Source organism: Coregonus clupeaformis, chromosome 33 (genome assembly GCF_020615455.1).
Source record: "Coregonus clupeaformis isolate EN_2021a chromosome 33, ASM2061545v1, whole genome shotgun sequence".
In the NCBI taxonomy this organism is placed as follows: domain Eukaryota; kingdom Metazoa; phylum Chordata; class Actinopteri; order Salmoniformes; family Salmonidae; genus Coregonus; species Coregonus clupeaformis.
Genome location: NC_059224.1, coordinates 1,384,442 through 1,438,125, shown reverse-complemented (window position 1 = coordinate 1,438,125; position 53,684 = coordinate 1,384,442). Strand labels below are relative to the sequence as shown.

The following is a 53,684-nucleotide window of genomic DNA, read 5'->3' as shown; positions in this document are numbered from 1 at the left end:
CCACCCCCGTACATACACCTAATAAAACCGTATTTAATATCCCCACCCCTGTACATACACCTAATAAAACAGTATTTAATATCCCCACCCCCGTACATACACCTAATAAAACAGTATTTAATATCCCCACCCCCCGTACATACACCTAATAAAACAGTATTTAATATCCCCACCCCGTACATACACCTAATAAAACAGTATTTAATATCCCCACCCCCGTACATACACCTAATAAAACAGTATTTAATATCCCCACCCCCCGTACATACACCTAATAAAACAGTATTTAATATCCCCACCCCCCGTACATACACCTAATAAAGCAGTATTTAATATCCCCACCCCCGTACATACACCTAATAAAACCGTATTTAATATCCCCACCCCCGTACATACACCTAATAAAACAGTATTTAATATCCCCACCCCCCGTACATACACCTAATAAAACAGTATTTAATATCCCCACCCCCGTACATACACCTAATAAAACAGTATTTAATATCCCCACCCCCGTACATACACCTAATAAAACAGTATTTATTATCCCCACCCCCGTACATACACCTAATAAAACAGTATTTAATATCCCCACCCCCGTACATACACCTAATAAAACAGTATTTAATATCCCCACCCCCGTACATACACCTAATAAAACAGTATTTAATATCTCCACCCCCGTACATACACCTAATAAAACAGTATTTAATATTCCCACCCCCGTACATACACCTAATAAAACAGTATTTAATATCCCCACCCCCGTACATACACCTAATAAAACAGTATTTATTATCCCCACCCCCGTACATACACCTAATAAAACAGTATTTAATATCCCCACCCCCGTACATACACCTAATAAAACAGTATTTAATATCCCCACCCCCGTACATACACCTAATAAAACAGTATTTAATATCCCCACCCCCGTACATACACCTAATAAAACAGTATTTAATATCCCCACCCCCGTACATACACCTAATAAAACAGTATTTAATATCCCCACCCCCCGTACATACACCTAATAAAACAGTATTTAATATCCCCACCCCCGTACATACACCTAATAAAACAGTATTTAATATCCCCACCCCCGTACATACACCTAATAATACAGTATTTAATATCCCCACCCCCGTACATACACCTAATAAAACAGTATTTAATATCCCCACCCCCCGTACATACACCTATTAAAAACCTTCTGCCAAACACAGAAATCAGTAGTCTAATAGAACAGAAATCGTTAGCTTAACGTAATTGTTTTTGTAGTCAACGAGTCATGTATGACCACTGCAAACCGCTGACGCACGCACAGACGCAAGCACTCACCACACACACACACACACACACACACACACACACACACACACACACACACACACACACACACACACACACACACACCATATGATTAGCATTGCCTACCGTTTTGAAATTGTGGACATCCCAATAGAGGAAAGGGAGTGGACCGTCAGTATAAATAAACACTACTGCTGTCTAATCTAGTTAAACTAATGTGGTCCCTAAGGAAAGCCACAGGGCGCTTAACAATGTGTTTGTGTGTTTGTGTCTTCTGAATGATTGAGTTATGAGAGAGAGAGAGAGAGAGAGAGAGAGAGAGAGAGAGAGAGAGAGAGAGAGAGAGAGAGAGAGAGAGAGAGAGAGAGAGAGAGAGAGAGAGAGAGAGAGAGAGAGAGAGAGAGAGAGCGAGAGAGAGAGAGAGAGAGAGAGAGAGCGAGAGAGAGAGAGAGAGAGAGAGAGAGAGAGAGAGAGACAGAGAGAGAGAGAGAGAGAGAGAGAGCGAGAGAGAGAGAGAGAGAGAGAGAGAGAGAGAGAGAGAGAGAGAGAGAGAGAGAGAGACAGAGAGAGAGCAGAGAGAGAGAGAGAGAGAGAGAGAGAGAGAGAGAGAGAGAGAGAGAGAGAGAGAGAGAGAGAGAGAGAGAGAGAGAGAGAGAGAGAGAGGGGGGAGAGAGAGAAAGAGAGAGAGAGAGCAAGGGAGAGAGAGACAGAGACAGAGATACAGAGAGAGAGAGAGAGAGAAAGAGAGAGAGAGAGACAGATAGAGAGAGAGAGCGAGAGAGAGCGAGAGAGAGAGATGAGAGAGAGAGAGAGAGAGAGAGAGAGAGAGAGAGAGAGAGAGAGAGAGAGAGAGAGAGAGAGAGAGAGACAGAGAGAGCGAGACACAGAGAGAGACAGACAGAGAGAGACAGAGAGAGAATTGAATAAGGAAATAGCAGACACTTCAAACTGGAATACCTTTGATGACACAACTGAAGACCAAGTTCAAGGTATTTAAGAACACATATAATAATTAATATTGTAGCTATATGAATTTGTGTTTTAGAGTTGTTTGTGAAATTATATTTTTACTTGCCAAAGTAATTTTTGATATAATTTTTTGATATTATTGATATTATTATATATTTGAAAGCATTATACACTGATTGTACAAAACATTATGTACACCTGCTCTTTCCATGACATGGACTGACCAGGTGAATCCAGGTGAAAGATAAGATCCCTTATTGATGTCACTTGTTAAATCCACTTCAGTCAGTGTAGATGAACGGGAGGAGACGGGTTAAAGAAGGATTTTTAAGCCTTGAGACAATTGAGACATGGATTGTGTATGTGTGCCATTCAGAGGGTGAACGGGCAAGATAAAATATTTAAGTGCCTTTGAACGGGGTATGGTAGTAGGTGCCAGGCGCACCGGTTTGAGTGTGTCAAGAACTGTAACACAAGAACGCTGAACAGTTTCCCGTGTGTATCAAGAATGGTCCACCACCGAAAGGACATCCAGCCAACTTGACACAACTGTTGGAAGCACTGGAGTCAACATGGGCCCAGCATCCCCTGTGGAACCCTTTCGGCACCTTGTAGAGTCCACGCCCCCGACGAATTGAAGCTGTTCTGAGGGCAAAAGGGGGTGAGGGGGTGCAACTCAATATTAGGAAGATGTTCCTAATGTTTTGTACATTCAGTGTACATCTACACACGTTCACCCGGATCAGGCGCTACCTGACTCAGGAGGGTTTATTTGAAACACTTTAGGTGTTAACATTGTACTGTAGTAATGATGCATTTTAAAAGAACCATCGAATGCGGGAAACCGATCTGCGTCTCAAATAGCACCCTATTCCCTATTTATAGTGCACTACTTTTGACCAGGCCCCATGCTGGCAGTAGTAGTGCACTAGGGAATAGGGTGCCACCTCAGACGCAGAGGACATCTCAGATCCTCTACAGCTTTCTTTGAGACGTATAGAGCATTGCTGTACGCAGTACGCAGCAGGTGACCTAGCAACTGTTTGGATCCAGCATGTTAGTGTTAGGTGTTGTGTCCACAAACCGACAGGACCGTGAAGTTAATATTCACTTTATGTATCCAAGAAGGTTAATAGATAAACACTAGCCTTTTTTTATTTTTTATTTTTTTACACTCTTTTGTATGGACTCATGTTTCCCCTTTTCACAAATCAACTTTCTCTCCTCTGGGGTAGAAAGTTAGATTAATTGATTTGATTGATTTATTAATTGATTGATTGATTGCTTGATCGATTAATTGCTATTTTAATTTTCAGCCCGGGGCATGACCCGAGAGAAACTGATGTGGATCGGACCGTTTAAAAACAATGGGTTCCAGCTGCAGTGGTCAGAAACATCAGAAAGATGAAACTCATCCCTCAGGGAAATGCTCTCAATCCACCAACTCCTCCAACCACACAGTAAGTAGCTATATCCACCAACTCCTCCAACCACACAGTAAGTAGCTATATCCACCCAACTCCTCCAACCACACAGTAACTATCTATATACATCCAACTCCTCCAACCACACAGTAAGTATCGATATACACCCAACTCAAAGCTATTCAGAAAGTATTCAGACCCCTTGACTTTTTGCACATTTTGTTACGTTACAGACCTATTCTAAAATACAACACCCCATAATGACAAAGCAAAAAGAGGTTTTTAGAAATGTTTGCAAATTTATTACAAATAAAAAAAGTGTAATATCACATTTACATACGTATTCGGACCCTTTACTCAGTACTTTGTTGAAGCACCTTTGGCAGCGATTACAGCCTCGAGTCTTCTTGGGTTTGACGTTACAAGCTTGGCACACCTGTATTTGGGGAGTTTCTCCCGTTCTTCTCTGCAGATCCTCTCAAATTTTGTCAGGTTGGATGGGGAGCGTCGCTGCACAGCTATTTTCAGGTCTCTCCAGAGATGTTCGATCAGGTTTAAGTCCGGGCTCTGGCTGGGCCACTCAAGGACATTCAGAGACTTGTCCCGAAGCCACTCCTGCGTTGTCTTGGCTGTGTGCTTAGGGTCATTGTCCTGTTGGAAGGTGCATCTTCGCCCCAGTCTGAGGTCCTGAGCGCTCTGGAGCAGGTTTTCATCAAGGATCTCTCTGTACTTTGCTCCATTCATCTTTCCCTCGATCCTGACTAGTCTCCCAGTCCCTGCCGCTGAAAAACATCCCCACAGCATGATGCTGCCACCACCATGCTTCACTGTAGGGATGGTGCCAGGTTTCCTCCAGACGCGACACTTGGCATTCAGGCCAAAGAGTTCAATCTTGGTTTCATCAGACCAGAGAATCTTGTTTCTCATGGTCTGGGAGTCCTTTAGGTGCCTTCTGGCAAACTCCAAGCGGACTGTCATGTGCCTTTTACTGAGGAGTGGCTTCCATCCGGCCACTCTACCATAAAGGCCTGATTGGTGGAGTGCTGCAGAGTTGGTTGTCCTTCTGGAAGGTTCTCCCATCTCCACAGAGGAACTCTGGAGCTCTGTCAGAGTGACCATCGGGTTCTTGGTCACCTCCCTGACCAAGGCCCTTCTCCCCCGACCATATTTTTACATTGTTTATAAGTATATGCTGGAGGCACAGGAAAGCAGAGCGGCCATTGCAATCTGGGACGTCGCTCTCCGGGTGTCATGACATCTGTCACTTATGCTGAAAGCTTGTGATATGAATAAATTTATGATCAAGGTTCAGTATGAGCGGACTCCTTTGTTTATCAGCAATAATTGCCAGCATTTACTCGATACGACAGTACCCTTTCCCAGATTTGTGCCTTGACACAATCCTGTCTCGGAGCTCTACGGACAATTCCTTTGACCTCATGGCTTGGTTTTTGCTCTGACATGCACTGTCAACTGTGGGACCTTATATAGACAGGTATGTGCCTTTCCAAACCATGTCCAATCAATTGAATTTACCACAGGTGGACTCCAATCAAGTTGTAGAAACATCTCAAGGATGATCAATGGAAACAGGATGCACCTGTGCTCAATTTTGAGTCTCATGGCAAACGGTCTGAATACTTATGTAAATAAGGTCTTTCTGTTTTTAATTTTTAATACATTTGCTAAAATTTCTAAAAACCTGTTTTTGCTTTGTCATTATGGGTTATTGTCTGTAGATTGATGAGGAAATAAATAAATGTAATACATTTTAAAATAAGGCTGTAACGTAACAAAATGTGGAAAAAGGGAAGGGGTCTGAATACTTTCTGAATACACTGTACACCCAACTCCTCCAACCACACAGTAAGAATGAAATATGACAATAGAGTAACGAAAGTGGACAATTATTTTCACCCTTTCTCAAAACAGGACGTTTAAACAGGACACTTTTCCAAATATTTTCCCCATTCATGTATGACAACCAAGATGTGAATGTAATCAGGGATAAATATGGTTACTGATTTTTCTAGATTTATTTGGTGTCTTATGAATAATGATTATGTGGCATGTTATCATTCTCACAAATATGTTTTCTCCACTCAGGCACACAATAGAGAACAGGCTTCCGGTAATGGTAAGTTACAATTTCTCAACCTGTTTCAGAACATCATTTGTCAACCTATTTCAAAACATCATTTGTCAACCTGTTTCAGAACATCATTTGTCAACCTGTTTCAGAACATCATTTGTCAACCTATTTCAGAACACCATTTGTCAATCATTTGTCAACCTATTTCAGAACATCATTTGTCAACCTATTTCAGAACACCATTTGTCAATCATTTGTCAACCTATTTCAGAACATCATTTGTCAACCTATTTCAGAACATCATTTTGGAAACCCTTTTACAATGACCACTTTTGTCAGAGACTACACTGAGTTGTATTGATATGAAATCCTTATTTCTTGATATGAAGCAAACTTTACCCTTACATATATTCCTGTCCCTTCCAGACGAAGACCTTGTCATGGCTCTGCACGACTTTAAACCAACCACTGACAATGACCTGCCGTTCAGAAAGGGAGAGAAACTTCAGATCCTCCAGGAGTGAGTACAATACAGCCTAATTCCTTATTAGGGCTCCCGAGTGGCGCAGCGATCTACGATACTGTATCTCAGCGCTTGAGGCGTCACTACAGCCACCCTGGTTTGATTCCGGTGTAGGCCGTCATTGTAAATAAGAATTTGTTCTAAACTGACTTGCCTAGTTAAATAAAAAAATATAAATATTAGGGAGATGTCATGCTAATGTATAGTTCTCAGACAACGGTCCTGATAACATATGCTCAATCTGATAATAAGGATAGTACCTTTGGAGGCACCGTACCTAGCTTCTGTTTGATGTGTAACAACATACACAAACATACTCTGTCGTTGTTCTTTTTATTTTTTTTATTTTTTTATTCCCCTTAATTACTTTTCAACCCCACCACCCCTTTCCCTACTTGGGGTAAACTAGTGAACAACATTGCCCAGGCCTCTACTTCCAGCCTATACTTACTATATACATTTTATGGACACAGTCCATTTTACAATAATTATATTTTGTTTTTGTTTTTTTCCTCCTGAACTTCTTCTACCCTCCACCTCTCCGATCATTTTCATGATGTCCGTCCGGTTTTGCTTCCGTATGCCATATCTTTCCCAACGGTGCTCTTTCTCGTTGTTCTTTGAAGGAATGGGGACTGGTGGCTTGCTAGGTCACTGGTGACGGGAGAGGAGGGGTACATTCCATGTACATACGTGGCCAGAGCGGACACACTAGAAGTAGAAAAGTAAGTTAATCTTCTCACACGTCAGCCATTTTATTTTTTTGATAACTTAACATTTCGATGCATGGGTTATGATACGGTTACAGTACGTACTTCACCTTGAAAGGAAATGAAAACCACTTTCCTTTCCTGTATCAGTATGCTAAGTACGTAACACATTATATGACAACTCTTCCCTGATCATGTATTGTAGATGGTTTTTCAAGGACCTGAGTCGTAGAGAGACTGAGCGTCTGCTCCTGGCTCCGGGGAATAAAGTGGGATCGTTTCTAGTCCGAGAGAGTGAGACCAGCAAAGGTCTGAATCATTACATCCTCTCTGCCTTTTAAAGTACAAAGATCACCATTTCCATAACAACACAACATTTTCTTATTCAAAATAGCTCCATCAAATATTTCCCTGTTGGGATCTTTTAACACTGAAAGACTTGGAATGGTCAAATCATCCATCTTGTACGTGCAACCATACAACTGACATTAACAGGACCGACGTACAAACTAACTGATATCACAAGGACTGAAAGCCCTCAGAAAGCTGTGAGCTAAAACCACACTAATACCGTACGTATCGTTGTCATGTCGCCCCCAAAGGTGCATTCTCCCTGTCCATCAGAGACGCAGGGGCGGAGCAAGGGGACGTGGTGAAACACTACAAGATCCGCAGCCTGGACAACGGAGGGTTCTACATCTCCCCTTCCACCTCCTTCTCCTCCCTGCAGGAGCTGATCAAGCATTACACCCGTGAGTTAAAATGGCCGTCAGGTTGTGCTTTATTGTCTTTGTTAGAGTTAAAATGGCCGTCAGGTTGTGCTTTATTGTCTTTGTTAGAGTTAAAATGGCCGTCAGGTTGTGCTTTATTGTCTTTATTAGAGTTAAAATGGATCTTATTAACCAGCTGGCAGGAAGTCAACTCTTCATATAGTGGAGTAGAGTTATCTTGATTAAAAGCTAAGGAGGACCTCTGCCTCACGTTGTGCTTCATTTCCTGTCGAGGTGAGCAGTGCTCTTTCCTCTGCTGCGGTGGCCCAATAACCAAACAAGCAGGCCAGCTCAGAAACACCTGTAAAGCTCTCCACCCCAGAAACAGCCCAATAACCAAACAAGCAGGCCAGCTCTCCACCCCAGAAACAGCCCAATAACCAAACAAGCAGGCCTGTAAGGCAGAAAGGTTCTCTCTCATTAAATCACATCCAATTATTTTATTTGTCACCTGCGGCGAGAAAAAAACAACAACGGTTGTAGACTTTAAAATGAAATGCTTACTTACGCGCCCTTTCCAACGACGCAGAAAATAAAAATGTGTAACATAAGAGGAATAAAATACACAAGAATGGAGCTATATACAGGAAGTACCAGATATATACAGGAAGTACCAGATCACTGTGGAGCTATATACAGGAAGTACCAGATATATACAGGAAGTACCAGATCACTGTGGAACTATGTACAGGAAGTACCAGATATATACAGGAAGTACCAGATATATACAGGAAGTACCAGATCACTGTGGAGCTATATACAGGAAGTACCAGATATATACAGGAAGTACCAGATCACTGTGGAGCTATATACAGGAAGTACCAGATCAATGTGGAGCTATATACAGGAAGTACCAGATCAATGTGGAGCTATATGCAGGAAGTACCAGATCAATGTGGAGCTATATACAGGAAGTACCAGATATATACAGGAAGTACCAGTACCAGATCAATGTGGAGCTATATACAGGGAGTACCAGTACCAGATCAATGTGGAGCTATATACAGGGAGTACCAGTACCAGATCAAGGTGGAGCTATATACAGGAAGTACCAGTAACAGATCAATGTGGAGCTATATACAGGAAGTACCGGTACCAGATCAATGTGGAGCTATATACAGGAAGTACCAGTACCAGATCAATGTGCAGAGGTACGAGGTATTTGAGGTAGATATGTACATGAAGGCAGGGTAAAGTGACTAGGCATCAGGATAGATAATAATAAGGTATTTGAGGTAGATATGTACATGAAGGCAGGGTAAAGTGACTAGGCATCAGGATAGATAATAATAAGGTATTTGAGGTAGATATGTACATGAAGGCAGGGTAAAGTGACTAGGCATCAGGATAGATAATAATAATGTATTTGAGGTAGATATGTACATGAAGGCAGGGTAATGTGACTAGGCATCAGGATAGATAATAATAAGGTATTTGAGGTAGATATGTACATGAAGGCAGGGTAAAGTGACTAGGCATCAGGATAGATAATAATAAGGTATTTGAGGTAAATATGTACATGAAGGCAGGGTAAAGTGACTAGGCATCAGGATAGATAATAATAAGGTATTTGAGGTAGATATGTACATGAAGGCAGGGTAAAGTGACTAGGCATCAGGATAGATAATAATAAGGGTAAAATAAAGAACAGAGTAGCAGCAGCAAATGATGAGTGTAAAAGTGTGTGAGTGTGTGTGTGAGTGTAATGTGTATGTATGTGTGTTTGTGTTGCGTCGGTCTGTGTGTGTGCAGTGCCTTCAGAAAGTATTCACACCCCTTGACTTTTCCACATTTTGTTCTGTTACAGCCTGAATTTAAAACGGATTAAATTGAGATGTCGTGTCACTGGCCTAAACACAATACCCCATAATGGCAAAGTGGAATTATGTATTTAGAATTTTTTACAACTTAATTAAAAATGAAAAGCTGAAATGTCTTGAGTCAATAAGTATTCAAACCCTTTGTTAGAGCAAGCCTAAATAAGTTCAGGAGTAAAAATTTGCTGAACAAGTCCCATAATAAGTTTAATGGACTCACTCTCTGTGTAATAATAGTGTTTAACATGATTTCTGAATGACTACCTCATCTCTGTACCCCACACATACAATTATCTGAAAGGTTCCTTAGTCGAGCAGTGATTTTCAAACACAGATTCATCCACAAAGACCAGGAAGGTTTTCCAATGCCTTGCAAAGAAGGACACCTATTGGTAGATGGGTAAAAAAAAAAAGCAGACATTGAATATCCCTTTGAGCATGGTGAAGTTATTAATTACACTTTGGATGGTGTATCAATACACCCAGTCACTACAAAGATACAGGCGTCCTTCCTAACTCAGTTGCCGGAGAGGAAGGAACCTACTCAGGGATTTCACCATGAGGGCAATAGTGACTTTAAAACAGTTGCAGAGTTTAATGGCTGTGATAGGAGAAAACCTGAGGATGGATCAATAACATTGTAGTTACTCCACAATACTAACCTAAATGACAGAGTGAAAAGAAGGAAGCCTGTACAGAATATAGTGCAACAAATATTCCAAAACATGCATCCTGTTTGCAATAAGGCACTAAAGTAATACTGCAAAAAATGTGGCAAAATAACTATTTGTCTTTTTGTCCTGAATACAAAGTGTTATGTTTGGGGCAAATCCAATACAACACATCACTGAGTACCACTATTCTGATAGGAGACTCTAGAATGATCCATCAAATTCTGGAGGACATTTTTCTCTTAATCTCAGTCTCAGCAGGATGCCAGCCCGTCTACCACCAGCCCGTCTACCGCCAGCCCGTCTACCGCCAGCCCGTCTACCGTCAGCCCGTCCACCGTCAGCCCGCTACCGTCAGCCCGTCCACCGTCAGCCCGTCTACCGCCAGCCCGTCTACCGTCAGCCCGTCTACCGTCAGCCCGTCTACCGTCAGCCCGTCTACCGTCAGCCCGTCTACCGTCAGCCCGTCTACCGCCAGCCCGTCCACCGTCAGCCCGCTACCGTCAGCCCGTCTACCACCAGCCCGTCCACCGTCAGCCCGTCTACCGTCAGCCCGTCTACCGTCAGCCCGTCTACCACCTGCAGCATGTTGGTAGCTGATGAAACAAGGGAATAGGGTCCGGTTTGAAGAAGGGAACACTCCGGAACAGCTGAGTCGGAGTTGAAGTCGAAAAAAGTCACTAAATAGCAAAGTCGGGTTGGAACTCGTAAGATGTCGGCCTTCTCCATCGGCGCCATCTTTTTTTTATTTTTTATGTCACACATAATGTTTCTCTCATTATGGGGCTCTATCCAATCAGATCCGTTTTAGCCGACATCCGCATAGCGGTTGTTATGACGTGTCGGAGGTGGAACTGCTTTAGAACCGTTAAATCCACAAGTAGCTCCTGGCATTACATCTAAACCAGAGTTACCATTAGATAGTATTTTATGAATCCCCCAGAGGGGAAATTTGATTGCACCAGCCAATTCATACATTGCCAATAAATACACCATAAAAACGCAACAAGGATACACAAACATCATCAATGAATATAAAAAAAAAGTGTTGGTGTTAAAAAAAAGCCTCATAGCATGTGATAAAAAGGATCTGCGGAAACGTCCTGTTTTGGACCTTGCACGCAGCCTTGTTTCCAAGTTCCAACACTAGATGTAATCTACACCTCCATTATGATGATAGAAATCCTCTTTATTTTGTTGCATGATTTTTTAAAATGTGTGCGTAATTATTTCTACAATTTCTCGTACTGAACTTCTAACATGAGTGGGGCGGGTGTGGCTTCAAGACAATGGTCTCAAGAGCAGCTGTTCACTGATTTGACTGCTCCAACACAGTTTCACCTCCGACATCAAAAACATCCGCTATGTGGGTGCCTGCTATCACCATTTAACACTTGATCTGATTGAATCCATGTCGTGTAAAGGGAAGACTTTAAAAACATGGCAGAGTTTTTTGTGTGTTATTTCTGTGTATGCAAATCTTCAGGCCTCTGGAAACGTTACTCAGCTAGCGAGCATGGTTCACCAAATCACCTTTGTTATAGGTCTTCAGATGCCTTCTGGCTGGGTGCTCTACCGCAATCAATAACAATAACGTGCAATACATAGGGAACAGCTTGTAATTCTCTCTGGGGTCTGTTGCCGTGTCACAGGGACGGCTGACGGGATGTAATTCTCTCTGGGGTCTGTTGCTGTGTCACAGGGACGGCTGACGGGATGTAATTCTCTCTGGGGTCTGTTGCCGTGTCACAGGGACGGCTGACAGGATGTAATTCTCTCTGGGGTCTGTTGCCGTGTCACAGGGACGGCTGACAGGATGTAATTCTCTCTGGGGTCTGTTGCCGTGTCACAGGTACGGGTGATGGGTTGTGTCAGCGTCTGAATGCCCCCTGCAAATCGAAGGCCCCCATGCAGCCGTGGGCCCAGGACGAGTGGGAGATCCCCAGAGACACGCTGAAAATGGTCAGGAAGCTGGGAGCAGGACAGTTTGGAGAAGTCTGGATGGGTACGAGAGATGCTGAGGCAACGTTTGTGTTTGTTTGTGTTTAGCTTTGCATTAACGTTCTTCCCACTTTTCTCCAAACGGTCATCAGTCCGTTACATAAGTCTGTCATCAGTCCGTTACATAAGTCTGTCATCAGTCCGTTACATAAGTCTGTCATCAGTCCGTTACATAAGTCTGTCATCAGTCCGTTACATAAGTCTGTCATCAGTCCGTTACATAAGTATGTCATCAGTCCGTTACATAAGTCTGTCATCAGTCCGTTACATAAGTCTGTCATCAGTCCGTTACATAAGTCTGTCATCAGTCCGTTACATAAGTCTGTCATCAGTCCGTTACATAAGTCTGTCATCAGTCCGTTCACATAAGTCTTATGACTCGGGGGTTCTTCCCGTATTTCGTCCCTATGGCCAGGTTACTATAAGGGCTCCCATATTTCGTCCCAATGGCCAGGTTAATATAAGGGCTCCCATATTTCGTCCCTATGGCCAGGTTAATATAAGGGCTCCCATATTTCGTCCCAATGGCCAGGTTACTACAAGGGCAGTCAGAAGGTGGCGGTGAAGACCCTGAAGGAAGGGACCATGGCGCCCGAGGCCTTCCTCCAGGAGGCTAACCTGATGAAGCAGCTGCAACACGACAGACTGGTACGCCTCCACGCCGTCGTCACCATGGAACCCATCTACATCGTCACAGAGTTCATGATCAATGGTGAGAGAGAGAGAGAGAGAGAGAGAGAGAGAGAGAGAGAGAGAGAGAGAGAGAGAGAGAGAGAGAGAGAGAGCGAGAGAGAGAGCGAGAGAGAGAGAGAGAGAGAGAGAGCGAGAGACAGAGAGAGAGAGAGAGAGAGAGAGAGAGAGAGAGAGAGAGAGAGAGATAGTCTGTGTGTTTTGACCATGGAATTACAAATAGAGACATTAGAGTGGACGTTGGTATCCTAGCAACATGACTAAAACAATAGGTTGTTATCGATACACTGCAGAACGTTCGATTTTGCCTGCTGGGGAGCAAGGAGAACCCCGTGCTCCTATAGAGCCATTGACAACTGTGTGCCGTTTTCAAGGGATTATCAAATAAATGTTACAACTATTTGGTTTTAATAAAGATCAGAACTACTAAAACAACAGTCAGAACTACACACTTACGATTATTTCATGCTAAACAATTGCGCACATTTAGCTCTATCGTTACAGTTATAATAACCTATCCATTTGGTATGTAGCTAGCTAGCTAAGCAAACAACTTGTGTCATTTGGCTTGCTTCATCTGAGATTATGCTTTTTTGGAAAGAATTGACACTAGCCTATTTTTACTGACAACTGTCATCACTACTATAGATGGCAAGCAAATCAAACAATATTTGGATATAGGCATCTAGTTTATCCCATTGAACGTTAGCTTATTAAATACTATTAATGGCGTGATCTGTCATTAGCTAGCTAGCTAGCCAATTTGACGTGGTCCATCAATCAATGTAGCCTCTCATGTCTGATCAGCAGCAATCACGATTAAAACGCTCTAAAAAACAATGTTGGAAAAGGGATAACGTTAGCTAACCTAGGTAGCTATGTTGGTTGGAGAAAAAAAAAAGTACATTACTTACCACCAAATGTTTAGCCAACTGTACAACATTTCTAGCTACCAGTAGATTGCAAAGTAAACATTATCAGCTAACTTAGCCAACATGCTACTTGACAGGCAGAGCCCACAAAGGCCTAAACCACTCATAAGGTCATACTTGTCAGGTACTTTAACTTTATATCACTTAAATGCCCAATTAAATGGCGGCCAATATTAACGAGATATTAGCCGCCAAGAAATCTGATCAACTGATCACGAAAAGCATGCAACTCTGACGATAGAGATAAATGTGTGCAATAGTTTCGCAAGGTCTGACTATGCTCTTCGAGAGGTGACGATATTACAACCAAATAATGGTAACATTTATTGTGTGGTCCTCTGTAGCTCAATCGGTAGAGCACGGCGCTTGTAACGCCCAGGGTAGTGGGTTCGATCCCCGGGACCACCCATACGTAAAAATGTATGCACGCACGTGACTGTAAGTCGCTTTGGATAAAAGCGTCTGCTAAATGGCATATTATTATTATTTGCAATCCCTTGAAAACGGCACGCAGTTGTCAATGATTTTAGTGGAGGTGGACGTCTCCTTGCCCCCCCCAGAAGGCAAATGGAACGCAGCTTATTGTGACGTTTTTATTGATAACGACCTATTGCAATTTATTCCTGACCAAGATGGCTACCATTATCGGCCACTCTAGTAAATTATAAGATCTCAACGGGAAGCACACCGCTGTATGCTTTAGGCGTTGCAGGAAATGTTATTAAGAAAATGGGTTACACTTTCTTTTATGGTCTTTCCATTGGTACTTAGCTGGTATTAACCTGGTATTTTTTTGTAGAAATGTACAGTATGCGGTAACAATGGGTTAGGGTTTCTGCATTCGGATAACCTAGATATTTATGTTACTGTGAAGTAAAGTGCTACAGTTCTAATGGCTTTTTGGTGCTTCATGTTTTCTCATCTATAGGAAGCCTGTTGGATTTCCTAAAAACAGACGAGGGCAAGAAGTTGAAGCTCCCCAAGCTGATAGACATGTCAGCCCAGGTGGGACCTCACACAAGTCATTCTTCTAAATTGACTTCATTGTAGGAGTCAAATGTAAAAAAAATTAAATAAATAAAAAAAGGCCCAGAAGAAATTGAAAACGTGATCTGGTAGATTGTGTATTCAGTGTTCTTCTCTAAGATGTATCATATGCCAACTGCTATACGCCTATATTCGATCTCCTAAAACCATGTCTTGATTTAAAATGCTGAAAGATGGCCAGCTCTTTGCCAAACAGTTGGCTTTTGGCAATTTGAAGAGCTTCAAATCCCTGAGCCGAAACGCTAGACATGTAAACGCTTGTTTCCCTCTCTCTCTGAATACCGTATGCACTACTTATCGTGTGTCCCAAATGGCACCCTATTTCTATATAGTGCACTACTTTTGACCATAGGCCCTATGGGCAGTGCACTAGGTAGGGAATAAAGTGCAATTTGGGAGGCAGCTACTGAGTTGTTCACCAGTTGAGGAAACAAAACTAAACATTTCAAAGAACTCAACTATTTATAGTCCATCGCACCACAGGTTTTAAAAGCAGGCTTCTTCTTCTTTTTTTTTTTTGTTGCTGCACAAGCATGTGGAAAGTGTCAGATCTAGCTCGCTAGTGTGTAAAATGAGGTGGTTCCTGCGGCGGGCTAAGAAGAGATGGTTGTGTACTGCTGGGTCTTCCAGCCCCACCCTGCTGCCTCCATCATTAACATCCGGACAGGAAGTCAAGTGATTTTTTTTCTTCTTCCAGCCACCGTGGCATGCGCCCCCCTGAGACCACACGTGTCACTTCCTTTGAGAGGACATATCCTGTCTAAACCCACTTTACTGTGTCAAGGGGTTGCGTTCCTAATGGCATCCTTTTTTTACTATGTAGTGCGCTACTTTTGACCCTGGGCCCTGGTCAAAAGTAGTGCACTATATAAGGGATAGGGTGCCATTTTGGGACACACATGACTGTGCCAGTATCACCCTGTACCCCGAGGTCTTACCAGAATGGAGTGAAGGGGCGTTGTGGGGAGATACACTCTTAAGACTGCATAGGAACAAAATAAGTAACAGTGTTGAAATGGTCTGACATCCGGTGATGCATGTGTCAAGCCTACACGAGGCTCTGTGTTTTTAGCAATCATTTGGGTCAATCAGAATGATTCTATTTGATCTAACTTAGAACTCAGCAAGCTTTTTGTAAAAATGACTGTCTAGAAATGTCTAACTGATCTCTCTCTCTCTCTCTCTCTCTCTCTCTCCTATCTCTCTCTCTCTCTTCTCTCTCTCTCTCTCTCTCTCTCTCTCTCTCTCTCTCTCTCTCTCTCTCTCTCTCTCTCTCTCTCTCTCTCTCTCTCCTCTCTCTCCTCTCTCTCCTCTCTCTCTCCCTCTCTCTCTCTCTCTTTCTCTCTCATATACTAGATAGCTGAAGGTATGGCCTACATTGAGAAGAAGAACTATATCCACAGAGACCTGCGAGCTGCCAACATTCTGGTCAATGAGACTCTCCACTGCAAGATAGCAGACTTTGGCCTGGCCAGAATCATAGAAACCGAGTACACAGCACAGGAAGGTACGACTATTAGGCAGCGTTTATACAGGCAGCCCAATTCTGATCTTTTGACCAATTACTGGCAAAAGATCAGAAATGGTCTGCCTGTGAAAAACAAAACTTTAGGCCATATTCCCTCTACGAGATATGAAGGAGAGGTGCCGGATGGCGGAAGAGAATTCTGCTTTTCAATTCACATCCTTGTCTTACCTTTCGTTGCAACGCGACGCTCTTCGTCCGCAGCTCAAATTAACCGTAAATATCACAGTAGCCACTAGCCAGAAAGAACCACAAACTATTAGACAATGACAGAAACGTTTCTTCTGAAACATATTACAATAGTGAATAATGCAACCAAACCATATTACACCGTTGAATAATACAGCAATTTTAGCTTCAAGACAAAAGCACAGAGTTGCTAACGGCATGTCTTCCTCAAGTAGCACTAGCCTTGAATGATTAACCCTCTCATGCGAACATAACAGTACAGTACGCCTACCTTAAACATTACAACAAACCAGGCTTCATTTTTATCAATCATTACATGTAGGAAAAGCAAAATTGCGACTGAAAAAGTGGGTGTAAGTGAATTCACCACAATGGGCTGTTTTATATGGGAGCTCATACCAACCAGCAAAAAAAAAAAAAAAAAAAAAAAAAAGATTTGCCAACATGCACAATTAGTCTGTGCTTCAGTCTGATCAACTGAAGTCTACTGTTAACAACCACAGCTGCCGGTGATCCCATCTGATCCCACCTGATCCCATCTTGATCCCATCTTGATCCCATCTGTAAACTCAGCGTCATGTTTTTTATGGCCTAAAATAGGCCCATTTATTTGTGTTCTGAGAAAATGTGAATGTGATCAAATGTGGTTTTATACTCACACTTCAGGTGGTTAGACTACCTGGGCCTTTTTAATCCAAACTGATTGACTGGAATTAATCAATCAACACAATAGTGATGACATACTGCCTGAGTATCTTTAAATTACAGACCCTGCAACCCTGCATACAGCTAGCTCAGCCCTGTTAGTTTTGGTCCAATAGCAGTTGTTATTTATTTGTCAGTGTAAAGGGTTTTAATGTTTTCATCCTCCCTAGGGCCAGGAGTTTTTCCAGGAGTTAAAAAACAACAACATACGACCTGATTAGAAAAATTATCTGGTCCCATCATAGCCCATATAAAACCGTTTTTTTTTACAGCTGATTTTTTACTGTCATACCAACAAGCTCTCACAGTCATCATTCTAGAATTAGAGGTACATCCACCTTCTCTAAACGTCAAATTTCGAAGTTGCTCCAAACGTCAGATTTCGAAGTTGCTCCAATCGTCAGATTTCGAAGTTGCTCCAATCGTCAGATTTCGAAGTTGCTACAATCGTCAGATTTCGAAGTTGCTCCAAACGTCAGATTTCAAAGTGTTTTTGTTGCTCCTGCTGCTGCATCGTCCCATTTCTAAGTTAAGGGTTATGTTTCTAAGTCATTAACACTCATTCCGAATGGTTAAAGGTTAAAAGTTAAGGGTTTATATTTACATTATTTAGCAGACGCTCTTATCCAGAGCGACTTACAGGAGCAATTAGGGTTAAGTGCCTTGCTCAAGGGCACATCGACAGATTTTTCACCTAGTTGGCTCAGGGATTAGAACCAGCGACCTTTCGGTTACTGGCACAACGCTCTTAACCACTAAGCTACCTGCCGGTTAAAGGGTAGGTAGCGTAAACGTAACCACGTGTAACATATGGATTTGCATTAGTATATGCATGAAAAGTCCCTGTCGCACCTCACGTGCAAAGTTCCAGGTGGTAGGTGTTACACCTCACTTTTCTATTACATGAAGTCGATCAAGAATTCTGAAGAATGCTGAAGTCATGTGGAAAATGTTTTTCCGGGGCGTGATGTAATATGGAGGACCCTATAATGTAAACTCCAACTTGAATAACTTCAAATGCATAACTTCAAACTAAACCAGATCGTTTGCACTCATGACTACTGGTTTCGATAAAATGTTTGGCCAACTTACAAAGCAAATACAGATCAACTTGCATGGTTGCTAGCCAACTAGCCTGCTAATGTTAGCCAACTAGCATGCTAACGTTAGCCTTACTAGCCTGCTAAAGTTATTTTAGCACTGAATTAGTCAGCCAGTTGCTATCAACAACTAGCTTACAGCTACAGTGATTTCAGAAAGTATTCATACCCCTTGACTTATTACACATTTTGTTGTGTTACAGCCTGAGTAAAAAAAAAAAATGTATCACCCATAATGACAAAGTGAAAACATGTTTTTAGACATTTTTGCACATTTTTTTGAAAATGAAATACAGATATCTAATTTATATAAGTATTCACACCCTTGAGAACAGACAGGTATACTACAGCGCAGGATCAGTGAGTTAGCCAGCTAACTTTGATAAGCAACCAGAAATAACTATAGATTTTCTGGTTCATTAAGACATCTAAACTTAGATATGTGTTTTTGGTTGTTGAGTCAATTAGACCGTGCCCATTTCAAGTTTATCTTTCCCCAAAATAAAAAGTTATTTCAGTTAGCTGGCTAACTCATCTAGCCTGCTTTGCAGTCTACCCCTTTGCTTATCTCGAAACTAAATTAATCACTGATGCAATGAAGCTTATCTGTGTTTCCGTTCTAAATGTGTATCATTTTCCACTGTGAGAAAATAACATTATTGCTTGTGTGGTATCGAGTAAAAGTTGCTAGTCATTGCTGATAAACAAAGGAGTCCGCTCATACTGAACCTTGATCATAAGTTTATTCATATCACAAGCTTTCAGCATGAGTTACAGGTGTCAAGATCACCCGGAGAGCAACGTCCCAGATTGCAATGGCTGCTCTAACCTCTTCTTCCTCCAGCATATACTTATAAACAATGCAAAAATATGGGTTGCTCCCTCTGCTGTCCAATCACCTGTCTCCCCTGGGGCGTCACCCTACAAATGGCTACTTTTGAACTAACATAAACATCCCCTCTGGTTCCATTAAGAAAGTCATAATCTTAATACACTACACTTGTGATATGGATTGATGATTCATTTAACACAGCAAATTTCCTAAATTCTCTCTCTCTCTCTCTCTCTCCCTCTCTCTCTCTCTCTCTCTCTCGCTCTCTCTCTCTCGCTCTCTCGCTCTCTCTCGCTCTCTCTCTCAATTCAATTCAATTTAAGGGCTTTATTGGGATGGGAAACATATGTTAACATTGCCAAAGCAAGTGAAATATATAATAAACAATATCAATTTAATCAATTTAAAATTCAGGCTGTAACACAACAAAATGTGGAAAAAGTCAAGGGGTGTGAATACTTTCCGAAGTAAATTAAACCAAAGTTTTGGAGATACATAACACCATCTAACCAGTTATCAAATAATGTTAGCTATATGCAGTTATCCTAGCCAGCAAGCTAGCCAGCCAGCTAATGTTAGCTATTTAGCCAACTAGTTATTAGCCTAGCCAGCCTAACCAACCACCATGGTTACGGTCGGCATGCTAGAGCCCAACTACTGGAGACCTGCTAGAACACAACTAACACAACACAACTAAAACAAAACCACAGATCAAAAGAGCAGAGACTTACAGATTGATGGCTGCGGCCCATCAGATGGTCAGGGAAAATCCAACAGCTATAGTGAGAAAAATCCTAAATAGATAGATTCCAGATGGCACCAAGCCTAGGTGGAAAAAGTTACAAAACTCCCTTAGCTTACTTCACAGAGAACGTGCCGAAAAGTTGACAAAACAAAAAGGAGAACAGACGAGGTTCTAAAGAATTAGAGCGAGCAGGTAGGATTTTCTCTTTCATTTTGAGCCCACGGGAAGAAGGCACCAGAGCCTGCTGTGCTAATGGGTTCCCACTAGATAACACAGCCACAGAGTCTGTGAAGTTTAGGCATTCATTCCAAATGGTTATGGTAAGGGTTAAGGTTTGGGACAGGGTTAAAATAAAAAATACAAAACCAGTGTCCACCACTGGGATCAAACACGCAACCTTCTGATGCAGAGTCATGGGAATATGTTGATCCACCATCCCCGCCCACAATGCCCTAATAAAACCCTAGCCTACTTGATGGTAATTGGGGTCACTGTTGCCCCTAGTGGCCGGTTTTGAAGGCATTTCCTGACGTCCTCAGGACATGGATAGACGTCCAATTTCGACATCAATCTTGAACGACCTGCCTGGTCATATGCTACAATAAGGGTCCGGAGTTGGTTAGGTTAGCCTACTACCAGATCAAGAAAAACTCTGGGCCCCAGGAAAACAATCCCCCCCCCCCCCACACACACTCTGGGACCTGTGGTGCCACCTCTGAAATCACCACACAATGTTACAAATGAAAGTACATATCCTATTTGTATGATCTAAATTGTACATGTTTTTGGTGGTGGGAATGAGCTTCCTTAGTTTCGCGTGGCTCAGTGCAGCCGGCAGCTACTAACGACAATTTCAGAATGTAACAGGCTGTGACTGCAATTTCAGGTAAAAACGCAATAAAACAAGTCTAAAATATTAGCAAAATCTTCTATACATTTCCATTTATACTGTAGGAGTGTTGGCTCAATGAGACAATTATGTTTATGGTGCCCTGCTTCAAGGGGGGCAACTATCGAGATGTAGTAAGTACGTCAGTTTACATTTCAGTAACATGTGTAGCCTAGTGGTGGGAAGTAACACGGCTCTTAGTTTCCAAGACAACTAATAACTTAGATGACAACACTGGCCGGAATTCAATCCGATCGCACTTTATCAACAATGTGCCATTTAAAGGTAATTTCCGGTTGAGCCGACGTACCGCAGCGTTTGTCGTGAATGCAGGAACGTTGCCTTTAAAACATTGTCAACAAAGCGCGATCAGATTGAATCCCGGCCTTAGATGATAGCGTAGGTCATTACTGGGAGGTGTAAGCATTCTGGTTCAGATAAATAGTCACAGAAATGGCACAAGAAAAATGTAACTAATTAGATGCAAATATTCCAAAGTGTCTGACTGTAAACTGATTGTTGTTGATTGAGAACTAGTGAGAACAGACAGGTATACTACAGCACAGGATCAGTGAGTTAGCCAGCTAACTTTGATAAGCAACCAGAAATAACTATAGATGTTCTGGTTCATTAAGACATCTAAACTTAGATATGTGTTTTTGGTTGTTGAGTCAATTAGACCGTGCCCATTTCAAGTTGATCTTTCCCCAAAATAAAAAGTTATTTCAGAATATTAGAATATTTAGGCAAGTTAGCTGGCTAACTAATCTATCCTGCTTTGTGGTCTACGCCTTTGCTTATCTCAAAACTAAAATTAATCGCTGTTGAAGCTTATCTGTGGTTCCGTTCTAAATGTGTATCATTTTCCACTTTGAGAAAATAACATTATTGCTTAAGAAATGGATTGATGATTCATTTAACACAGCACATTTCCAAACTTCTCTCTCAATCTCTCTCTCGCTCTTTCTCTCTCTCGCTCTCAATTCAATTTCAATTTAAGGGCTTTATTGGCATGGGAAACGTATGTTAACATTACCAAAGCAAGTGAAGTAGATAGTAAACAAAAGTGAAATAAACAATATAATATTAACAGTAAACATTACACTCAGAAGTTCCAAAAGAAATGTCATATTATGTCTATATACAGTGTTGTAACGATGTGCAAATAGTTCAAGTACAAATGGGAAAATAAATAAACATAAATATGGGTTGTATTTACAACCTGTAACACCTGTCCAGGTTATGGATCACATCAAAGTTCATATCTCTCTCTCTCTCTCTCTCTCTCTCTCTCTCTCTCTCTCTCTCTCTCTCTCTCTCTCTCTCTCTCTCTCTCTCTCTCTCTCTCTCTCTCTCTCTCTCTCTCTCTCTCTCACACACACACACATCAGGTGCTAAGTTTCCCATTAAGTGGACAGCTCCGGAGGCTATCAACTTTGGGACGTTCAGTATAAAGTCAGACGTCTGGTCTTTCGGCATCCTGCTGACTGAGATAGTCACCTATGGAAGAATTCCCTATCCAGGTAAAAACATTGCTTACAGGAATAATGTCTTTTTTTAAAGGAAATTGGAATTCCAATCGAAAGAACATTGAGGAAAGTAGAGAGGGAGAGAGATAGAGAGGGAGAGAGATAGAGAGGGAGAGAGATAGAAGAGGGGCAGAGACAGGGCTCAAACCACAGACAGGAATGGCAGAGACAGGGCTCAAACCACAGACAGGAATGCCAGAGACAGGGCTCAAACCACAGACAGGAATGGCAGAGACAGGGCTCAAACCACAGACAGGAATGGCAGAGACAGGGCTCAAACCACAGACAGGAATGGCAGAGACAGGGCTCAAACCACAGACAGGAATGCCAGAGACAGGGCTCAAACCACAGACAGGAATGCCAGAGACAGGGCTCAAACCACAGACAGGAATGGCAGAGACAGGGCTCAAACCACAGACAGGGCTCAAACCACAGACAGGAATGGCAGAGACAGGGCTCAAACCACAGACAGGAATGCCAGAGACAGGGCTCAAACCACAGACAGGAATGCCAGAGACAGGGCTCAAACCACAGACAGGAATGGCAGAGACAGGGCTCAAACCACAGACAGGAATGCCAGAGACAGGGCTCAAACCACAGACAGGAATGCCAGAGACAGGGCTCAAACCACAGACAGGAATGCCAGAGACAGGGCTCAAACCACAGACAGGAATGCCAGAGACAGGGCTCAAACCACAGACAGGAATGCCAGAGACAGGGCTCAAACCCTCGTCGCCAGCGGTGGTCTGGAGTCATCAGCAACATCACTAGACCAGACCTGGGCAGGAGGAATATCCTCTCTCTCTCTTAACTCCCCCCTCTCCCTCCCTCTCTCCCTCTCCCATTCTCTCTCTTGTAACCCTGCCCAACTCTCTCTTTCCCTCTCCCTCCCTCCCTCCCTCCCTCCCCCCCCCTCCCTCCCTCCTCCACCAGGTATGACAAACCCTGATGTGATCCGTAACCTGGACAAGTGTTACAGGATGCCCTGTCCAGAGGGTTGTCCTGCGGAGCTGTATGACCTCATGATGACATGCTGGAAGGAGAGACCAGAGGAACGGCCCACCTTCGAACACCTGCAGGGAACTCTCAATGACTTCTTCATCGCCACTGAGGGACAGTACGAGATGCAGCCCTGAGGTCGGACTCAAAGTCACAATTCAACGCTTATGTCAAAGTCAAAAAAAGTTTTGGGACAAATGTCAACATTTTAAAGTTGTTGTTGTAATGCTTGAGGAATACATGGACATTACATCTCTACATCCCTACACGTCCACAGTACGAGATTCAGCCCTGATTGAGCAAAAGCTATGATGTAGTGAGCTGGCCAGTTTGGCCTGGTTACTCAACACAAATATACTACAGTTGCTGCCTGGAACCATGCTAAAAAGGACCCTGTGAAAAGATAAGAACATCTCCAAGCCAGGACAGTTTGGTTCTGGTCGGCACAGTAGTGTGAAAAGAGAACAATGACTTCTTCACACCACAGAACGAGATTCAGCCCTGAGACTGGTTCATTACTAAAAAAGAGGACGGCAATGGAAACCTCACGGAGTTGGAAGTGGAAACAGACTTCTCCATCTGCCTGCACTGATTTACGTCGGCCCTTGTCTTTTAAGGACTTGTGTCAAGCCATATAAAGATACATGGACAACGAGACAAAATGAGAGGCCAATGGATTGACCAAGATGAGGACATGGGACTGATAGACACAAACTGATCCTGAGACGAGTGGGTGGGTGGGTGGGTGTGTTGGTGGGTGGGTGGGTGGGTAGGTGGGTGGGTCGGTGGGTCGGTGGGTCGGGTGGGTGGGTGGGTGGGTGTGTGGGTCTGTGGGTGGGTGGGTGTGTTGGTAGGTGGGTGGGTGGGTGGGTGGGTGGGTGTGTTGGTAGGTGGGTGGGTAGGTGTGTGGGTGGGGTGCGACAGTGTTTTGGCATGGTGATGGTTATGGTATGGACACAGTCGGGACAGGACCTCGCGGACCTTCCTACGTCCTACTCTTCCTCTTGGTTCCTCATGGAAAAAAAGGCTTCTATAAGAGAGAAGAACCCCACTGTGAGAGAACCCCACTGTGAGAGAACCCCACTGTGAGAGAACCCCACAGAGCATGTCTCTATTTTTGGCCTCCTCTGCTCCTTTATACAGTCATTTTAATACAACGCTATAGGGCCCCTGAATTATGACATTTGACCAATAAAGATGTATATTATTGCTCATTTAATTTAAGCTTGCTTCAAGTGAATTTTGAGAACCATATGACATGAGCTTACAAGAAGCCTCACATGGTAAAATGACTCTCAGTGCTACTGTAGAAATATTTACTAGCTGATTTCATAGCAGTGTGTCGGGGCGGCAGGTGGCTCAGTGGTTAAGAGCATTGTGCCAGTAACCGAAAGGTCGCTGGTTCTAATCCCCGAGCCGACTAGGTGAAAAATCTGTCGATGTGCCCTTGAGCAAGGCACTTAACCCTAATTGCTCCTGTAAGTCGCTCTGGATAAGAGGGCTCCCGAGTGGCGCAGCGGTCTAAGGCATCTCAGTGCTTGAGGCGTCACTACAGACCCCTGGTTTGATTCCAGGCTGTATCACAACCGGCCGTGATTGGGAGTCCCATAGGGCGGCGCACAATTGGCCCAGCGTCGTCCGGGTTTGGCCGGTGTAGGCCGTCATTGTAAATACGAATTTGTTCTTAACTGACTTGCCTAGTTAAATAACGATAAAAGAAAAAAGAGAAAAAAAAAATTAAATGAAACAAAATTAAAAAAAAAAAATGATGTAATTGACAGATGGGTAGCATCTTACTGGCTACATTGTTACAATGGGGATGGTTGTCAGATTGTGACAAGCAACCCTAACAACAATGTGACCCCCCCCATGCTAATTATGGATACAACTATTTATTATCTATAAATATAAGCAGTAACTAGAAACTGACAAGCAGGAAACCACATAATGAGTCACCACGCAGAACTCACAGATTATTTTATTTACACACTTCAAACACAGTTTGACAACTAAAATAACAATGAAGACTATCGAGTTCTCAATCAAGCAAAAAATGTAGTGGTGGTATATTTAATGTAACTGAGCAGCCCTATTTACTGAGTGCACTCTGCTTTGTCAGTTGGGTCAACCTTTGCTCTCTATTTAAAATTAAGACCATTCTGTTTCATATGGTTCGAATCTAAAGCAACCTACACATGTAGTAGGCAACATGTTGTTTAAAATACAGTAAACCAACATAGCCACTGTAGTAGGTCAAAGCTGTCAGCTGTAAAACCTTGGTAGTGCATGGGTAAAGTTAGGCCTTGGTGCTCCTGTAAATGTCCCTTCTTTTTGCGTCTTCAGACCTGTTGAACTTCTCATGTTTGACTGTGGTCTCCAAATGCCCCTCGTCAAACTTCTTCTAAGCACTCCAGAGTCCAGTCCAGTTAGAGGTTCTGATGCTCTAATAGTCCAGTCCAGTTAGAGGTTCTGATGCTCTAATAGTCCAGTCCAATTAGAGGTTCTGATGCTCTAATAGTCCAGTCCAGTTAGAGGTTCTGATGCTCTAATAGTCCAGTCCAGTTAGAGGTTCTGATGCTCTAATAGTCCAGTCCAGTTAGAGGTTCTGATGCTCTAATAGTCCAGTCCAGTTAGAGGTTCTGATGCTCTAATAGTCCAGTCCAGTTAGATGTTCTGATGCTCTAATAGTCCAGTCCAGTTAGAGGTTCTGATGCTCTAATAGTCCAGTCCAGTTAGAGGTTCTGATGCTCTAATAGTCCAGTCCAGTTAGAGGTTCTGATGCTCTAATAGTCCAGTCCAGATAGAGGTTCTGATGCTCTAATAGTCCAGTCCAGTTAGAGGTTCTGATGCTCTAATAGTCCAGTCCAGTTAGAGGTTCTGATGCTCTAATAGTCCAGTCCAGTTAGAGGTTCTGATGCTCTAATAGTCCAGTCCAGTTAGAGGTTCTGATGCTCTAATAGTCCAGTCCAGTTAGAGGTTCTGATGCTCTAATAGTCCAGTCCAGTTAGAGGTTCTGATGCTCTAATAGTCCAGTCCAGTTAGAGGTTCTGATGCTCTAATAGTCCAGTCCAGATAGAGGTTCTGATGCTCTAATAGGTTGTGGACATGGAGGGTTGTGGATCAGAGATAAGACAGGTGACTGACTCCACCACCCAGAGAGCAGGTCCTACCGCTGAGCTGCATTCCTCTACCGCGGTGGGAGCGAATGTAGCGTTAGCTATCCCTCAATAAGAGGCAGTACTCCAGACAGGCTGGAGCGGAGCAGAATGTAGCGTTAGCTATCCCTCAATAAGAGGCAGTACTCCAGACAGGCACCAGCGGAGCAGAATGTAGCGTTAGCTATCCCTCAATAAGAGGCATTACTCCAGACAGGCACCAGCGGAGCAGAATGTAGCGTTAGCTATCCCTCAATAAGAGGCAGTACTCCAGACAGGCTGGAGCGGAGCGAATGTAGTGTTAGCTATCCCTCAATAAGAGGCAGTACTCCAGACAGGCTGGAGTGGAGCAGAATGTACCGTTAGCTATCCCTCAATAAGAGGCAGTACTCCAGACAGGCACCAGCGGAGCAGAATGTACCGTTAGCTATCCCTCAATAAGAGGCATTACTCCAGACAGGCACCAGCGGAGCAGAATGTACCGTTAGCTATCCCTCAATAAGAGGCATTACTCCAGACAGGCACCAGCGGAGCAGAATGTACCGTTAGCTATCCCTCAATAAGAGGCATTACTCCAGACAGGCACCAGCGGAGCAGCACCCCCTGAAAAATCAGAAGAAAAAAATAAATAATATATATTTTTTAATGAACTAAATATTTTTTCACAAAAGTTGTGCACTGGGCCTTTACTAGTCCTGTATTAGTGGACCGATATAGAGGTCTGTAGCGCAGGCCAAAACAAAAATTCAGCATCTCAGCTTTGGCAAAAGAAAGTAGTTGTATATTTAAGAACAGTATCTTGCAGGGTTCGATAGTTGGAATTGTACGAGTTGTTGCCCTGTCCCTTTCTGTAAGAGTTGTTGCCCTGTCCCTTTCTGTAAGAGTTGTTGCTCTGTCCCTTTCTGTAAGAGTTGTTGCCCTGTCCCTTTCTGTAAGAGTTGTTGCCCTGTCCCTTTCTGTAAGAGTTGTTGCCCTGTCCCTTTCTGTAAGAGTTGTTGCCCTGTCCCTTTCTGTAAGAGTTGTTGCTCTGTCCCTTTCTGTAAGAGTTGTTGCCCTGTCCCTTCCTGTAAGAGTTGTTGACCTGTCCCTTTCTGTAAGAGTTGTTGACCTGTCCCTTTCTGTAAGAGTTGTTGCCCTGTCCCTTCCTGTAAGAGTTGTTGCCCTGTCCCTTTCTGTAAGAGTTGTTGCCCTGTCCCTTTCTGTAAGAGTTGTTGACCTGTCCCTTTCTGTAAGAGTTGTTGACCTGTCCCTTTCTGTACTAGTTGTTGCCCTGTCCCTTTCTGTAAGAGTTGTTGCCCTGTCCCTTTCTGTAAGAGTTGTTGACCTGTCCCTTTCTGTACTAGTTGTTGCCCTGTCCCTTTCTGTAAGAGTTGTTGCCCTGTCCCTTTCTGTAAGAGTTGTTGCCCTGTCCCTTTCTGTAAGAGTTGTTGCCCTGTCCCTTTCTGTAAGAGTTGTTGCCCTGTCCCTTTCTGTAAGAGTTGTTGCCCTGTCCCTTCCTGTAAGAGTTGTTGACCTGTCCCTTTCTGTAAGAGTTGTTGACCTGTCCCTTTCTGTAAGAGTTGTTGCCCTGTCCCTTCCTGTAAGAGTTGTTGCCCTGTCCCTTTCTGTAAGAGTTGTTGCCCTGTCCCTTTCTGTAAGAGTTGTTGACCTGTCCCTTTCTGTAAGAGTTGTTGACCTGTCCCTTTCTGTACTAGTTGTTGCCCTGTCCCTTTCTGTAAGAGTTGTTGCCCTGTCCCTTTCTGTAAGAGTTGTTGACCTGTCCCTTTCTGTACTAGTTGTTGCCCTGTCCCTTTCTGTAAGAGTTGTTGACCTGTCCCTTTCTGTAAGAGTTATTGACCTGTCCCTTTCTGTAAGAGTTGTTGTCCTGTCCCTTTCTGTAAGAGTTGTTGTCCTGTCCCTTTCTGTAAGAGTTGTTGCCCTGTCCCTTTCTGTAAGAGTTGTTGCCCTGTCCCTTTCTGTAAGAGTTGTTGACCTGTCCCTTTCTGTAAGAGTTGTTGCCCTGTCCCTTTCTGTAAGAGTTGTTGCCCAGTCCCTTTCTGTAAGAGTTGTTGCCCTGTCCCTTTCTGTAAGAGTTGTTAATCTGTCCCTTTCTGTAAGAGTTGTTGACCTGTCCCTTTCTGTAAGAGTTATTGACCTGTCCCTTTCTGTAAGAGTTGTTGTCCTGTCCCTTTCTGTAAGAGTTGTTGTCCTGTCCCTTTCTGTAAGAGTTGTTGCCCTGTCCCTTTCTGTAAGAGTTGTTGCCCTGTCCCTTTCTGTAAGAGTTGTTGCCCTGTCCCTTTCTGTAAGAGTTGTTGCCATGTCCCTTTCTGTAAGAGTTGTTGACCTGTCCCTTTCTGTAAGAGTTGTCGCCCTGTCCCTTTCTGTAAGAGTTGTTGCCATGTCCCTTTCTGTAAGAGTTGTTTCCCTGTCCCTTTCTGTAAGAGTTGTTTCCCTGTCCCTTTCTGTAAGAGTTGTTTCCCTGTCCCTTTCTGTAAGAGTTGTTGACCTGTCCCTTTCTGTAAGAGTTGTTGACCTGTCCCTTTCTGTAAGAGTTGTTGACCTGTCCCTTTCTGTAAGAGTTGTTGACCTGTCCCTTTCTGTAAGAGTTGTTGACCTGTCCCTTTCTGTAAGAGTTGTTGCCATGTCCCTTTCTGTAAGAGTTGTTGACCTGTCCCTTTCTGTAAGAGTTGTTGACCTGTCCCTTTCTGTAAGAGTTATTGACCTGTCCTTTTCTGTAAGAGTTGTTGTCCTGTCCCTTTCTGTAAGAGTTGTTGTCCTGTCCCTTTCTGTAAGAGTTGTTGCCCTGTCCCTTTCTGTAAGAGTTGTTGCCCTGTCCCTTTCTGTAAGAGTTGTTGCCCTGTCCCTTTCTGTAAGAGTTGTTGCCCTGTCCCTTTCTGTAAGAGTTGTTGCCCAGTCCCTTTCTGTAAGAGTTGTTGCCCTGTCCCTTTCTGTAAGAGTTGTTGCTCTGTCCCTTTCTGTAAGAGTTGTTGACCTGTCCCTTTCTGTAAGAGTTATTGACCTGTCCCTTTCTGTAAGAGTTGTTGTCCTGTCCCTTTCTGTAAGAGTTGTTGTCCTGTCCCTTTCTGTAAGAGTTGTTGCCCTGTCCCTTTCTGTAAGAGTTGTTGCCCTGGCCCTTTCTGTAAGAGTTGTTGCCCTGTCCCTTTCTGTAAGAGTTGTTGACCTGTCCCTTTCTGTACTAGTTGTTGCCCTGTCCCTTTCTGTAAGAGTTGTTGACCTGTCCCTTTCTGTAAGAGTTGTTGCCCTGTCCCTTTCTGTAAGAGTTGTTGCCCTGTACCTTTCTGTAAGAGTTGTTGCCCTGTCCCTTTCTGTAAGAGTTGTTGCCCTGTCCCTTTCTGTAAGAGTTGTTGCCCTGTCCCTTTCTGTAAGAGTTGTTGCCCTGTCCCTTTCTGTAAGAGTTGTTGCCCAGTCCCTTTCTGTAAGAGTTGTTGCCCTGTCCCTTTCTGTAAGAGTTGTTGCTCTGTCCCTTTCTGTAAGAGTTGTTGACCTGTCCCTTTCTGTAAGAGTTATTGACCTGTCCCTTTCTGTAAGAGTTGTTGTCCTGTCCCTTTCTGTAAGAGTTGTTGTCCTGTCCCTTTCTGTAAGAGTTGTTGCCCTGTCCCTTTCTGTAAGAGTTGTTGCCCTGTCCCTTTCTGTAAGAGTTGTTGCCCTGTCCCTTTCTGTAAGAGTTGTTGCCATGTCCCTTTCTGTAAGAGTTGTTGACCTGTCCCTTTCTGTAAGAGTTGTCGCCCTGTCCCTTTCTGTAAGAGTTGTTGCCATGTCCCTTTCTGTAAGAGTTGTTTCCCTGTCCCTTTCTGTAAGAGTTGTTGCCCTGTCCCTTTCTGTAAGAGTTGTTTCCCTGTCCCTTTCTGTAAGAGTTGTTGACCTGTCCCTTTCTGTAAGAGTTGTTGACCTGTCCCTTTCTGTAAGAGTTGTTGACCTGTCCCTTTCTGTAAGAGTTGTTGACCTGTCCCTTTCTGTAAGAGTTGTTGACCTGTCCCTTTCTGTAAGAGTTGTTGCCATGTCCCTTTCTGTAAGAGTTGTTGACCTGTCCCTTTCTGTAAGAGTTGTTGACCTGTCCCTTTCTGTAAGAGTTATTGACCTGTCCCTTTCTGTAAGAGTTGTTGTCCTGTCCCTTTCTGTAAGAGTTGTTGTCCTGTCCCTTTCTGTAAGAGTTGTTGCCCTGTCCCTTTCTGTAAGAGTTGTTGCCCTGTCCCTTTCTGTAAGAGTTGTTGCCCTGTCCCTTTCTGTAAGAGTTGTTGCCCTGTCCCTTTCTGTAAGAGTTGTTGCCCAGTCCCTTTCTGTAAGAGTTGTTGCCCTGTCCCTTTCTGTAAGAGTTGTTGCTCTGTCCCTTTCTGTAAGAGTTGTTGACCTGTCCCTTTCTGTAAGAGTTATTGACCTGTCCCTTTCTGTAAGAGTTGTTGTCCTGTCCTTTTCTGTAAGAGTTGTTGTCCTGTCCCTTTCTGTAAGAGTTGTTGCCCTGTCCCTTTCTGTAAGAGTTGTTGCCCTGTCCCTTTCTGTAAGAGTTGTTGCCCTGTCCCTTTCTGTAAGAGTTGTTGCCATGTCCCTTTCTGTAAGAGTTGTTGACCTGTCCCTTTCTGTACTAGTTGTTGCCCTGTCCCTTTCTGTAAGAGTTGTCGCCCTGTCCCTTTCTGTAAGAGTTGTTTCCCTGTCCCTTTCTGTAAGAGTTGTTGCCCTGTCCCTTTCTGTAAGAGTTGTTTCCCTGTCCCTTTCTGTAAGAGTTGTTTCCCTGTCCCTTTCTGTAAGAGTTGTTTCCCTGTCCCTTTCTGTAAGAGTTGTTGCCCTGTCCCTTTCTGTAAGAGTTGTTGCCCTGTCCCTTTCTGTAAGAGTTGTTGCCCTGTCCCTTTCTGTACTAGTTGTTGCCCTGTCCCTTTCTGTATTAGTTGTTTCCATGTCCCTTTCTCTGAGATCGTCATTCTAATGGAATCCAGAAAGAACAAAACCCTGTCCTCAAACATTTACATCAAAAGGTGCAAAGTTATGGGCAAAGACACAAAACATCTACATCAAATTCAATATTTTTCTTGATCAAATAACATGGGAAAAAACCCACTTTTTTGTGCAGTATTGATTTACCATCCTTACAAACCACTTAATGTAAATGTGCATTACTGTATTGTACATAGGCTGTTCCGTGTAGCTCAGTTGGTAGAGCATGGCGCTTGCAACGCCAGGGTTGTGGGTTCGATTCCCACGGGGGACCAGTATGAAAAATTTACGCACTCACTAACTGTAAGTCGCTCTGGATAAGAGCGTCTGCTAAATGACTAAAATGTAAAATGTCATCTAGGTTTGTACCTGTAGACTTTCCATCACCATGAAGGAAAACAATACAGTGATTGAGACATCAAGCGGTTTGTGATGATGTGGCTCAGTTGGTAGAGCGTGGTGCTTGCAAAGCTAGGGATGTGGGTTTGATTCTGACGGGGGGACCAATACGATAACGTGTAAAAATGTATGCACTCACTACTGTAAATTACTCTGGATTAGAGCGTCTACTAAAATGGAAAAGGAATGAAGAGACCATTTCAGTTTTCACACAGAAATAAGTTGCATTTGCAAAGTATTTCAATTAACTGGAGCACATACATCAAGCAAGTATTTTTATATTCCACAAGTATTATCAGATAAACTGTTTTGTACAGATAATTATCAGACTCAAGTTACAAATGCTGGTAAACATTGAAATAAAAATACGTTTCGTTAAAAAGAAATCAAAAAGTAGTGCACAGTGCAGGCGTTTGTAAATAATTTTTGCTTCACATTTCTTCACACCCACCCCTACACTACTTCCCGTGGTTATGGGCTGAGGCTTATCTTTGAGAGGTTATGATGCATTCTAGAGTCGAGGCTTTGAGTGACTATAGATCACCACTGAAGAGAGCCACTCACTTTATCATCACGGACATCTTTAACTGAGTAACAGCATTTTACATCTGCATACATTTTATATTTCTAAGGAATGTGTAATGTATAGTATAATCCGTCAAACACGTCAGTTTCTCTTTGCAATCTTTCTGAACGCTGCAGCGGTTACACTCTGGAGAGGCTTCCGCTGACCAGAAAACCATCAGTAAAGAGGCCTACCCACTTTATCTGAAAGCACTAATCTACAAGCAGACAAATACGCGGTCTGTCAGACTGACCTGCAGAGGTCAGTGTCACACAATCTGACAGGCTGTCAGGGGGAGCTCCGCTGCGCTGCAGGAAACCACGGGTGCGTTCAGTAAGACAAAACATTTTTGTAGAGTTCAGATAGACGTTTTTTTTTAATCTAGAACAAACATGCCCCTTTTAGAACAAAAAAAATCATGTCAGCTCTATTCATGGCATTTCTATCTGCAACGCTCAATAACGTTCTGCAACTAAACCACAGGTTGTGTTGAGGACGGGAGAAGAGCAAGGATGGTTTGCAATGGGGGACAGAGATTTTGGGTACCTAGGAAGGGTGGGGATAGGGTAAGGTAGGATAGGGTAGGATAGGGTAGGGTAGGATAGGATAGGGTAGGATAGGGTAGGGTAGGATAGGGTAGGATAGGATAGGGTAGGATAGGATAGGGTAGGGTAGGATAGGGTAGGATAGGATAGGGTAAGATAGGATAGGGTAGGGTAGGATAGGGTAGGGTAGGATAGGGTAGGATAGGGTAGGGTAGGATAGGGTAGGGTAGGATAGGTAGGGTAGGATAGGATAGGATAGGGTAGGATAGGGTAGGGTAGGATAGGGTAGGATAGGGTAGGGTAGGATAGGGAGGGTAGGATAGGGGATAGGGTAGGATGGGATAGGGTAGGGTGGGATAGGGTAGGATAGGGTAGGGTAGGATGGGGATAGGGAGTGGGATAGGGTAGGGATAGGGTAGGGGTAGGGATAGGATAGGGATAGGGTAGGATAGGATAGGGTAAGATAGGGATAGGGTAGGGTAGGATAGGGTAGGGTAGGATAGGGTAGGATAGGGTAGGGTAGGATAGGGTAGGGTAGGATAGGGTAGGATAGGGTAGGGTAGGATAGGATAGGCTAGGATAGGGTAAGATAGGATAGGGTAGGGTAGGATAGGGTAGGATAGGGTAGGGTAGGATAGGGTAGGGTAGGATAGGGTAGGGTAGGATAGGGTAGGATAGGGTAGGGTAGGATAGGATAGGGTAGGATAGGGTAAGATAGGATAGGGTAGGATAGGGTAAGATAAGGTAGGATAGGGTAGGATAGGGTAGGATAGGGTAAGATAGGATAGGGTAGGATAGGGTAAGATAAGGTAGGATAGGGTAGGATAGGGTAGGATAGGGTAGGATAGGGTAGGATAGAGTTACAGACATACTGTATTATGGATGTCAGAAAGAGTGGTATCAAGTAGAAAGAGTGGTATCAAGTAGAAAGAGTGGTATCAAGTAGAAAGAGTGGTATCAAGTAGGAAGAGTGGTATCAAGTAGAACGAGTGGTATCAAGTAGAACGAGTGGTATCAAGTAGAAAGAGTGGTATCAAGTAGAACGAGTGGTATCAAGTAGAAAGTAGACAAAGTATCTCAGTTGTGAAAAGTGGGCATGTAATGTATTCCATTAGTGTTACAAAACATATTGTTCATATTATGTCATATGAGTATCTGAACGTGTGTTAACGGTAGAGGTCAAACTAGAGGTCAGTGAGATGATGAACGTGTGATAACGGTAGAGGTCAAACTAGAGGTCAGTGAGATGATGAACGTGTGATAACGGTAGAGGTCAAACTAGAGGCCTGTGCCTATGACAAATATCAATCTGCTTCCCTAGCACCCTATTTCCTATATAGTGCACTATTTTTGACCAAGGCCAATAGGGGCTCTGGTCTAAAGTAGTGCACTATGTAGGGAATAGGGAGCCGTTTGGGATGCATGTCAGTCCTGATAAATAACCCTATTCTGTCATCGAATGAGCTTTAACTCTGGCTTCCCTGTGAACACTCAGCAATTAGTGGTTTTCGGACATCAAACGTAGATTTTTTTGAAATCCAAAATAATCACCTTCTTTTTTTAAAAATATTATGTTGGCAGAGGATTTTCATATTTTTTCCAAACGTTATTTTTGTATTTATGTAATATTACACATGCCCAAATCATATTAGAAAAGTCAAGTCGAGGCAAATCCAATTTACAGAGAAAGGAGAGGGAGGAGGGTCCCAGTCCCCTTGTTACCATAACACACACTAATCCAATTGAGGTGTTTAGAATACAATCCTGCAAAGTGGTACCCCTTTTTATCCATTAAATCATAACAGCGGTTGGTCAAATGTAGTGCACTATGTAGGGAATAGGGTGCCAATTGGGATACAACCTCTGATGTCTACCAGAGAAACGAAAGATTAGATTAACTTCATGTGAAACTGTAAAAGAAACCGCTGGGCGGAAGTCAACAACAACAAAACCAATAACAACAGAGTGTATTCAAATGAGGGAACCTAAAGTAGGGGCTACGGTTCTATCCATTCATTGGCTGCCTGTGTCCCAATATTCTCCAATAGTATCCTTTCGTGGTGTTCTCTCCTTGTAATAAACTTTAAGCAAAATCCACGTAAAATGCTTTCATTTTACTCCTGCGACTCTTTCATACTCTTGCTTGTGCCTGTCGTTTTTTTTCCCCCGTTAACCGTTACGACCACGGAGATGTTTGTCATGACCTGTCAAACACACCCCGGTAACGGCTGAAATGGCCTCAATGGAATGCATTGTCTTTCCGTTGCATCTATAAAGAACTCTAAAGCATCTTCAGGGATTTAATGCATCTTCTCGACCCTTACATCACAAAGAGAAGAAAGATATCTTTATTTTGATGGGGTGTTCATTTTAAACTGTTGAAATTAGAAATGAGACGCGCTGAAATGAAAGCAACTTCCAAAAATGAAGTACATTTAAATAATTTCACAGACGCTGTTACCCGGAGCAACTTACAGTAGTGAGTGCATATATTTGTCATACTTGTCCCACATGGGAATTGAACCCACAACCCTGGCATTGCAAGCACCATGCTCTACCAACTGAACCAGACGGGAGCCATACGTGACCGCCATACGAGTATGTATAGATAGGTGTAATCAAGAGCCAAGCTTGTTGATTTTTTATCTGAGGGTGTCCTGCTATTGACACACTTGTTGAATTATGCAAGAGAGTGTGGCAACAACAGTACTTAATGAGGCAGTCTAGACAGCGCAGGTAGACCTGGACAGAGTAGCCCTGTTCCACCACTTTATATTAATTTATTCATATATGCAAATTAAGCACATTTTATTTTCTTGATTTCAACACAAAAAAAATATAAAAAAAAACTGATATCATTATAAAATGTGTATATGAGTGCGTTTTTTGAAAAAATTGTGACATTTGACAATAAATTGAATAACTGAATTCCCACCAAAATCCTTGAACTCAATTCATTATTTGTCCGTGCCAGTAAGATGGTTTTACGTGCTATAATTCAGTCAATATCTTTATGGATTAAAAAAAATTGTAAAAGTTCTGAGAATCTTCATCCATTGTCCAACTGTTGCATCTATTAAACTTGTTTTTAAAACCTTTTAACAATTTTGAAGACCGTTGCTTAATAACCCCTTGGTGTGTGGATGAAAGCCAAATAGTGGAAACATTTCTCATTATTTCATTAATCAGAACGCCTTTACTCAGAAAGGCCAGGATACGAAACAGAAAGCCATTACATAGTATTAGGACCAGTCACCAAAGCCATTACATAGTATTAGGACCAGTCACCAAAGCCATTACATAGTATTAGAACCAGTCACCAAAGCAATTAAATAGTATTAGAACCAGTCACCAAAGCCATTAAATAGTATTAGAACCAGTCACCAAAGCCATTAAATAGTATTGGGAACCAGTCACCAAAGCCATTAAATAGTATTAGAACCAGTCACCAAAGCCATTAAATAGTATTAGAACGAGTCACCAAAGCCATTAAATAGTATTAGAACCAGTCAACAAAGCCATTAAATAGTATTAGAACCAGTCACCAAAGCCATTACATATTATTGGGAACCAGTCACCAAAGTCATTAAATAGTATTAGGTACCAGTCACCAAAGCCATTAAATAGTATTAGGTACCAGTCACCAAAGCCATTAAATAGTATTAGAACCAGTCACCAAAGCCATTAAATAGTATTAGGAACCAGTCACCAAAGCCATTAAATAGTATTGGGAACCAGTCACCAAAGCCATTAAATAGTATTAGGTACCAGTCACCAAAGCCATTAAATAGTATTAGACCCAGTCACCAAAGCCATTACATATTATTGGGAACCAGTCACCAAAGCCATTAAATAGTATTAGAACCAGTCACCAAAGCCATTAAATAGTATTAGGAACCAGTCACCAAAGCCATTAAATAGTATTATGACCTAGTCACCAAAGCCATTAAATAGTATTAGGAACCAGTCACCAAAGCCATTAAATAGTATTAGAACCAGTCACCAAAGCCATTAAATAGTATTAGAACCAGTCACCAAAGCCATTAAATAGTATTAGAACCAGTCACCAAAGCCATTAAATAGTATTATGACCCAGTCACCAAAGCCATTAAATAGTATTAGAACCAGTCACCAAAGCCATTAAATAGTATTAGAACCAGTCACCAAAGCCATTAAATAGTATTATGACCCAGTCACCAAAGCCATTAAATAGTATTAGCACCAGTCACCAAAGCCATTACATAGTATTAGAACCAGTCACCAAAGCCATTAAATAGTATTGGGAACCAGTCACCAAAGCCATTAAATAGTATTAGAACCAGTCACCACAGCCATTAAATAGTATTAGAACCAGTCACCAAAGCCATTAGATAGTATTAGAACCAGTCACCAAAGCAATTAAATAGTATTAGAACCAGTCACCAAAGCCATTAAATAGTATTAGAACCAGTCACCAAAGCCATTAAATAGTATTAGAACCAGTCACCAAAGCCATTAAATAGTATTAGAACCAGTCACCAAAGCCATTAAATAGTATTAGAACCAGTCACCAAGCCATTACATAGTATTGGGAACCAGTCACCAAAGTAATTAAATAGTATTAGAACCAGACACAATAGCCATTAAATAGTATTAGGTACCAGTCACCAAAGCCATTAAATATTATTAGAACCAGTCACCAAAGCCATTAAATAGTATTAGGAACCAGTCACCAAAGCCATTAAATAGTATTAGGTACCAGTCACCAAAGCCATTAAATAGTATTAGAACCAGTCACCAAAGCCATTAAATAGTATTAGAACCAGTCACCAAAGCCATTAAATAGTATTAGAACCAGTCACCAAAGCCATTAAATAGTATTAGGAACCAGTCACCAAAGCCATTAAATAGTATTATGACCTAGTCACCAAAGCCATTAAATAGTATTGGGAACCAGTCACCAAAGCCATTAAATAGTATTAGAACCAGTCACCAAAGCCATTAAATAGTATTAGAACCAGTCACCAAAGCCATTAAATAGTATTAGAACCAGTCACCAAAGCCATTAAATAGTATTATGACCCAGTCACCAAAGCCATTAAATAGTATTAGAACCAGTCACCAAAGCCATTAAATAGTATTAGGAACCAGTCACCAAAGCCATTAAATAGTATTATGACCCAGTCACCAAAGCCATTAAATAGTATTAGCACCAGTCACCAAAGCCATTACATAGTATTAGAACCAGTCACCAAAGCCATTAAATAGTATTGGGAACCAGTCACCAAAGCCATTAAATAGTATTAGAACCAGTCACCACAGCCATTAAATAGTATTAGAACCAGTCACCAAAGCCATTAAATAGTATTAGAACCAGTCACCAAAGCCATTAAATAGTATTAGAACCAGTCACCAAAGCCATTAAATAGTATTAGAACCAGTCACCAAAGCCATTAAATAGTATTAGAACCAGTCACCAAAGCCATTAAATAGTATTAGAACCAGTCACCAAAGCCATTAAATAGTATTAGAACCAGTCACCAAGCCATTACATAGTATTGGGAACCAGTCACCAAAGTAATTAAATAGTATTAGAACCAGACACAATAGCCATTAAATAGTATTAGGTACCAGTCACCAAAGCCATTAAATATTATTAGAACCAGTCACCAAAGCCATTAAATAGTATTAGGAACCAGTCACCAAAGCCATTAAATAGTATTAGAACCAGTCACCAAAGCCATTAAATAGTATTAGAACCAGTCACCAAAGCCATTAAATAGTATTAGAACCAGTCACCAAAGCCATTAAATAGTATTAGAACCAGTCACCAAAGCCATTAAATAGTATTATGACCCAGTCACCAAAGCCATTAAATAGTATTAGGAACCAGTCACCAAAGCCATTAAATAGTATTAGAACCAGTCACCAAAGCCATTAAATAGTATTAGAACCAGTCACCAAAGCCATTAAATAGTATTAGGAACCAGTCACCAAAGCCATTAAATAGTATTATGACCCAGTCACCAAAGCCATTAAATAGTATTAGAACCAGTCACCAAAGCCATTAAATAGTATTAGGAACAGTCACCAAAGCCATTAAATAGTATTATGACCTAGTCACCAAAGCCATTAAATAGTATTGGGAACCAGTCACCAAAGCCATTAAATAGTATTAGAACCAGTCACCAAAGCCATTAAATAGTATTAGAACCAGTCACCAAAGCCATTAAATAGCATTAGAACCAGTCACCAAAGCCATTAAATAGTATTAGGAACCAGTCACCAAAGCCATTAAATAGTATTAGACCCAGTCACCAAAGCCATTAAATAGTATTAGAACCAGTCACCAAAGCCATTAAATAGTATTAGAACCAGTCACCAAAGCCATTAAATAGCATTAGAACCAGTCACCAAAGCCATTAAATAGTATTAGAACCAGTCACCAAAGCCATTAAATAGTATTAGGAACCAGTCACCAAAGCCATTAAATAGTATTATGACCCAGTCACCAAAGCCATTAAATAGTATTAGAACCAGTCACCAAAGCCATTAAATAGTATTAGGAACCAGTCACCAAAGCCATTAAATAGTATTAGAACCAGTCACCAAAGCCATTAAATAGTATTAGGAACCAGTCACCAAAGCCATTAAATAGTATTAGAACCAGTCACCAAAGCCATTAAATAGTATTAGAACCAGTCACCAAAGCCATTAAATAGCATTAGAACCAGTCACCACAGCCATTAAATAGTATTAGAACCAGTCACCAAAGCCATTAAATAGTATTAGAACCAGTCACCAAAGCAATTAAATAGTATTAGAACCAGTCACCAAAGCCATTAAATAGTATTAGAACCAGTCACCAAAGCCATTAAATAGTATTAGAACCAGTCACCAAAGCCATTAAATAGTATTAGAACCAGTCACCAAAGCCATTAAATAGTATTAGAACCAGTCACCAAGCCATTACATAGTATTGGGAACCAGTCACCAAAGTAATTAAATAGTATTAGAACCAGACACAATAGCCATTAAATAGTATTAGGTACCAGTCACCAAAGCCATTAAATATTATTAGAACCAGTCACCAAAGCCATTAAATAGTATTAGGAACCAGTCACCAAAGCCATTAAATACTATTAGAACCAGTCACCAAAGCCATTAAATAGTATTAGAACCAGTCACCAAAGCCATTAAATAGTATTAGAACCAGTCACCAAAGCCATTAAATAGTATTAGAACCAGTCACCAAAGCCATTAAATAGTATTATGACCTAGTCACCAAAGCCATTAAATAGTATTGGGAACCAGTCACCAAAGCCATTAAATAGTATTAGAACCAGTCACCAAAGCCATTAAATAGTATTTGAACCAGTCACCAAAGCCATTAAATAGTATTAGGAACCAGTCACCAAAGCCATTAAATAGTATTATGACCCAGTCACCAAAGCCATTAAATAGTATTAGAACCAGTCACCAAAGCCATTAAATAGTATTAGGAAACAGTCACCAAAGCCATTAAATAGTATTATGACCTAGTCACCAAAGCCATTAAATAGTATTGGGAACCAGTCACCAAAGCCATTAAATAGTATTAGAACCAGTCACCAAAGCCATTAAATAGTATTAGAACCAGTCACCAAAGCCATTAAATAGCATTAGAACCAGTCACCAAAGCCATTAAATAGTATTAGGAACCAGTCACCAAAGCCATTAAATAGTATTATGACCTAGTCACCAAAGCCATTAAATAGTATTAGAACCAGTCACCAAAGCCATTAAATAGTATTAGAACCAGTCACCAAAGCCATTAAATAGCATTAGAACCAGTCACCAAAGCCATTAAATAGTATTAGGAACCAGTCACCAAAGCCATTAAATAGTATTAGGAACCAGTCACCAAAGCCATTAAATAGTATTATGACCCAGTCACCAAAGCCATTAAATAGTATTAGAACCAGTCACCAAAGCCATTAAATAGTATTAGGAACCAGTCACCAAAGCCATTAAATAGTATTAGAACCAGTCACCAAAGCCATTAAATAGTATTAGGAACCAGTCACCAAAGCCATTAAATAGTATTAGAACCAGTCACCAAAGCCATTAAATAGTATTAGAACCAGTCACCAAAGCCATTAAATAGCATTAGAACCAGTCACCAAAGCCATTAAATAGTATTAGCACCAGTCACCAAAGCCATTAAATAGTATTAGAACCAGTCACCAAAGCCATTAAATAGTATTAGGAACCAGTCACCAAAGCCATTAAATAGTATTATGACCCAGTCACCAAAGCCATTAAATAGTATTAGAACCAGTCCCCAAAGCCATTAAATAGTATTATGACCCAGTCACCAAAGCCATTAAATAGTATTGGGAACCAGTCACCAAAGCCATTAAATAGTATTAGAACCAGTCACCAAAGCCATTAAATAGTATTAGAACCAGTCACCAAAGCCATTACATAGTACTGGGAACCAGTCACCAAAGTAATTAAATAGTATTAGAACCAGACACAATAGCCATTAAATAGTATTAGGTACCAGTCACCAAAGCCATTACATAGTATTGGGAACCAGTCACCAAAGTAATTAAATAGTATTAGAACCAGTCACCATAGCCATTAAATAGTATTAGAACCAGTCACCAAAGCCATTAAATAGTATTATGACCCAGTCACCAAAGCCATTAAATAGTATTAGAACCAGTCACCAAAGCCATTAAATAGTATTAGAACCAGTCACCAAAGCCATTAAATAGTATTAGAACCAGTCACCAAAGCCATTAAATAGTATTAGGAACCAGTCACCAAAGCCATTAAATAGTATTATGACCTAGTCACCAAAGCCATTAAATAGTATTGGGAACCAGTCACCACAGCCATTAAATAGTATTAGAACCAGTCACCAAAGCCATTAAATAGTATTAGAACCAGTCACCACAGCCATTAAATAGTATTAGAACCAGTCACCAAAGCCATTAAATAGTATTAGAACCAGTCACCAAAGCAATTAAATAGTATTAGAACCAGTCACCAAAGCCATTAAATAGTATTAGAACCAGTCACCAAAGCCATTAAATAGTATTAGAACCAGTCACCAAAGCCATTAAATAGTATTAGAACCAGTCACCAAAGCCATTAAATAGTATTAGAACCAGTCACCAAAGCCATTACATAGTATTGGGAACCAGTCACCAAAGTAATTAAATAGTATTAGAACCAGACACAATAGCCATTAAATAGTATTAGGTACCAGTCACCAAAGCCATTAAATATTATTAGAACCAGTCACCAAAGCCATTAAATAGTATTAGGAACCAGTCACCAAAGCCATTAAATACTATTAGAACCAGTCACCAAAGCCATTAAATAGTATTAGAACCAGTCACCAAAGCCATTAAATAGTATTAGAACCAGTCACCAAAGCCATTAAATAGTATTAGAACCAGTCACCAAAGCCATTAAATAGTATTATGACCTAGTCACCAAAGCCATTAAATAGTATTTGAACCAGTCACCAAAGCCATTAAATAGTATTAGAACCAGTCACCAAAGCCATTAAATAGTATTTGAACCAGTCACCAAAGCCATTAAATAGTATTATGACCCAGTCACCAAAGCCATTAAATAGTATTAGAACCAGTCACCAAAGCCATTAAATAGTATTAGGAAACAGTCACCAAAGCCATTAAATAGTATTATGACCCAGTCACCAAAGCCATTAAATAGTATTGGGAACCAGTCACCAAAGCCATTAAATAGTATTAGGAACCAGTCACCAAAGCCATTAAATAGTATTATGACTCAGTCACCAAAGCCATTAAATAGTATTATGACCCAGTCACCAAAGCCATTAAATAGTATTGGGAACCAGTCACCAAAGTCATTAAATAGTATTAGAACCAGTCACCTAAGCCATTAAATAGTATTAGAACCAGTCACCAAAGCCATTAAATAGTATTAGAACCAGTCACCAAAGCCATTAAATAGTATTAGAACCAGTCACCAAAGCCATTAAATAGTATTAGAACCAGTCACCAAAGCCATTAAATAGTATTAGGAACCAGTCACCAAAGCCATTAAATAGTATTATGACCTAGTCACCAAAGCCATTAAATAGTATTGGGAACCAGTCACAAAAGCCATTAAATAGTATTAGAACCAGTCACCAAAGCCATTAAATAGTATTAGAACCAGTCACCAAAGCCATTAAATAGTATTATGACCCAGTCACCAAAGCCATTAAATAGTATTGGGAACCAGTCACCAAAGCCATTAAATAGTATTAGAACCAGTCACCAAAGCCATTAAATAGCATTAGAACCAGTCACCAAAGCCATTACATAGTATTGGGAACCAGTCACCAAAGTAATTAAATAGTATTAGAACCAGACACAATAGCCATTAAATAGTATTAGGTACCAGTCACCAAAGCCATTAAATATTATTAGAACCAGTCACCAAAGCCATTAAAGTGTATTAGGAACCAGTCACCAAAGCCATTAAATACTATTAGAACCAGTCACCAAAGCCATTAAATAGTATTAGAACCAGTCACCAAAGCCATTAAATAGTATTAGAACCAGTCACCAAAGCCATTAAATAGTATTAGGAACCAGTCACCAAAGCCATTAAATAGTATTATGACCTAGTCACCAAAGCCATTAAATAGTATTGGGAACCAGTCACCAAAGCCATTAAATAGTATTAGAACCAGTCACCAAAGCCATTAAATAGTATTTGAACCAGTCACCAAAGCCATTAAATAGTATTAGGAACCAGTCACCAAAGCCATTAAATAGTATTATGACCCAGTCACCAAAGCCATTAAATAGTATTAGAACCAGTCACCAAAGCCATTAAATAGTATTAGGAAACAGTCACCAAAGCCATTAAATAGTATTATGACCCAGTCACCAAAGCCATTAAATAGTATTGGGAACCAGTCACCAAAGCCATTAAATAGTATTATGACCCAGTCACCAAAGCCATTAAATAGTATTATGACCCAGTCACCAAAGCCATTAAATAGTATTATGACCCAGTCACCAAAGCCATTAAATAGTATTGGGAACCAGTCACCAAAGTCATTAAATAGTATTAGAACCAGTCACCAAAGCCATTAAATAGTATTAGAACCAGTCACCAAAGCCATTAAATAGTATTAGAACCAGTCACCAAAGCCATTAAATAGTATTAGAACCAGTCACCAAAGCCATTAAATAGTATTAGGAACCAGTCACCAAAGCCATTAAATAGTATTATGACCTAGTCACCAAAGCCATTAAATAGTATTAGGGAACCAGTCACCAAAGCCATTAAATAGTATTAGAACCAGTCACCAAAGCCATTAAATAGTATTAGAACCAGTCACCAAAGCCATTAAATAGCATTAGGAACCAGTCACCAAAGCCATTAAATAGTATTAGGAACCATTCACCAAAGCCATTAAATAGTATTATGACCCAGTCACCAAAGCCATTAAATAGTATTAGAACCAGTCACCAAAGCCATTAAATAGTATTAGGAACCAGTCACCAAAGCCATTAAATAGTATTAGAACCAGTCACCAAAGCCATTAAATAGTATTAGAACCACCATACAAACCAGTCACCAAAGCCATTAAATAGTATTAGAACCAGTCACCAAAGCCATTAAATAGTATTAGGAACCAGTCACCAAAGCCATTAAATAGTATTATGACCCAGTCACCAAAGCCATTAAATAGTATTAGAACCAGTCACCAAAGCCATTAAATAGTATTAGGAACCAGTCACCAAAGCCATTAAATAGTATTAGAACCAGTCACCAAAGCCATTAAATAGTATTAGAACCAGTCACCAAAGCCATTAAATAGTATTGGGAACCAGTCACCAAAGCCATTAAATAGTATTAGAACCAGTCACCTAAGCCATTAAATAGTATTAGAACCAGTCACCAAAGCCATTAAATAGTATTAGAACCAGTCACCAAAGCCATTAAATAGTATTAGAACCAGTCACCAAAGCCATTAAATAGTATTAGAACCAGTCACCAAAGCCATTAAATAGTATTAGGAACCAGTCACCAAAGCCATTAAATAGTATTATGACCTAGTCACCAAAGCCATTAAATAGTATTGGGAACCAGTCACAAAAGCCATTAAATAGTATTAGAACCAGTCACCAAAGCCATTAAATAGTATTAGAACCAGTCACCAAAGCCATTAAATAGTATTACGACCCAGTCACCAAAGCCATTAAATAGTATTGGGAACCAGTCACCAAAGCCATTAAATAGTATTAGAACCAGTCACCAAAGCCATTAAATAGTATTAGAACCAGTCACCAAAGCCATTACATAGTATTGGGAACCAGTCACCAAAGTAATTAAATAGTATTAGAACCAGACACAATAGCCATTAAATAGTATTAGGTACCAGTCACCAAAGCCATTAAATATTATTAGAACCAGTCACCAAAGCCATTAAAGTGTATTAGGAACCAGTCACCAAAGCCATTAAATACTATTAGAACCAGTCACCAAAGCCATTAAATAGTATTATGACCCAGTCACCAAAGCCATTAAATAGTATTAGAACCAGTCACCAAAGCCATTAAATAGTATTAGGAAACAGTCACCAAAGCCATTAAATAGTATTATGACCCAGTCACCAAAGCCATTAAATAGTATTAGGAACCAGTCACCAAAGCCATTAAATAGTATTATGACCTAGTCACCAAAGCCATTAAATAGTATTGGGAACCAGTCACCAAAGCCATTAAATAGTATTAGAACCAGTCACCAAAGCCATTAAATAGTATTTGAACCAGTCACCAAAGCCATTAAATAGTATTAGGAACCAGTCACCAAAGCCATTAAATAGTATTATGACCCAGTCACCAAAGCCATTAAATAGTATTAGAACCAGTCACCAAAGCCATTAAATACTATTAGAACCAGTCACCAAAGCCATTAAATAGTATTATGACCCAGTCACCAAAGCCATTAAATAGTATTAGAACCAGTCACCAAAGCCATTAAATAGTATTAGGAAACAGTCACCAAAGCCATTAAATAGTATTATGACCCAGTCACCAAAGCCATTAAATAGTATTAGGAACCAGTCACCAAAGCCATTAAATAGTATTATGACCTAGTCACCAAAGCCATTAAATAGTATTGGGAACCAGTCACCAAAGCCATTAAATAGTATTAGAACCAGTCACCAAAGCCATTAAATAGTATTTGAACCAGTCACCAAAGCCATTAAATAGTATTAGGAACCAGTCACCAAAGCCATTAAATAGTATTATGACCCAGTCACCAAAGCCATTAAATAGTATTAGAACCAGTCACCAAAGCCATTAAATAGTATTAGGAAACAGTCACCAAAGCCATTAAATAGTATTATGACCCAGTCACCAAAGCCATTAAATAGTATTGGGAACCAGTCACCAAAGCCATTAAATAGTATTATGACCCAGTCACCAAAGCCATTAAATAGTATTATGACCCAGTCACCAAAGCCATTAAATAGTATTATGACCCAGTCACCAAAGCCATTAAATAGTATTGGGAACCAGTCACCAAAGTCATTAAATAGTATTAGAACCAGTCACCAAAGCCATTAAATAGTATTAGAACCAGTCACCAAAGCCATTAAATAGTATTAGAACCAGTCACCAAAGCCATTAAATAGTATTAGAACCAGTCACCAAAGCCATTAAATAGTATTAGGAACCAGTCACCAAAGCCATTAAATAGTATTATGACCTAGTCACCAAAGCCATTAAATAGTATTGGGAACCAGTCACCAAAGCCATTAAATAGTATTAGAACCAGTCACCAAAGCCATTAAATAGTATTAGAACCAGTCACCAAAGCCATTAAATAGCATTAGAACCAGTCACCAAAGCCATTAAATAGTATTAGGAACCATTCACCAAAGCCATTAAATAGTATTATGACCCAGTCACCAAAGCCATTAAATAGTATTAGAACCAGTCACCAAAGCCATTAAATAGTATTAGGAACCAGTCACCAAAGCCATTAAATAGTATTAGAACCAGTCACCAAAGCCATTAAATAGTATTAGAACCAGTCACCAAAGCCATTAAATAGCATTAGAACCAGTCACCAAAGCCATTAAATAGTATTAGGAACCAGTCACCAAAGCCATTAAATAGTATTAGGAACCAGTCACCAAAGCCATTAAATAGTATTATGACCCAGTCACCAAAGCCATTAAATAGTATTAGAACCAGTCACCAAAGCCATTAAATAGTATTAGGAACCAGTCACCAAAGCCATTAAATAGTATTAGAACCAGTCACCAAAGCCATTAAATAGTATTAGAACCAGTCACCAAAGCCATTAAATAGCATTAGAACCAGTCACCAAAGCCATTAAATAGTATTAGCACCAGTCACCAAAGCCATTAAATAGTATTAGAACCAGTCACCAAAGCCATTAAATAGTATTAGGAACCAGTCACCAAAGCCATTAAATAGTATTATGACCCAGTCACCAAAGCCATTAAATAGTATTAGAACCAGTCCCCAAAGCCATTAAATAGTATTATGACCCAGTCACCAAAGCCATTAAATAGTATTGGGAACCAGTCACCAAAGCCATTAAATAGTATTGGGAACCAGTCACCAAAGCCATTAAATAGTATTAGAACCAGTCACCAAAGCCATTAAATAGTATTAGAACCAGTCACCAAAGCCATTAAATAGTATTAGAACCAGTCACCAAAGCCATTAAATAGTATTAGAACCAGTCACCAAAGCCATTAAATAGTATTATGACCCAGTCACCAAAGCCATTAAATAGTATTGGGAACCAGTCACCAAAGCCATTAAATAGTATTATGACCCAGTCACCAAAGCCATTAAATAGTATTGGGAACCAGTCACCAAAGCCATTAAATAGTATTAGAACCAGTCACCAAAGCCATTAAAGTGTATTAGGAACCAGTCACCAAAGCCATTAAATAGTATTAGGAACCAGTCACCAAAGCCATTAAATAGTATTAGGAACCAGTCACCAAAGCCATTAAATAGTATTAGAACCAGTCACCAAAGCCATTAAATAGTATTAGAACCAGTCACCAAAGCCATTAAATAGCATTAGAACCAGTCACCAAAGCCATTAAATAGTATTAGGAACCAGTCACCAAAGCCATTAAATAGTATTAGGAACCAGTCACCAAAGCCATTAAATAGTATTATGACCCAGTCACCAAAGCCATTAAATAGTATTAGAACCAGTCACCAAAGCCATTAAATAGTATTAGGAACCAGTCACCAAAGCCATTAAATAGTATTAGAACCAGTCACCAAAGCCATTAAATAGTATTAGAACCAGTCACCAAAGCCATTAAATAGCATTAGAACCAGTCACCAGCCATTAAATAGTATTAGCACCAGTCACCAAAGCCATTAAATAGTATTAGAACCAGTCACCAAAGCCATTAAATAGTATTAGGAACCAGTCACCAAAGCCATTAAATAGTATTATGACCCAGTCACCAAAGCCATTAAATAGTATTAGAACCAGTCCCCAAAGCCATTAAATAGTATTATGACCCAGTCACCAAAGCCATTAAATAGTATTGGGAACCAGTCACCAAAGCCATTAAATAGTATTGGGAACCAGTCACCAAAGCCATTAAATAGTATTAGAACCAGTCACCAAAGCCATTAAATAGTATTAGAACCAGTCACCAAAGCCATTAAATAGTATTAGAACCAGTCACCAAAGCCATTAAATAGTATTAGAACCAGTCACCAAAGCCATTAAATAGTATTAGGAACCAGTCACCAAAGCCATTAAATAGTATTGGGAACCAGTCACCAAAGCCATTAAATAGTATTATGACCCAGTCACCAAAGCCATTAAATAGTATTGGGAACCAGTCACCAAAGCCATTAAATAGTATTATGACCCAGTCACCACAGCCATTAAATAGTATTATGACCCAGTCACCACAGCCATTAAATAGTATTAGAACCAGTCACCAAAGCCATTAAATAGTATTAGAACCAGTCACCAAAGCCATTAAATAGCATTAGAACCAGTCACCAAAGCCATTAAATAGTATTAGGAACCAGTCACCAAAGCCATTAAATAGTATTAGGAACCAGTCACCAAAGCCATTAAATAGTATTATGACCCAGTCACCAAAGCCATTAAATAGTATTAGAACCAGTCACCAAAGCCATTAAATAGTATTAGGAACCAGTCACCAAAGCCATTAAATAGTATTAGAACCAGTCACCAAAGCCATTAAATAGTATTAGAACCAGTCACCAAAGCCATTAAATAGTATTGGGAAACCAGTCACCAAAGTCATTAAATAGTATTAGAACCAGTCACCTAAGCCATTAAATAGTATTAGAACCAGTCACCAAAGCCATTAAATAGTATTAGAACCAGTCACCAAAGCCATTAAATAGTATTAGAACCAGTCACCAAAGCCATTAAATAGTATTAGAACCAGTCACCAAAGCCATTAAATAGTATTAGGAACCAGTCACCAAAGCCATTAAATAGTATTATGACCTAGTCACCAAAGCCATTAAATAGTATTGGGAACCAGTCACAAAAGCCATTAAATAGTATTAGAACCAGTCACCAAAGCCATTAAATAGTATTAGAACCAGTCACCAAAGCCATTAAATAGTATTATGACCCAGTCACCAAAGCCATTAAATAGTATTGGGAACCAGTCACCAAAGCCATTAAATAGTATTAGAACCAGTCACCAAAGCCATTAAATAGTATTAGAACCAGTCACCAAAGCCATTACATAGTATTGGGAACCAGTCACCAAAGTAATTAAATAGTATTAGAACCAGACACAATAGCCATTAAATAGTATTAGGTACCAGTCACCAAAGCCATTAAATATTATTAGAACCAGTCACCAAAGCCATTAAAGTGTATTAGGAACCAGTCACCAAAGCCATTAAATACTATTAGAACCAGTCACCAAAGCCATTAAATAGTATTATGACCCAGTCACCAAAGCCATTAAATAGTATTAGAACCAGTCACCAAAGCCATTAAATAGTATTAGGAAACAGTCACCAAAGCCATTAAATAGTATTATGACCCAGTCACCAAAGCCATTAAATAGTATTAGGAACCAGTCACCAAAGCCATTAAATAGTATTATGACCTAGTCACCAAAGCCATTAAATAGTATTGGGAACCAGTCACCAAAGCCATTAAATAGTATTAGAACCAGTCACCAAAGCCATTAAATAGTATTTGAACCAGTCACCAAAGCCATTAAATAGTATTAGGAACCAGTCACCAAAGCCATTAAATAGTATTATGACCCAGTCACCAAAGCCATTAAATAGTATTAGAACCAGTCACCAAAGCCATTAAATACTATTAGAACCAGTCACCAAAGCCATTAAATAGTATTATGACCCAGTCACCAAAGCCATTAAATACTATTAGAACCAGTCACCAAAGCCATTAAATAGTATTAGGAAACAGTCACCAAAGCCATTAAATAGTATTATGACCCAGTCACCAAAGCCATTAAATAGTATAGGAACCAGTCACCAAAGCCATTAAATAGTATTAAGACCTAGTCACCAAAGCCATTAAATAGTATTGGGAACCAGTCACCAAAGCCATTAAATAGTATTAGAACCAGTCACCAAAGCCATTAAATAGTATTTGAACCAGTCACCAAAGCCATTAAATAGTATTAGGAACCAGTCACCAAAGCCATTAAATAGTATTATGACCCAGTCACCAAAGCCATTAAATAGTATTAGAACCAGTCACCAAAGCCATTAAATAGTATTAGGAAACAGTCACCAAAGCCATTAAATAGTATTATGACCCAGTCACCAAAAGCCATTAAATAGTATTGGGAACCAGTCACCAAAGCCATTAAATAGTATTATGACCCAGTCACCAAAGCCATTAAATAGTATTATGACCCAGTCACCAAAGCCATTAAATAGTATTATGACCCAGTCACCAAAGCCATTAAATAGTATTGGGAACCAGTCACCAAAGTCATTAAATAGTATTAGAACCAGTCACCAAAGCCATTAAATAGTATTAGAACCAGTCACCAAAGCCATTAAATAGTATTAGAACCAGTCACCAAAGCCATTAAATAGTATTAGAACCAGTCACCAAAGCTATTAAATAGTATTAGGAACCAGTCACCAAAGCCATTAAATAGTATTATGACCTAGTCACCAAAGCCATTAAATAGTATTGGGAACCAGTCACCAAAGCCATTAAATAGTATTAGAACCAGTCACCAAAGCCATTAAATAGTATTAGAACCAGTCACCAAAGCCATTAAATAGCATTAGAACCAGTCACCAAAGCCATTAAATAGTATTAGGAACCATTCACCAAAGCCATTAAATAGTATTATGACCTAGTCACCAAAGCCATTAAATAGTATTAGAACCAGTCACCAAAGCCATTAAATAGTATTAGGAACCAGTCACCAAAGCCATTAAATGGTATTAGAACCAGTCACCAAAGCCATTAAATAGTATTAGAACCAGTCACCAAAGCCATTAAATAGCATTAGAACCAGTCACCAAAGCCATTAAATAGTATTAGGAACCAGTCACCAAAGCCATTAAATGTATTAGGAACCAGTCACCAAAGCCATTAAATAGTATTAGACCCCAGTCACCAAAGCCATTAAATAGTATTAGAACCAGTCACCAAAGCCATTAAATAGTATTAGGAACCAGTCACCGAAGCCATTAAATAGTATTAGGAACCAGTCACCAAAGCCATTAAATAGTATTAGAACCAGTCACCAAAGCCATTAAATAGCATTAGAACCAGTCACCAAAGCCATTAAATAGTATTAGCACCAGTCACCAAAGCCATTAAATAGTATTAGAACCAGTCACCAAAGCCATTAAATAGTATTAGGAACCAGTCACCAAAGCCATTAAATAGTATTATGACCCAGTCACCAAAGCCATTAAATAGTATTAGAACCAGTCCCCAAAGCCATTAAATAGTATTATGACCCAGTCACCAAAGCCATTAAATAGTATTGGGAACCAGTCACCAAAGCCATTAAATAGTATTGGGAACCAGTCACCAAAGCCATTAAATAGTATTAGAACCAGTCACCAAAGCCATTAAATAGTATTAGAACCAGTCACCAAAGCCATTAAATAGTATTAGAACCAGTCACCAAAGCCATTAAATAGTATTAGAACCAGTCACCAAAGCCATTAAATAGTATTATGACCTAGTCACCAAAGCCATTAAATAGTAATAGGAACCAGTCACCAAAGCCATTAAATAGTATTATGACCCAGTCACCAAAGCCATTAAATAGTATTGGGAACCAGTCACCAAAGCCATTAAATAGTATTAGAACCAGTCACCAAAGCCATTAAAGTGTATTAGGAACCAGTCACCAAAGCCATTAAAGTGTATTAGGAACCAGTCACCAAAGCCATTAAATAGTATTAGGAACCAGTCACCAAAGCCATTAAATAGTATTAGAACCAGTCACCAAAGCCATTAAATAGTATTAGAACCAGTCACCAAAGCCATTAAATAGCATTAGAACCAGTCACCAAAGCCATTAAATAGTATTAGGAACCAGTCACCAAAGCCATTAAATAGTATTAGGAACCAGTCACCAAAGCCATTAAATAGTATTATGACCCAGTCACCAAAGCCATTAAATAGTATTAGAACCAGTCACCAAAGCCATTAAATAGTATTAGGAACCAGTCACCAAAGCCATTAAATAGATGGGAACCAGTCACCAAAGCCATTAAATAGTATTAGAACCAGTCACCAAAGCCATTAAATAGCATTAGAACCAGTCACCAAAGCCATTAAATAGTATTAGCACCAGTCACCAAAGCCATTAAATAGTATTAGAACCAGTCACCAAAGCCATTAAATAGTATTAGAACCAGTCACCAAAGCCATTAAAATAGTATTATGACCCAGTCACCAAAGCCATTAAATAGTATTAGAACCAGTCCCCAAAGCCATTAAATAGTATTGTGATCCAGTCACCAAAAGCCATTAAATAGTATTGGGAACCAGTCACCAAAGCCATTAAATAGTATTGGGAACCAGTCACCAAAGCCATTAAATAGTATTAGAACCAGTCACCAAAGCCATTAAATAGTATTAGAACCAGTCACCAAAGCCATTAAATAGTATTAGAACCAGTCACCAAAGCCATTAAATAGTATAGAACCAGTCACCAAAGCCATTAAATAGTATTAGACCCAGTCACCAAAGCATTAAATGGAGTATTGGGAACCAAGTCACCAAAGCCATTAAGTAGTATTATGACCCAGTCACCAAAGCCATTAAATAGTATTGGGAACCAGTCACCAAAGCCATTAAATAGTATTATGACCCAGTCACCACAGCCATTAAATAGTATTATGACCCAGTCACCACAGCCATTAAATAGTATTAGAACCAGTCACCAAAGCCATTAAATAGTATTAGAACCAGTCACCAGCCATTAAATAGTATTATAACCAGTCACCAAAGCCATTAAATAGTATTAGAACCAGTCACCAAAGCCATTAAATAGTATTATGACCCAGTCACCAAAGCCATTAAATAGTATTAGAACCAGTCACCAAAGCCATTAAATAGTATTA

At 40.6% G+C, this 53,684-nt stretch overlaps 1 protein-coding gene across 1 annotated transcript; it reads left to right on the top strand.

Annotated features, from left to right (window-relative positions):
* Positions 1–2,225: 2,225 nt before the first annotated feature.
* Positions 2,226–24,194, top strand: blk (BLK proto-oncogene, Src family tyrosine kinase). Its single transcript, XM_041859929.2, has 13 exons — positions 2,226–2,300; positions 3,597–3,740; positions 5,811–5,841; positions 6,223–6,316; positions 6,946–7,044; positions 7,235–7,338; positions 7,632–7,781; positions 12,140–12,292; positions 12,821–13,000; positions 14,839–14,915; positions 16,314–16,464; positions 22,334–22,465; positions 23,405–24,194. The coding sequence occupies exons 2-13, from the start codon at positions 3,648–3,650 to the stop codon at positions 23,605–23,607; spliced, it is 1,467 nt and encodes a 488-aa protein (XP_041715863.1). The 5' UTR covers positions 2,226–2,300; positions 3,597–3,647; the 3' UTR covers positions 23,608–24,194.
* The last annotated feature ends 29,490 nt before the right edge of the window (positions 24,195–53,684 follow it).

What these genes read in the sequence shown, in the direction of transcription:
- blk (XM_041859929.2), top strand. Translation starts at nt 3,648, where the DNA reads ATGGGTTCCAGCTGCAGTGGTCAGAAACATCAGAAAGATGAAACTCAT. An exon ending in GTTTGGAGAAGTCTGGATGG is followed by an intron (nt 12,293 to 12,820) that starts GTACGAGAGATG and finishes CCCAATGGCCAG; the next exon opens with GTTACTACAAGGGCAGTCAG. An exon ending in CACAGAGTTCATGATCAATG is followed by an intron (nt 13,001 to 14,838) that starts GTGAGAGAGAGA and finishes TCTCATCTATAG; the next exon opens with GAAGCCTGTTGGATTTCCTA.